The sequence below is a fragment of the Watersipora subatra genome, chromosome 7 (genome assembly GCF_963576615.1).
Source record: "Watersipora subatra chromosome 7, tzWatSuba1.1, whole genome shotgun sequence".
Taxonomy (NCBI): Eukaryota; Metazoa; Bryozoa; class Gymnolaemata; order Cheilostomatida; family Watersiporidae; genus Watersipora; species Watersipora subatra.
The window spans coordinates 47,560,472-47,615,049 of NC_088714.1; the positions used below are offsets into that span (position 1 = coordinate 47,560,472).

The 54,578-nt window shown below is 34.5% G+C and overlaps 1 long non-coding RNA gene and 2 pseudogenes across 1 annotated transcript; all 3 read left to right on the forward strand.

The window, feature by feature from the left end:
• The first annotated feature begins 3,904 nt into the window (after positions 1-3,904).
• Positions 3,905-7,472, forward strand: LOC137399788 (uncharacterized). The gene is made up of 3 exons (XR_010979174.1): positions 3,905-4,093; positions 4,546-4,704; positions 6,539-7,472. It is a non-coding gene; the product is annotated as an uncharacterized lncRNA (long non-coding RNA).
• A 2,591-nt stretch (positions 7,473-10,063) lies between these two features.
• LOC137400832 (poly(A) polymerase type 3-like) lies at positions 10,064-36,509 on the forward strand (annotated as a pseudogene).
• LOC137399628 (uncharacterized) lies at positions 20,060-21,815 on the forward strand (annotated as a pseudogene).
• Positions 36,510-54,578: the final 18,069 nt, after the last annotated feature.

Consider the following 54,578-nt stretch of genomic DNA (forward strand, 5'->3'; position numbering starts at 1 on the left):
TAACGGGTAACACATAGCAACCTTCTGGAACGGATTATGTTCGAGAACTGAAGTGCCACTGTGCGTTATTAAAAGAAATACGTCGCTGAAAGTGATGAAATTTTAAATTTACAGTGGTTTGAAAACCTTTCAAGTTGTTTTATTTATTTTTAATTTAGTTGTCCTGCACAAAACATTTTCCTCGTGATATGAAGTTTGAAAGTTACAGCTGTTTTTACATGTTTAAAAACCTTTACAGCTGTTTTTATTTTCTCTCCTAATTTATTTCAACTACACAAAACACTCCTCTCACGATATGTAGTTTAAAAGTTAAAGTGGCAAATGTTGTTATATATGTTAAGTACAAATCAATTTTCTGTCCAAAGTCTTTTATTATTACCCGGGCAACGCCGGGTTGTACAGCTAGTATATATATATTTCTCAGTGTTGGTGTGTAGGGGTGTCCAGCTATAGCGCACGCTGATCGTTTTATCAATGCAGCCCCACGCTACGATGCCGCTGTTGAGAAATATTTTTCCGTAAGGTTCAATTACTAAATCTGGAGTCAAGACCGAGTTTTCTCACGCGGACAATTATATTGTCTCTGTAGAAAAAGCCTCGACATTATCCTTCCGTTCAGCCAGACAAAAACAGTATCAAATCTCATTTTTACATTTGTACTGGTATCGAGAAGTACCAGTGTCTTCATATTAGAAGTTATGATGGATGGCTACTGATGGAACAGTAACCTCTTTTATACCCACACCCTTCTATGCAAGAATTGTTATTATTAATTCAACATATTCAGGATTTTTATTTTGTTTTCTCAGTTTGTATTAATTGTATCATTACAGAATCATCTCCTATTGTAAATGTAGCAAAACCGATTTAATTTAGCTATTACTTGCTAATTGTTTCACATTTCCATCTAAACCTTTTTATAGTCGTTTTATTTTTTAATTCATTTGACTTGCACAAAAATTTTCCTCATGATATGAAGTTTGAAAGTTACAGTTGTTTGACCAAGTTTGAAAACGCTTACAGCTGTTATATTTTTCTATTAATTTATTTAAACTTTACATGTACATGATATGAAGTTTTCTCATGATATAAAGTTTAAAAGTTAGGATGGTAAATGTTGTTATATGTTAAATACACATCAATTTTCTGTCTAAAGACTTTTTTATTACCCGGGCAAAGCCGGATAGCACAGCTAGCCTTAAATAAAAAGCTTACTGTCAGCCTAAGTTATTAGTCCTATAAAATTTACAAGTCTATATAACCAGATGAGATGCATCTACTACAATATGTAAAAAAATAAGGTCTAACTCTTGTCTATTAATTGGATATGAATTGGTTAAAAGTCTGTAAAAGTCTGTCGGTCTGCTCCAACTAATTGCTCGTTTATAATCTTCTCTTTGTTTGCACCTCAACAAATAATCGTAAGTACAACTACTTGTTGACTGCTTAGTTTACGACTAAGTATTACTATAATACCAGCATGTTTTAATAATTAGTAAATATAACAGATGAGATGCAAAAATAAAAAGTTAAGAGTAGATAACCAAAATAGGACAAGCAAAAGGCCGGTGAAGAAGCGTACTTACTATCACGAAAATAAGGACTTCCGGCATATAGATAATGAACACTAGAAATTAACAGGAACACATCTTAATGAAAAAGTTAAAATATTGTGGGTATTCAATTTCTGTGTAATTAAGTTGTATTTAACTAAGAATATTTAAATATTTAATTAAAAGTTAACTAGTTCATTAATAAACTATGCAAAACCCAAAATACCGTTAGTATTTTGTAAACCATAGTAAACATGTCTCCGTACATAATGAGAGAGAGAGAGAGAGAGAGAGAGAGAGAGAGAGAGAGAGAGAGAGAGAGAGAGAGAGAGAGACAGGCATTTCCTAGTATATCTTGGCAATATTTGAGTTTGGAACTTTTGTTCAAAAGGTGGGACATTTAAAATTTTAGTTTGAACCATGTTGGATCACATTTTTGGAATTTGTTATCCCCAAGTCACATTGCTTTCTATTGCTGTAACTTGAACTTGTTGTTTTCTCGACTTCATTATTGATCTGAACAAGTTGAGCTCATTATCTGAATAAGGTAAAGTTTTGGTAATAATTATGAGTTGATGTAAAATTTAGAATTGTCAAAATCAGCTAACTTTGCAGAGCTACGATCAACTAGTGTGTTTAGAGTAGATAACTTCTACTTTAGATCAGGAAAATGAGGGTAACACTAAGAGGGCTATCACTCTTTAACCAGAACTGTATATTGTTCATTCTGCCTTCTACTGCTTCAAGCTGATATCGTTTTTTATCAAAGACTGATAAGGAAAAATTACAATGCTTTAAAAAATTTTGTTCAAGGGTTATGCTACCTGATATGTACAGCGTCTAAACACCCTTAATTTTGAGGAGCTGAATGCATTATTAGATATTTACTGTCTAAATTATTCAGATCGTATGTCCTATCTACCTGACCATCCATTACATTCCTTCTTCCCCAAAAAACTACTAACCCTTATACCAGACACCAAGGCCTTACCAATTCACACTATTGAACAGCGTTGTGCAAAAAGCTTTTTTATCCAACACTTATAATTATACTTTACTATTTTGTTAGTTTACTCTCATGGTATAATTGGTTTTGGGCCGCATTAACCAGTAATAATATAGTTTATGATTATTCATTTGGTAAAATGATTTTTGAAGAAAATTATTTTTGTTTGTTTATTTGCATGACTGATTTACAAAGGTCAGTTTCATGAGCTGTAGAAATAAGTGATACTAATACGGTCGAAGTTATGACTGTCTTTGATTTCTCTATCCGCCTCAGTCAGCCAAGTATGTTTCTATCAGTTTGTCTCTTGACTTATTTTAGTTAATCTGAGGGTTTATAGCTAATTTGTAATAGTTAGATATCTGTTGATATAGGTTTGGTGTACTGACTAGTATTAATACAGAGAGTTTCCAATATTCTTAAATTGGAAAACAGTCGATCAAAGCCACAAGTAAGCTTGTGTCCGTCTTTTGGCACAATCTATCAATTGCGAATTTAAAAATACAAGCCGGCCATTGATGAAAGATGTTTGATTTATTTTGCCAAAGTGAAGTTGCCTAAAGGTGACAGAGTCAGTGCAACTTTTTTGATTTTTTACAATATTATAAAGAGTCTTGTTCATCTAAACTCTCTACCATGACAATTGTGTTCCAAATTTTATATATCTATATCACTAGGAATCACTATATATATCACTAGGACCTTTAAAATAGCTTTATATTGTTTTAGGCTCTAAATTTGTTAATTAAAAAGACAAGGTTTAGTATTTTAGTTTAAAATTATACAAAAAGTGCTTCAAAGAAACAAAATGCTTTTTGCTAAAATTTTTGTAAAGCATTTTTCGAAAAAAATTAATTTTGTGTACAAAACCTTTGATGCATTCCAAAAGAAATTTTTTATGCCCAACATCAAAATCTTTACCTAGTACACAATATTGAGAATAATCTTCTTGTTCTAGCTTCAAAGGCTTGTAGTTAAAGTTTATCAGCTTTTCTATCTGAGAATGTGATAATATTTTATTCTAAAAACTTTTGAAAATTTCTGTAATGTCATTACGAATAGCTGTTTCATTTCTAAATGAAAGTGAAACTGACAAGAGAAAGCAATCAACTCTTAGACACATAGTTGAGTTGAGAGGATAACTACTAATTGAAAAGGAAGTAATCAACCCTTAGACATATAGTTGAGTTGAGAAGATAACTACTAATTGAAAAGGAAGTAACAACCATTGAACTTAAAACCCCTGGAATGGCAAGAGGTCATTCGCGAGTACGGAAATCCGGTCGACGCCATTATCAGTTAATGTTCAAGTTAATTTCATTGTGTTCAATGTGAGAAAGAAATCTAATTTCAGATTTAACAGCTATGAAAGGTCACGAATACACCGCTCAATCAAAGGAACAGACTACTGAGATTGCTACTAATAATTTATGTACGAGAGATAAGGGTGTAGGTGCACAGTGCTATTGCTATTCCATGAACTGCAAAAACCGCAAGAATGGACTTTTAAAGGAAAAGGCATGACATTTCACAAGTGAGTCACTTCTACTACTAGTTCTGTTACTATTGCTCAAGTCTACGACTACTAATAGTTGTGCAACTACTAGTTAGTACTGCCATTAGTTAGTTCCACTACACTAGTCACTGGGTGAGTGAGAGTCGATCAGTGTCACTACTGAGTGTACGAGTTTGACTGTATTTTGTCGGTGATTAGATAAATTTATAAGCTAGTGAGTGAAATGTTCTTCCTTCAGAACGAAGGTTTTTTATTATTTAAATTTTGAATTTTTTTTATATTAATATTTTGGAACTACAACCCATTAGGTTATTTCTAAATATTTATATTTGAAGGAAGTGTTTGTCGTGCTTATAATATTATTTATTGTTGTACCTGGATCTAGCTAGCAGTAAGGAGATAAGAGTAATAATACTATTGTTATTACTACTGTTGCTAACTAACTACTACAGTTTCATTTTAATTTTTAGATTTCCAAACAAAGCAACTGAGAACTCTCGTTATTTACAATGGTATCGCAACCGCAGAAGAGTGAATAAGCCTGATCCTTGAGCACTTATCTGCAACGAACATTTCAATGATCCATGTTTTAACAGCAGGTTAAAACGTTTGACTGAAGCCATTTAAAGGTAATATTTTTCAATGTTGAATGATACTTTTCAATGATTAAATTTAAAACCAAATTGTCAAGCACAGTGCTGCAAGGTTGCTCAACTTAAAGTAGCTATATCTAAAAAAAATTTAGAAACCTCAAACAGCACCCAAAACAGTGACAGCTGCCACAGCAAGTGCCTATGAATATGTCTGCAGCTTAGCAGTTGTGTGATCTGTTCTCTGTGATTCTTCATCTTCGTTTCTGGGATTTAATGTCCAACCAATGATATACAGCCCCAAAGGATAGCCGACGGCGCTCATATGGGCGGGGTTTAATGATGAAGCTCTGTTGGGATTAACCCGAACACGGCACCCAAACAAACAAATATGCTGAATAAAGCACCTTGTAAATTTACGAATATTATGAACTATAGTGGTTATTTTACTTATCTGTTGAATTCATTTTGTTGTCAAATAAATATAGTATCCCAATATTGTCACCGTTATGATCAGTCAGTTGCCATTCACAAGCATTCATGATATTAATAGTCACAATCGTAAAATAGCTCAAATTCGGTTTTGCATTTAGATTTTGAGTATGAAAACTACACTGCACAGCTTTGCCTGCTGTCCCATCTCATTGGCAAGGTAAAACAATGTGAAACCGATGAAAGACTTTGTCAATTTATATTAGGGGTGGCAAAATATTAATCAAAAACTAGAAAAAAAATGCCGTTGTTCGGGTAATTATATTCAACTTTAGGCATATACTACAACCTTTACTAATTTTAAAATTACTAAAAGTAGGTAATTTGAAATGTTTTATTTTGAATAGATACATTATTTTGGTTAGGTATTACCCCTACATTGCAGAAATTCAATGTTTGCTATTGTGACCCGCGGGGTCTACTGGCTGAATAAGCTAATGAAACGATAACAGCGATTCGTGTTTTTTAAAACCTAACAAGGCAACGCGACCCCCCCCCCCCCCCCCCCCCGCGAGAGTTGTTTGCTTTGAAACCCAGGCTAGCACAATCCTAATAGAGCTCCATCATTAAACCCCGCCCATATGATAGCCGTCGGCTATCCTTTTGGGCTGTATATCATTGGTCCAACACATAAATTATGCTGTCCTTTTTATCAAATGTTAACTGTGTAAATGTTTTTTTCATTTCCTAGTTGTTGTAATAAAACTACATAATACTCCTGCAAATCATAAATTCCAAATTGATAGCAATAACTTGCAATTTAGAACACAAAACATCTTTTTGGAACAAAAAAAAAATCAAAAAAATCGATTTAAATAAAAAAAAAATCAAATAAAACAATAGAAATCGATTTTTTTGATTTAAAAAAAATCATCGATTTTTAACAACCCTGCCTACAACACAACAGGGTAAGACATGGTGAATCTTTTCATATCAAATAACGGTAATGTGAATTTTGTTGCAAGTCAACCATTAAGCTTTATGCCTAAGATGGGTGTGAATGACTTCCAGTGAAAATTGCTACATTTTCATTTTACATAGCGATATGGTAACATTTTGAGCTGTTTTATTTTCATTTATTTTATTACTTGTATGGTTGTTTATTAAGGGTACTATGTTTATGTGAATAAGACATTCATTTTTGTTGATTTTATGTAATTGTTATAATTGATGCTTTTGTTTAGGGGGTTGGAATAATAATCCTACTGTTACTCAGTTTAAGGCTACCTTCGCAAACTTATCATCAAATGTGGTGCAGAATCAGATGCTAGTAAGACAGGTAATGTTACTGCTCAAAACGAGATTCTCATCATACAGGCTACTCCAGAAGTTGATCAGTTTGTGGAACTCAATGATTTCAGATGTCAAATTTCTGTTATAGGTAACAGTATAGTCTATATAGTTGGCTACATTGTGCAAAAGCTAACTAAAGTGCTGTCGTGACATTGGCCGTCAGTTGCTGGTTACCACTAAGTCAAATATCCAGTACCGACATCTCTATACTCTACTCAAGCTACAAAACAATGGAGGATTGGTGCGTCCATCAGACGATGTCATCAGGATCCTGCTAGTTGCAGATCAATACTTTCGTATTCATACAAAGCCAGATCCACTCCATTGTGTGGTGTATTTTATCAGTAGTGTAAGGTCTAGTGATGTGTTATGCTTTGGGAAACACCTTACGGATACGGCAGATGGCATATCCAACCACTGCGTCATTGATGAAAAACTTTATTCAGTCATTTTATGATCTCCGACAGCACCATTATGCTAAAATCCTGCACTCAAACTGCAAAGTGCATCTTTGTGGCATACAATACTAAAGTAGTACTTTTTAAAGGCCAGTAACAATATAATCGCTGTAATATTCATCTGCAGCTGTTGTTGTGCTGTTATTCCTAATCTAATTTAGTTCTAAGAAACTGATGCACCTTGGCTCAATATCCACTTCTATACAAATCTCCTTTTACACAGTTTCTGTAACGTATATGTATAAGTTTAATCATCTGATTACACTAATTCCTGCATTTCCTTGTTTGCATTATTTTGATTATTCTCTATTACAACGGTTTTTCATTTCCGTTTAGTTGTTGCAGTAGTTCATTCCATCTTTTACAGATACTGTATTATACATATCATACATTCATAAGCTATTATCACATAAATCTTGAAAACAGTTTCTGTTTTGGCAGCATACCTATGTGTTGTTTTTATCGAAATACTTCATTTGCTAAGTTTTTCCATATGCATTTTTGCATATGTAATATAAATTTTAATATAATGGAACAGTTGTTATTTGCCTGAATATATCATTTGCTGGGTTTATGCATTTGTAATACAACAGTTTGAATGAGTAACATGGTCCACGAAAATCTATTATACATCTACTTATCATTTGATATATTCTACTCCATATGTTATAAATAGGTTTTCTTCTATCAGGGCACTCTAAACGTTGTGTAGGAGTAGCTTTCATTAACACCCAGCTGGAAAATAACTATTCAACATGTACATTTCTGTCATTTTTCTTCGTTTGTTTACAAACGGAACTAGCATTCGATTAGCTCTCCAATATGGCGCATACGTTTACGTATTATTATCAACGTAAAAGTCACGTGATTGCCATTCCAGGGGTTTTAAGTTCAATGGTAACAACCCTTAGACACGTTGTTGAGTTGAGAGGATAACTACTGATTAAAAAGGAAATAATCAACCCTTAGATACATATTGAGTCGAGAGGATAACTACTAATTAAAGAGGAAATCTTCAACCCTTGGATACATAGTTACAGTGTATCTTATAGCAAATCGTTAAATTGAGATGTAATAAATTTTTCTCTTAGATGGGCGTATTGTGCTTCATTTGTTATTACGCCTGGTCTACACGTTAAATTGAACAGCGAATAAACACATAGATTTCGGTAAGTTACTCACCCCATTAGTTTATTATTAGTTAGAGTACTTATTTAATGTACCTATCCACATCGGTTCGATCAAGTCTAGGTCTAAGTCTAAGTCGTTCATTACTATCTTTGGTTCTACAAAACAATTACCTGTTAAGATATTTTTTGTTTCCGATATAAAATTTGTTGAAGAGGATAATTATAGGCATAGTGTCAACAGACTGATAAAAAAGGTAAATTGATATGATTGCCTACAATAACCAGTGCCTAAAGATTAGTAGCAGTGCAAGCTACTGTTTAAACAAAGGCTCAAAGTAAAAACAAGCACACCTTTTTTTGCCCCGTCTTCGGTGGTGGTGGTTTTGTCAGCAATACTCTTAATTGGCAATACCTTAGGCTGAGAATCATTATCCGACATGTTGTGTGCAAACGATTGTATTAATTACACCAAATGTTCCCTTGAGATAATTGATAACTGATAACTATCTTGGCTGCAGCGATCTGACTTAAAAAGAAATTAACGGAAATGAAGCGTGGCCCAGTAGTGTTTCGTTAACACAAAAAATGAGCGCGTCTATAAAATACTATGGTTAATCATATTTATTATTTTTTATAAGTGGGAAAACTTTGGTAATAACTGAAAATCTCATAACCATTTGAGTGGGTTTTTTAAGAAATTGTGGTAAAAACCTATGGATTCCAAATCGCTCATCAATTACCTCAAATCTAGGCTTATTACATTATTACATAGGCCTATATTCGAGGTATTTCTGTGCATGATGCACTGATAGTTGAGTCGAAAGCATAACTACTAATTATTTTAAGAAAAAATAATCAACCCTTAGTTTAATAGTTGAGTCGAGAGCATAACTCTAACTAAAAAGGAACTAATCAACCCTTAGATAATGTAAATAGTTGAGTCAAGAGAATAACTCTAATTAAAGAAGAAATAATCAAACCTTAGATACATAGTTGAGTCGAGAAGATAACTACTAGTTAGAAATGTTTTAAAGTAAGTTAGTTTGTTTATAGCTTGCAGTTGAAGTCAGAAGTTAAAATTTGAGTTTCCAGAGCCCTATTTGTATTGATTTAGACTTTTCTCATCCATCGTTGCATATGAACCATTATCATGCTATAATAAGTAACAGGAATCTATTTTGAGTATTTCACCAAAAGGACCCAGAATGAATCATGCTTTTCCTGTATTATGAAACAAAGATGTATTAAAACTGAAACTGCCTTGAGCAGAAAGAAATAATAATTTACTGAAATCGTTTTTTGGAATATTGTGTACATGTTGGAAAAATTGAGTCTGTGTTTACTTGTAGCACTGAATCCTTGGTATAGAACATTTTACCATAATGTTATGGCAACTGACTATTCCCAATTGTGAAAAGTACTTATTTGATTTGTTTGTCTTTAAACAAAATTGAAGGTTGTTTTGTCAGCCATTAATGACACACAAATCTTGATAGCGATTGAATGCCTTGAATCTGCTAGTTTACTTTAGAGCGAATTATATTATGAAGATATAATATATATGGACAATAATATAATAGATATAATATATATATTGGACAAATACCTTTGATAGCCAAACATCAATTAACAATGCTAATTCATTTTGATATTTGTCATGTCACAAGCATCACGTGATGGAGCAAACTTTATCACGAGAAAACCATAGACCTATTAACTATAATACTTAATAGTTAATATAATTAATATAGTATAGTTAATAGGTTTGTTTGAGAAAACAATCAAGACACTACTTTTCAACTAATTTATTCAGTTTCGCTTTAAAATAATTTGCGAAGCTTTAGAAGTACAAATGCACATTAGTTTTATTAGTGAAAAAGACATGATGTATCTCATTGACACTGTTTTGCTAGATTATTTTGCGGTTGTCTGCCCTCAAAGTCCATACTGTCATATTACATTGTTAGTAAATACCCAATTAACCATACTAATTGTTTTTATTGTAGACAGGATTCTATGTAAAGAATGCCTCAAGGGTCAACTGAACCACCACAGTAGGCTAACTTTAATTTTTATTTTTCTATTGCCTCTTCTTATGTCATGTCTTCTGCAATGTCACAGTTGAATGTTGATGTGCATTAGTGAAATATTCTGACAATGCTGGGCAGGTACTCAGGACTCACCCCTCCACTTTCAACAGACCAGCCTACCGCAGAAGAAAAAGCTTTCAGTAAGGCTCTGGAAAATTGCATGAGAAGCAATTTTGATGTGTTTGAGACTGAAGCAGAGATCAATCACAGGTATATTCTGAGTGTACTCAGTACACTATCTCGTTCATTTTCAAGTTTGATTGATTACTTGGCGATGTTGAATGGAGATCATTGAGGAATCGATTTAGGTAATATAATTGGATGCTGATATAGCACATATTTTTATCATCGTCACTTTTTTCCTATTGGTGTTTTGTTTTACAGCATTTATTACGTTTGTTGTAGCCATTTCTATTTATCCCTAAATATAAAGTTGATTCCATGCTTAGCGCAGATAAAGACAAATCTACTTGCGATTCTAATTCGAGTGTGCTGTAGAGAATCCTGACTCAATTTTAACATTGAAACAACTTGCTTGAATTTCAAAAGTGCTTTCAGATTCTAAACATGTTTTTCAAAATAATTACAAAAAGTGGTAAACGACACTGTTCGGATGGAGTGTTGTTGACAAAATGAAGAATTCATTTACTTTCTGTGAAACCTCTATTTCAACCACATGAGGCTGTATTTTTTAAATCCTCCTTTATAGGTACATTGTATTAGAGGTGACGTTCAAATAGAGGGTGACTGTCTGTTTTTTTACTAGCTCGTCAGTATTTTGGGACATTAAATAAAACTATTTTTTGGGTGAATCTATGCTAATGTTGTTTATATTTTGCACTCCTTTGGGGAGTGACATTAATGCCCCAGAATGCCAAAACTGCCAAAATGTTTTTTCATATAAGTATCAGACCGAGTTGAACAGTAAATCATATTGTGATATAATAGGGAGAAATCATTTTAGACGGATTTAGTTATGAATTGTTCCGATGGTGTCTCTTTCAAAGTTATAAAGAAAAACCTTAAAGCTTTGGAGTTAGCAACGGACTTTGATATGCCATAACAATGGCTGCTATTGCGCCGTAGAGTATTCCTAAAAAATATTCTCATGATTCATCAGAATGCTTCAACTCTACAGATCAGGTTGTAAACCACATTATGGATGAATCTGAAGACAGTAGATCGGATTTATACCTTACTGACAGAGCGCAGTTCGAGTGTCAGAGTGTAGTTCTGGTTATTATGATGATCTATCTACTCAATTACGGTGTTACTAAAACCATGCCAACTAACACAGCAACAAATGAAGAATTAACTGTTATTGGTGTAATAGATACATTATTAGTACCATTTTGTAGACTTTTTGTACAAAAATTGTGGATTATTTGTAGGCTTCTACTTATCACTTTTTATTATGGTTTGTAAAACTCAAACATATTGAATGTCAAAGCGGTGGTCTAATAGAGGGAGCATTCAAATAAAGGTGGCATTAAAATAGTAGTTTTACAATAGTTGCAAAAATATTAATAGCTTTTAAAAGGGTATGTGAGGGTACGTGGTAATAACTTTTAAAAGAGTACGTGGGTTCAATAACTCATAGGGCTCACAACACCTTGGTAGGTGTGGTGACAAATCATTGCTTGAATAATGTCAGCTGACGGGAAATCTCGCAGCGGTGCAATTTTTTGTTACTGCTGTAGCTATTAGCTTTTGAGTTTCCCCAATGCCAGAGAACTGAATAAAATTTTCAGACTCTTCCCTTGTACCAGGTGTGTTTATTGTTAATGCCATCATATGTAGTTTTGGTTTAGCTGCAGTCGCTCATTAACTCTGCCACATATTTCCTTACAACAATGAGCATTTTCTTTAAGATATTGCCGTAGCTTTTGAAAGAGGCAAAAGAATTGCAATATGGAGTTACCTATATATAGCCACTAATTCCCACGTATCATATTGCTAATATCCTAATGTTGTCAGCGCTAGGAAAATTCATTAACTCTAAAATAATGGTCATACTTCGAGTGTGGATAGATAGCACTCATACCTACACAACACAAGCGTAGTACAACGATGAGGAATTGACTCATTTTCTTTGATAACAAAACTTTAGACACACATGTAAAATCTGACAGTTCCTTAAATTGGTTACCAAGAGCCAGTTCAAAGTGCTATTTGGCAATTGATAGAGAATGATATAATAGACTTATATATTGTTTATGTGTAATAATAATTTGAGAGCTGTGTTCACTACACAACTCTAATGTCCAGATAGCTATTATACATAAATGTTAATTGATTTGAAGTTTATATCATTATTCTGTCTTTATAGAATCAATGTGTTAGCAAAGGTCAACAAGATGGCCAAGGAGTGGATTAAAGAAGAGAGTTTGTGTAAGGTAGGAAGTCAGCCATAGAATCGTTTCTTCGCTAGAGTTATGGTTAGATAAATGGCTAAGTAATGAATCATAGAGTTATTCAGTTCCTAGATGCACTACTGGTTGCATCAAAAATGGCCAATCATCAAGTTGTTTTTGTACCAGATGCATTGTTGGATATATAATAAAGTAATCAAGCATAGAGTTAATCTAGTACTGTATGTTACTGGTTACAACATAGGACTGGCTATCATATAGTTGTTCTTTGGCTAGATAGATGTGTTGTTGTATAATTCGGAAGTTAATGCTCTTTTCTAGGTTTTTTGACAGTATTGATTAATAAAATGCAGCATATTTGCAGACTATACCACCAGCAGCGGCTGAAAAAGTAGGTGGGAAGGTATATACCTTTGGTTCATATCGCCTTGGAGTTCAACAAAAAGGTGAGATTGCTATACCAAGCGCTGTTGCTATCCATTAACACAGTCATGTTTGTTCTATGAGTATAGTCAGCATACCCAGTAATTCCTAGTACTGTTGATACACTGAGTATAGTCAGTATACCTAGTATTTCCTAGTACTGTTGATACACTGAGTATAGTCAGTATACCCAGTACTTACTAGTACTGTTGATACACTAAGTATAGTCAGTATACCGAGTAATTCCTAGTACTTTTGATACACTGAGTATAGTCAGTATACCCAGTACTTCCTAGTACTGTTGATACACTGAGTATAGTCAGTGTACCCAGTAATTCCTAGTAATTCCTAGTACTGTTGATACATTGAGTATAGTCAGTATACCCAGTTCTTCCTAGTACTGTTGATTCACTGAGTATAGTCAGTCTACCCAGTACTTACTAATACTGTTGATATACTGAGTATAGTCAATATACCTAGTACTTCCTAGTACTGTTGATTCACTGAGTATAGCCAGTATAACCATTACTTCCTAGTACTGTTGGTTTGCTGAGTATAGTCAGTATACCCAGTACTTCCTAGTACTGTTGATACACTGAGTTTAGTCAGTATACCCAGTACTTACTAATACTGTTGATATATACACTGAGTTTAGTCAGTCTACCCAGTACTTACTAATACTGTTGATACACTGAATATAGTCAGTATACCCTGTACTTCCTATTACTGTTGATACACTGAGTATAGCCAGTATAACCCTTACTTCCTAGTACTGTTGGTTTGCTGAGTATAGTCAGTATACCCAGTACTTCCTAGTACTGTTGATACACTGAGTTTAGTCAGTATACCCAGTACTTCCTAGTACTGTTGATATACTGAGTGTGTTCAGTATACCCAGTACTTCCTAGTACTGTTGATACACGAGTATAGTCAGTATACCTAGTACTTCCTAGTACTGTTGATACACTGAGTATGGTCAGTATACCCAGTACTTTTTAGTACTGTTGATACACTGAGTATAGTCAGTATACCTAGTACTTCCTAGTACTGTTGATATACAGAGTATAGTCAGTATACACAGTACTTGCTAGTACTGTTGATACACGAGTATAGCCAGTATATCCAGTACTTCCTAGTACTGTTGATATACTGATTATAGTCAGTATACCCAGTACTCCTTAGTATTGTTGATACACTGAGTTTAGCCAGTATAACCATTACTTCCTAGTACTGTTGGTTTGCTAAGTATAGTCAGTATGCCTAGTAATTCCTAGTACTGCTGATACACTGAGTATAGTCAATATACCTAGTACTGTTTGTACATGTACTTAATGCTGATGACAGTGATAACTTGCATGTTTGCTTGACAGGTGCTAATATTAATGCATTGTGCGTTGGTCCTCGTCACATTGAACATCGTGATTTTTTCGACACATTTTATGCCAAACTATTTGCCTGCCCTAACGTTAAAAGTTTACACGTAAGTCCCACATACATATATCTTTCACTGTTATTCTTTTCTATGATAAATATAGTACACTAGAACAGTAGCTATAGACTAGCTAGTTCTCATGACCAACACTACAGTATTGCTACTAACATACTATTAATTCTTGCAGGCGGTGGAAGAAGCATTTGTTCCAGTAATAAAAATGACATTTGATGGAATTGAGGTAAGACCTAAAGTTAACTCTTCTATGACAGCAGTAATAACTAAACTACATTTTGGTTGCAAGCACTGATAAAATACTTGGCAAATCTGTAGTGTAGATACTTGTTGTGGCTTGAGACACCAAGACTATTGGATAATGCATCACATTGGCTCATAGCATTTACCAATGAGAATTAACCTCTATCATATAAAGCTCATGACATCCTTTCTGCAGAACTAAAAAATAATTTTCCGTAAAAAAGCAGTACTACCTGTTCGTCGTTTATTTGTATCCAGGGGTCAAAGTTAAGATAAAAGATAATTTTTGATGATACTTTAACTCGTGATATTCGGACTGGTAGACCAAGGCTGCAACGCATGCGCCAATTGATCGCCTACAAGTGTTCATGAACAGTTGCTTAACCTATTCTCCATTTTTTCACACATCTGACGATCTACTGAATCACGACGTAGTAGAATACCATAAAAGTTGTATATAATAGATATCACGCTATATGTACTTTTTTTCTCAAGTGCGCATATTTGAGAACTCATCCAACTGACACTTTGCGTTACATGAAATAGTTAAGTATGAGGAATCACAAACTCCACATAAATTCTTTACGTTATCTGGTCTATGTTGTAGGAGCGTCTACTGTACTGTTATTGCAGTATTGACAACATATCTATTTTGTAATATGGATCAACCACAATTTGTGATAGCACTAACATCTAAGCAACAGTTTGTGTCGCTGTAATTTTGCTCAACAGTAAAATGCTACACATTAATGAAATAATGAAAACAGCAAACTAATACAACATTCTTTTTTATGGTATAATTTCTACCAAAACATGGGTTTCAATAGATTTAATTACTGGAACAAATATCTTAAAGTCTTAATGAACAGTTCCAATCTACACCATTGACCTTCACTTATCGGTTACAAATGAGAATATTATTCTCTATATATAATTAGGCAGCTAGTTCTGTTGTAGTGGTTCAAAATAGAATCATGCATTAACCTAGCTTGTGCTAGAAATGAATTTAATGTAATGGAGATTAGATCCATTAAAATAAATTGCTTCAACCAATCACAAATTTGTTGGTTTCACCTCTACTTTTCATATGATCCCTGCCGAGTGTGGATCGGCTATATGAAGTTACACGGTCTACGAATGCTTTTAACTATCATTTTCTATTTTTGTCAAATGAGAATAAACATTAAACAGTTGTTTATTATTTCTAGCAATGTTTTAAAATGCATAAAACGAGCTCGTTACAGCCATAATTGGCCAATGAGATGCAAGTTGTGCGGATGGGTTTGAGACAAGCTAGACTGCCAGGGCCGATGCCAATGGAAACCTGTGCTGAGCAGCTCAATGTCTACATCGATAGCTAACAATCAAACTAGAAGGTGCTTTAGACAACATAACAAAAATAATACAGTCCTGTCTGTTACGAGCTTTGGTGCTTAGCTTGCCGATAATGTTATTTATAGACAAGGTAGTGTGGGACAACTCTTATTTGACTGCTCTGCCATTTTGTACACAGTTGGATAATTATGCTCTATGCTCGACTCGCAAATCCAAGTATACCTGAGGACCTTACACTACAAGATAGTAAGATACTTAAGAACTTGGAGACAAAGTGTGTGCAAAGTCTGAATGGGCCCCGAGTCACAGACGAGATACTGAGGCAAGTAGCATCTCAGGAAAACTTTCGGCTCACCCTCCGCGCAGTGAAACTTTGGGCAAAACGTAAGTAGTACTTTTCCTTTATATATGCATTCTTTCTGCGCTGTGGAGGTGAACACCTGTTTCATTACTTGCAAATTTTTGTCAGATGTTTTATGCGTGCAAATGATGGAAATGGTGCTTGGAAATGCTGTGCAAGAAAATCCCGTGCAAGCTATTCCATTTCAAACATTTTTTACAATTTAGTTGTTTCCATGTTGATGTGAGCGGTATAAGAGTGCTCTGGATTGGAAAGAACTCCTTTTTTTAACAACCCATTAATTAATCCATTAATCTCTCATTAATCTGCACATCTCTCATTAATCTCTCATTAATCTGCACATCTCTCATTAATCTCTCATTAATCTGCAACACCCAAGTGTTCATTGAAACTCTTATCGTGCGGTAACTATATGTGTTCACCATTCCTAATCCAGAGCTTGAAAGAGTTTATGCATAAGCTGGTCTTCATTGTTGTTGTCGATGACAGCTTTCCCATAATTCACTAAGAAATGTTTTATTATTCCATCCACATCTCTTAGCTTGAGGTAGAGATGCATAGCAGACGTACTGTATATCAAACAGTTTTTTACTCCCTGCTATTATATGGCTTTCCACGACTTACTGTATTTTATATCAAGGCAAGAGATACAACTGTCAGACCTGAACTCATGTTTGTTGTAGTGACTGTCTCAATATGTTCTTATATTCCACAGGTAAAGCAATCTATTCCAATGTTTTGGGTTTCTTAGGAGGTGTTTCTTGGGCTATGCTTGTTGCCCGTGTCTGCCAGCTATACCCTCATGCAGAACCTTCCATTCTCCTGCTAAAATTTTTCTTCATATGGTCCACATGGTATGTTCGGTTTTATCTCAAGTCTTAAGATTAATTGTGGTTCTACATATTTTAGTCTTGACCATGATTAGCCTTTGCATTTACATTTTTGAATGAAAGGAGAAACATTCCAATAAAATAGGCAAATGAAGCAAACCTAACATGTTTGCTTTTAGTCCAAATCTGCTGGATTAAATTTGCCAAAACATTCTTAAGATTGATGATTTATAGTAGTTTCATGAACTAGTCTTAGCTTGCGCTGAATGTCATTAGAAGTGAGTCAGACAACTCCGCATACCAGTTTCTTTAGCTTGAAGCTACGTATATATGGGCATTTTAATCAGTATTTATAGAGCAAATAACTCTCAGCTAAAAAACTTTTCTCATTCTATCTTGTCAGATCATTTTAGTTGGCTGGTCGTAGTTTGGTGGCTAGACATTCTTTTGTGAATCCCTTTTGGTTGGTTACGTGGTTTTTTCTGACGCAGGGAATGGCCAAAACCTGTGCTATTAAAAGATCCAGAAGAAACGTATCTAAAATATCCAGTTTGAGACCCGAGAGTCAATCCTTCTGACAGATTCCATCTTATGCCCATTATCACACCAAGTTACCCTCAGCAGAATTCCACATTCAATGTGACCAGGTCAACCCTTGATGTTATGACATCGGAGTTCAAGGAAGGTAAACAAACACCTGGTAGCACTACAGACATCGGTCATCTCTTCTCTTGTCACTTGATACTGCTCATACCACTTCCTTATCTTGTTAAATATTAAATTGGGAGATTTGTTAATGCTTGAACCAGTGTTTACTTTTTGTTGATTACACAAACAACTCTTTCCTCAAGTGTGTTGTCTCATTAAAATATAGGTAAGAGAGCTGGCTCTCTGTTTTGCTGTAGTTATAAATCCACTTATAAGTAATGGAATCATTTGAATGTCTGTTACAACTAGGATTACATATTAGTGATCAAATTCGATACAACGCAGCCAATCTACACTAAATTTCGTCATGCGCAGATATTTTGGGTTTTACTAATTCTTTAAAATCCAAAATTTTAATAAATAAATTATATAACTTCTTTCTATGTTACAAGTAGAATTACATGTGTGTGATCAAATTCAATGGAACACAGCCAGTCCACACTAAATTTTGTAGCCTGCAGACAATTTTGGTTTTGCTTTTGCTGGTTTTGGTTTTTTATCAAAGTTCATTACGTGTAAATTCCTTAAGCATTCGTCAAATGTACTTTTGATTTTGCTGATTCTCTGAATTCCAAAGTTTTAATAAATTTTAATAATTTTATCATATCATTTCTTTTAAAACAATGAATCTGAATTCTATTGATACGTGAAGACCAAATTAACTTTATTGCTAAAAAGAAACGCCTTGATGTGTCTCTCAGATTACTACTGATAGCAGAGATGTTATTATGATTATAGCAGAGGTACAACTGTTTATAGTTGCTGAAATAAAGGCACTCATATTATGTTTGTATTCAGGTGTTGCTACTATGGAAAAGATCCTGTATAATAAATGCAACTGGATAGCATTGTTTGAGCCATCAAAGTTCTTCCTCAACTATAAGTGAGTCTTTCAACCTTTAAATATTACATTCAAGTTCTTCATTACACATGAGCACTTTAAAAATTAATGTACTTATATAAAAATTAATAATGTATATATAAAATTATTAATGTATATATAAAAATAATGTATATATATATAAAAAAATATTAATATATTTATCAAAAATATTGATGTATATAAATTAAAAATATTAATGTATATAAAAATATTAATGTATATACATGTATATAAAAATAGGAATGTATATATAAAAATATTATTGTATATATAAAATATTAATGTACATGTATATATATGAAAGTATTAATGTATATATATATCAATATATAAAAATATTAGAGTGTATTTATTATAATAAATATTAATGTTGATATATATAAAAAAATATTAATATATTTATCAAAGATATTGATGTATATAAATTAAGAATATTAATGTATATAAATATATTATTGTATATACATGTATATAAAATAGGAATATATATATAAAAATTTTAATGTATATATACAATATTAATGTACATGTATATATATGAAAGTATTAATGTATATATATAAATATATAAAAATATTAGAGTGTATATATACAAAAAATTTAATGTTTGTATATATATTCCTAAAGTTTTTCTGTGTGTTGGTGTATCTGTCATTTTGTATGTTCAGCTATAGGTATTAAAATCTCGGAATTAAAATTCCACCTCCTGTTGAATTTGAACTCACGGAGTTTGCGCCTAAAAATTTTATTACCACGAGCTCTGCCACTGAGCTACGCAAGGCATTTTGATCAATGACATTATCATATACCATATAGCAGATGCAAACGCTAAATGACCTATTATTTGAAACCCCATGAATTCTTTTAACTCTATGAAATGTGATACTTGTGTGTGTTTTCATGAACTTCTATTTTCGGCTTTTCGTAACGTTCAATTTCTATATTACGATGAAGGTCAATACTTTTCACACGGACAATTGTATTATCTCAAGTAGGAATTGTTGTATGTTGACATTGATGATGTTATTTTCTCATAGCAATAGCATACTACGCAATGTTTGTATAAACACTGACTTTCCCACATTTATGTTTATAGAGCTATTATACTCACATTAGCCTTGACTATGCTTGCGTTTAACCCTACAGCTTTGACCATATTATTCAGTTTTATGCTAGAGAGCAGAGAATACAGTTGAATCTTGATAACACATAAACTGGTACAATATTACTAGAAGAATATTACAATGGCGACGAGGATGTATTGGTGAGGTGACTGTGAGTTTGCAGTGGATTTTTATCATTCGGGTTATTTAATTGCAAAGACTCGTGATGGATTATGGTTCTGCTCATATTAAGCCATTTGGTGTGGCTGTGGTCCCTTTGACTGTTGGGTCAAGATGGAGGAAGTGGAAACGGTCCTTTGAGTACTTTGTGGCAGCTAGGTGGATTGCTAATAATGCACAGAAGAAAGCGATGCTGATGGATCTTTCAGGAGAGGAAGTTCAAGACATATTCGACGTCTTGCCTGAAGAGACTGAAGGTGACAATGTTTATGTCAAGGCAATGGCAGCTTTAGACAGGTACTTTGAACCAAAAACGAATGTACCATATGAAAGGTCAGTTTTTCGTCGCACTGAAGTAAATGAGGAGAGACGATTACTAGTAATGTGACCAGATTACGCCAATTGGCTGTTACCTGTGAGTTTGAAGAGACTGAAAATGTCATTAGAGACCAAGTCATAGAGAAATGTTTTAGCAATAGGCTTGGATAAAACTTTTGGAGAAAGGCTCGGGGCTCACATTGGCCAATGTTATAGCAATATCCCAAACTGAAGAGGCTGTTTTGCGGCAGACGAGTGATATAAAGGCTAATGTCAGTCATGGTGCTAAGAGAGAGGGGAACCAGTTAACAGGGTTAGCGGCACTAGTGGATTGCGCTATAAGACACACAAAAAAGACAGTCGTGCCTGTTATAGATGCAAGTCGATCAAACATTTGGCATCAGCTCGAGAATGCCCAGCACGAGAGCAGCAGTGTAATGAGTGTGGAAGAAAAGGGCACTTCAAAGGCTCGAAGTACTGTGATAAAAGCAACAAGTCTACTACATAGGCAGCTGTTGCGGACAGTTTGGACTTTACAAACAATACGCAGGAGGCTGATGTGGATGCTCTATTTACAATTAGTAGCGAGATGTCGGCTGATGAGGGAGACGACTACTATGGTGAGGTGTTTAATCTATATCCTAACAAGTCAGCAAGAACAATACTAAGACTCAATGGGTCAGATGTACCTGCGTTGATTGATTCTGGGGCTTCCTGCAATTGGATGGACAAATATACTGCTGACTCTATTAACTGTGCAGTAACTAAGACAAGTAAAAGACTTTTTGCCTATGGTAACAGATCTGCATGCTTAGATCTGATTGGTAAAACTCATGTTCATGTTTTTATGCCTGATACTAACAAACGTGTAGATACTGTATTTTACGTTTTTAATGGTAGGGCTACTATTTTTTAAGCAGACATACTTCTTAGTTGTTGGACTTGCTTAGGGTTGGACTGGTGGTGGCTAGGGTTACTGGGAGCGAGACTCTAGGTGTGGGGGTCCTGGAGTTCATTCATGGGTTGATCGCTTCCCGGAATGCTTTGATGGTGTTGGGTTGCTGAGAGATTTTCGGTTTTCATTGCACATTGATCCGAGTGTTCCACCAGTGGCTCAGCCTGTAAGACGCCTGCCATTTAGCCTTCGTGAGCTCACAAAAGTCAAACTAGATGAGTTGCTAGAGCAAGGAATTATTGACCGTGTTGAAGGACCCACTAGATGGGTTAGCCCAATAGTTACTGTTCCGAAAGATGAAGGGAAATATATTCGTCTATGTGTTGGCATGCGCCAGGCTAACAAAGCTATTATTAGGGAGAGGCTTCATATACCTACAGTAAAAGAGTTTTTGTACAATTTGAACGGTGCTCAGTATTTCAGTAAGGTTGATTTGAAACAAGCGTTTCATCAATTCGAACTGGATCTTGAGTCTAGAGTTATCACAACTTTCATTACCCCCTTTGGTCTTTATCGTATAAGAAACTAATGTTTGGGATAGCTTCAGTACCAAATCTAGAAATCTATCACAGGCTTAGCAGGGTGCCAAAACTATGCAGATGACATTGTGATATTTGGTAAGAATCGTGTAGAGCATGATGAACGCTTAGCTGAGTTCATGAAGCGAATGAGTGGTCTAGGTCTGACGTTAAACGCATCCAAGTGTGTCTTTGGGGTGACCAAAATAGACTTTGTAGGATTTCAGATTTCTGTTGATGGTGTTTCCCCTTGTCCCAAGAAAGTGAGCTCTTTTGTTAGTGCTAGGGAACCTAAAGATGTCTCAGAGTTACGAAGTTTTCTTGGGTTGGTAAACTTTGTTGGTAGATTTCTTCCGAACTTGTCAACTTTGGCTGAGCCGTTGCACCGGTTAACTAAGAAAGGGGTTCGATTTCTGTGGAGTAAAGAACAGAAGTCTGCTTTTGAAGGCATAAAGGCCTTGATGTCAAAGACAGAGACACTAGCATATTTTGACCCTAGTGCTAGAACTACTGTTACAGTTGATGCCAGTCCATTTAGGCTGGGTTGCATTTTAAGTCAGAAGATAGCTGGTGTGGAGCTTGTAATAGCGTATGGGCATCGAAGCTTATCCTCTGTGGAACGGCGCTATTCCCAGACAGAGAGAGAAGCATTAGCTATTGTGTGGGGCTGTGAGCATTTTGCAATGTATCTTATTGACTTGCAGTTTCGCCTTGTCAGTGATCATCGTCCACTGCAGTTTATCTTCAACAAAGTACAATCTCGACCTTCTGCTCGCATTGAGCAATGGGTGTTGAGACTGATGGCATTTGATTATGAAGTTGTATACAAGTCAGGTCAGGAAAACATAGCTGACCCATTGTCAAGGCTTTCTGCTACTCCGGATTGCATTAGGAATGTGGCTAATGTTGTTGATGAATATGTACATACGGTAGCTAGGTTGTCAGTTCCAAAAGCAATGTCATTTGATGAGGTCAAGAAGGCATCTATTGACTGTTCTGAGATGAAACTAGTAAGAGATGCTTTGTTAGATGGAAGGTGGTCTACTTGTTTACCAGCTTACAGGTCAGTGTACACGGAGTTGAGTGATGTTGAAGGCGTTGTCATGAGAGGCAACAATATAGTCATGCCAGTGGTGCTGCGAGCAAAGGCTGTGGAATTCGCATATGAAGGTCACCAAGGAATAGAAAAGACTAAACATTTACTTCGATCCAAATTATGGTGGTCAGGAATGGACAAAGAAGCAGAAGTTAAATGTCGAGAGTGCCGTGAGTGCCAAGTGGTTAGTGCACCTTCAAAACCTCCTCCTATGGTATCTACTAAAATGCCAGATCGTCCATGGGAGCATATAGCCTGTGACATTTTGGGACCTCTGCCTAATGGAGAAAATGTGTTTGTAGTAGTTGACTACTACAGTCGTTACTTTGAAGTGTGTTTTTTGAAGTCTACTCAATCAGATAAAATCACGGCAGCTCTTGATTCCATAATATGTCGATGGGGTGTTCCTTTAAGTGTCAGGACTGATAATGGTCCACAATTTGTCAGCAGCGAGTTGCAAGATTTTTTGCAAAGTTATGGGATTTATTGGTTATCAACTACCCCTATGTGGCCTGCTGCTAATGGAGAGGTGGAAAGACAGAACAGGAGCCTGTTAAAAAGCTTCAAAATAGCACATATGTCCGGTAAGGACTACAAAGCTGAGCTTAGAAGGTTTCTGCTAGCATATCATTCCACACCTCATACAGTGACTGGTGTAGCTCCAGGTGAACTAATGATGGGAAGACCAATGAGGACAAAGTTACCCTGCCTTGAGAGACAGGAATCTCTGGATGGTGAACTGCGGGATCATCAAGCACTGGCTCAAGAGAAAAGTAGGGCTCTTACAGATGAAGGTCGGTCACAGGATGACATAATTGTAGGAGATAAAGTTTTGGTAAGGCAGGCCAAGACTGACAAGCTTAGTTCTACATCTCATCCACTGGAACAAAAGGTTGTAGGAAAGAATGGTTCAGAGGTGGTGGTAGAGAGCCCATAGGGAAAAAGAATGCGTAGAAGTGTTTCTGAAGTTAAACGATTTGTTCAGCTGGGTAGTCTAGGTGTTTCTAACAATGGTTCTTCAATTGATTCGAGTTTAGCTTCAAGTGGTGTAGGTACTGCTGATAATACAGGTAATATTCCAGATAAAAGTAGCAACCCAGCAGCACCAGAAGAAGGTCAGAGTGCTAAGTTTGATACACCAATCAGGCCACCTAGAGTGCGGAATATGCCTGTGCGGTATGGAAATCCTATTAGTCATTGATTAGCCAGTAGTGCCCTTTTTGTGTGAATTTAGTTGAATAGGAATAGAAAGTAGTGCTAGTCATATTATTCTTGTAGGGAAAGTAGTGTGGTGTGGTGTAGAAGTAAAAAGGGAAAAAGAAAAAAAAAGAGAAAATCTGGGTATTCGTATTAGTCTGTTGTATTAGCCCGTCATAGTAATACAAGTTGTTATCATTGAGCAAATATCTACATATAAGCAGTCTCAGTATGAGGTAGTTTTGGAATTCTGGGTGAATTGTGCATCAAGCTGGGTGTTTCTTGGTAGCTTGAGCATTGCGTCATTGAGTTTTGGGTTTCGATTTGGCTTGTGGTTGTGCTGTGGGGCTGGCACTGCTTGGTGCCTTCTTTTTGGTGCTTGTGGTAGCCATTGGCTGTATCCTAGCTTGTGTAACACTCAGAGGTATATGCATATTCAATACTGGTGCACTAAATTCAATTAAAGATGGAAAGGGATGTTGTATGTTGACATTGATGATGTTATTTTCTCATAGCAGTAGCATACTACGCAATGTTTGTATAAACACTGACTTTCCCACATTTATGTTTATAGAGCTATTATACTCACATTAGCCTTGACTATGCTTGCGTTTAACCCTACAGCTTTGACCATATTATTTAGTTTTATGCTAGAGAGCAGAGAATACAGTTGAATCTTGATAACACATAAACTGGTTCAATATTACTAGAAGAATATAACAGGAATGGCCTCTACATTCTTTCACCGTTCGGTCAGACAAAGACAGTACAATATCTCATTTTCACATTTGTACCAGTAACGAGAGGTACCAGTATCGTCGTATTCAGTGTTTTGACGGATAGCTTCTGGTGGAACAGTAACCCTTTTTATACACACATTTTTATGCAAGAATTGTTATTATTAACTCAACATACTCAGGATTTTTATTTTGTTTTTTTACCGTTATTAATTGTATCATTTCCAAATCATCATTTATTGTAATTGTAGCAAAACCAACTGAATTTAGCTATTAATTGCTAGTTATTTCACATTTATATCTAAAACCATTTATAAATGTTTCATTTTTTTAATTTACTGGAACAAAAACATTTTCCTCATCTTATGAAATTCGAAAGTTACAGTTGCTTGAAAAAGTTTGAAAACCTTTACAGTTGCTTTATTTTCTCTCTTAATTTATTTCAATTACACAAAACACTTTTCTCATGATATGTAGTTTGAAAGTTAGAATGGCAAATGTTGTTATATGTTAAATACAAATCAATTTTCTGTTCAAAGACTTTTTATTACCCGGGTAATGCCGAGCATTCATTTAGTATTGGGGGTCATCCCATGCTTTATGACAATTTTGATGACCCGACAGCAGGGATATTTGAAAAGTGACAGACGAGATGACCATTTATCACTGTGGGTGATGAGGTGCCGATGATTGTGTAAGTAGGCTTACTTAAGGTACAGCTATGCGTAACGAATTTTTTGCTGTTTCTGACCGAAATCACGAAATGAACAAAACACACAAAATTATTCTGTGATGCTAGAATCGTGCTAGCAAGCACGATTCTAGCAGATTCTACAAATAAATCTTTTCTCCTAAAACTTTTTTATTGCCCGGGCAACGCTGGGTAGTACAGCTAGTATATATATAATATATATATATACATCATGTATATATATATATATATATATATATATATATATATATATATATATATATATATATATATATATATATATATATATATATATATATATATATATATATATATATATATATATATATATATGTATATATATATATACATCATGTATATATATATGTAATTACTATATATATATGTATATATATACATATATATAAATATATATATATGTATACATATATACCATATTTGCCTGCAATATAGCTTTTTACCTATCCGCATATAATAATAGGAGTAGTGTTAATCTCTACCTATCTTAAGATATAATGCTAGGAGTAGTCTTACTCTCTACCTATCCTTAGATATAACACTAAGGGTAGTGTTACTCTCTACCTATTCTCAGATACAATACTAGGAGTAGTGTTACTCTCTACCTATCCTCAGATATAATACTAGGAGTCGTATTACTCTCTTCCTATCCTCAGATATAATACTAGGAGTCGTATTACTCTCTTCCTATCCTCAGATATAATACTAGTAGTAGTGTTACTCTTTACCTATCCTCAGATATAATACTAGGAGTAGTGTTACTCTCTACCTATTCTCAGATACAATACTAGAAGTAGTGTTACTCTCTTCCTATCCTCAGATATAATGCTAGGAGTAGTGTTACTCTCTACCTATCCTCAGATATATTACTAGGAGTAGTGTTACTCTCTACCTATCCTCAGATATAATACTAGGAGTAGTGTTACTCTCTACCTAGTCTCAGATACAATACTAGAAGTAGTGTTACTCTCTTCCTATCCTCAGATATAATGCTAGGAGTAGTGTTACTCTCTACCTATTCTCAGATATATTACTAGGAGTAGTGTTACTCTCTACCTATCCTCAGATATAATACTAGGAGTAGTGTTACTCTCTACCTATTCTCAGATACAATACTAGAAGTAGTGTTACTCTCTTCCCATCCTCAGATATAATGCTAGGAGTAATGTTACTCTCTACCTATTCTCAGATACAATACTAGAAGTAGTGTTACTCTCTACCTATTTTCAGATATAATACTAGGAGTAGTGTTACTCTCTACCTATCCTCAGATATAATACTAGGAGTAGTGTTACTCTCTACTTATCCTCAAATATAATACTAGGAGTAGTGTTACTCTCTACTTATCTTCAGATATAATACTAGGAGCAATGTTACTCTCTACCTATTCTCAGATACAATACTAGAAGTAGTGTTACTCTCTTCCTATCCTCAGATATAATGCTAGGAGTAGTGTTACTCTCTACCTATCCTCAGATATATTACTAGGAGTAGTGTTACTCTCTACCTATCCTCAGATATAATACTAGGAGTAGTGTTACTCTCTACCTATTCTCAGATACAATACTAGAAATAGTGTTACTCTCTTCCTATCCTCAGATATAATGCTAGGAGTAATGTTACTCTCTACCTATCCTCAGATATAATACTAGGAGTAGTGTTACTCTCTACCTATTTTCAGATATAATACTAGGAGTAGTGTTAAGGCGTGGTAACACGAGCACCGAACCGAGGTAGGATCGGTTCGGAGGCTGTTTCGGTTTGGTCCGCGGCACATGTCACACAGCATCCGAAGTCACTTCACTTCCTAGATACCATATGTATGGAGACAGGACACTGTTTCATTGGTAGTTTTTTATGTATTTGAGTTAAATATTTATATTGTAAACAGAAAACTTTGAGGAACAATTATAAATTATAATTACGCAGCAGATTTATCAGAAGATCGTTCAGCTGCTCAAAATAAATCACTCAATACAAAGATTTTGCCAACCCTTCCCATCAACATAGTTATATTTTTTATTAACATGTGAATGTTTTTCTATGCTGAGTAAATAACAAACAAAAACAGTCTTTATCATAGTACTGTGGTTTTACATAAATAAATCAGTCAACGATACTTCATCAGGATGAGTATGACACATTACTTATATTCTACACGAAAGAAAATCACAATCATTCTCTTACATTTATGCAAAACTTAAGTGCAACATCTTACATTTATGCAACACAATCATAAGTCCAGGTGAGCCTTGTCGTAAATCGCTTCATGTTGTTTATTTAACAAAATAAAAGTATCGTCCCATTTCCTTTTAAACTTTGCTCACACGCACGTATAAGGAGAAATTTGATGGGTGCTCGCTAGAATTTTAACCAGCCAATAAGAGCAAGGACCACAAAATTTTGAGCAGGACCGAAATGGTTCGTTTCAGCCAGAAATGTCTTCGGCCAAACTTTTTACAGCTGACAGCGACGCCGTTTTGCGTCATTTAGTTCGTTTCGGCGCTCGTGTGACCATGCCTTTACTCTCTTCTTATCCTCAGATATAGTACTAGGAGTAGTGTTACTATCTACCTATACTCAGATATAATACTAGGTGTTGTGTTACTCTCTACTTATCTTCAGATATAATACTAGGAGTAGTTATACCCTCTACCTATCCTCAGATATATTACTAGGAGTAGTGTTACTTTCTACCTATCCTCAGATATAATACTAGGAGTAGTTATACCCTCTACCTATCCTCAGATATATTACTAGGAGTAGTGTTACTCTCTACCTATCTACAGATATAATAGTAAGGGTAATGTTACTCTCTACCTATCATCAGATATAATACTAGGAGTAATGTTACTCTTTACCTAACCTCAGTTATAATACTAGGAGTAGTGTCACTCTCTACCAATATTCAGTTACAATACTAGAGGTGGTGTTTTTATTTTCTATTCATATATATATTTCTCAAAGCATGTCTGAAGATATGTCTGTCATTCGGGCATCAGCACACGCTGATTATGTTACCGATGTGGCCTCGCGTTACGATTTCCCTGTTAGGAAATATTTTTCGTAAGACGCAATTACTATATCTGGGGTCAATGCCAATTCTTCTCATGTGGACAATTGTATTATGTTGAGTAGGAGTGGCCTCTACATTCTGCCACTGTTCAGTCAGACAAAGACAGTCCAGTATCCCCTTTTCACCTTTGTACCAGTGTCGAGAGGTACCAGTATTATCGTATTCGATAGAGTTTTGATAGAGAGTTTCTGGTGGAGCAGTAACCTTTTTATGCGCACACATACTTCTATGCAAGAATTGTTACTAATAATTCTACATATTCAAGATTTCTACTTTGTTTTTTTTTCAGTTTGTATTAATTGTATCATTACTGAACCATCTTTTAATGTAATTGTAGCAAAACTGACTTAATTTAGCTATTACTTGCTAATTATCTCACATTTACATCTAAACCTTTTTATAATTTATAACTATTTTTTTTAATTATTTGACTTGCACAAAACATTTATCTCATGATATGAAGTTTAAAAGTTGTTTGACGAAGTTTGAAAATCTTTTTCAGCAGTTTTTATTTTCTCTATTACTTTATTTCAATTACACAAAACACTTGTCTCATGATGTGTAGTTTGAAAGTTAGAATGGCAAATGTTGTTATATTTTAAATGCAAATCTATTTTTGGATCAAAGACTTTGTTATTATCTGGGCAATGCCGGGTAGCGCAGCTAGTTTTTAAGTATATTACTAGCAACACTGTTGTTTGTTTTAGGCACTATGTGATATTAATAGCCAAAGCAGACACAGAAAAAAGTTATATAAAATGGTATGTTGCTGGATTATCACAAAACGTTTGTATATTTTCTACTTGCGTTGCCTTATTGTTGCTTTGTTTAAATTATTAGCAATACTATAACAGTCCTTTTATTATTTTTCTAGTCCAAGATTTTTTAAATGGTTCTGAATTGAAGAGGTAAATTTTTTTACCAAGCATGGGTACCCACAGGTATGTTTTGTATAAGTCCATCTTATGCTGGAAGGAAATTTACACAAAAGGAACCCTGATATGCTGTGTATACCTATGAATAATTCCGTTGGAAACTTGGTTTATGTTCCTTTAGACTGTATAGTTGACAAATGCATGCTATGATTTGACAGGCAAGACCTGGTGGAGTCAAAGATCAGGATGCTTATACAGGCTCTAGAGATTCGAGCTTCAAGAGCTCATGTTTATCCTAAATCCTTTGGTCCTCTCACTCCTGAGTAAGTTGTTTTGTTATACTCAGTAAACTCTGGATTCTCTTCACCAAATCGTGTTCAAGTCTGTCATGTTTCTGTCTGTTAGGATAGGAGCTGTAGAAAGATATGTACTTAATGACAAAGTTAGCATGTGTTTCGTAGAAAGCATTGATGTCATGACATGAGTATCTGTTTATTAACTGTAGGTAATAACTGTAGTTATCTGTTGATTAATTGTAGTTGTTTTGCACCATGATAACATTATATATTCTATGGTACTAATTTAGAATGCTAACTCAAAGCACTGACTGTTGTAGGGAAGGCAAGTATGTCACCAAGTGGTTCATCGGCCTCACGTTTGCTGGAGGTAAAAACCAAAGCATTAATCTCACCAAGGATGTTCAAGGTTTCTCCAATCAAGGTTGGTCGTATGTTTAATTTTAGTCATTAAAAACTGTTTATTTTTGTTGACATGGTGACCAAATACATGTAAATAGCATTATATTGCCACTGGAATATCAAAAAGATGTACTCTCAGTATCATCATTGTTTTACAAGTAAGTCAGTCGGTTTTAAGAATTGAGACAGATAGCAAGCCATAAACCTAAGGTTTTATGTTTCCAGTCATTTTTTTAAACGACTAACTGATTGCAAATTTCATCAGAAAGTCGAAGTGACTCATTGGAGTTAGTAGAGTAAATTTTATTGACTAATCATTTTGTTTGGCCATTCAACTCCATGGCTACAGAACCTTAGGAGACTAATTAGTACTCCCAGGTGTAAGTGTAGGCTTTGGTGTCACCCAAAGTTAAAGCCTAACATGAAAGTAATTTGACTTCTTTAATGTATAAACCAGTAGTTTGATGAAAACTAATATCACATAATTTTTTTCTTTTACTAAATGAGTTGTTCATCCAAAAAAATCAATGTAAACACTCTTTTTTTCTGTTAGACCCATGCATACAACTGATCTTTGACAGACCAATGATAGCTTGTTTATCAATAACTTTTGATTTGATTTGCTGTTGCAAACTTCATTTGCTCAAACAGTCTTTATGGTATTTATATTTGGTAGTATACAACCAGTCAAAGCGGCAGCAAATCATACGGCCTGATATGGTTCTTGATGTGAAGCACGTGAAGAGAAAAAGTCTTCCATCATTTCTTCCAGAAGATCTGGCTGAACAGGTCCGACTGTTCAACAAAAAGGTGAGTATCAGACAAGTTATTAATAATCCATGTGCAGTTATACGAGGCTGGACACTATATACATATACACTAAACTATACGGACTATATACAACTACACTATGTTCTATGAATTATCCTCTTTTTACCAAATGAATTGGCAGTTTGTTGGAATTGTCTCTATTGGCATATTTAGCTTTCCAATAGACTTTATGCCAAATTCACAAAAAGGCAAAACCTATAATGAAACTGATAACGAAACATTCCCTTTGTCTCGGCATTCACATTTCATCAAAACCTCAGTAACCATTTTGTCTGACTCGCTGATTAAGTCAATGATATAACTCGAGCTATATTCTGCACATTATCTTCTTATGAAACCACACAGTTGCTATCTTACTGTATTTCCATTTAGAATCTGTGTTATTTTTCTTTCCACTTTAACAGTTTCATTATATCAATTTGTTATTCAATTTAATTAATGGAATAGCAGAAAAATGTCTTACTTTTCCGTGAACTTTAGCCCAAAAGCATTGACATAGTTTCATCCAATTAGGAGGTGACAAAAGGGTGTAACTATCTAATCATATTGATATTCTTTCCCAAGGATTAGACAAACGAGTACTAGGGTGGATCTTTATAACACAATTGTGGGCTGAAACTCTGAAGCTAGATAGGATAGAACCTAGCCATAGGATCTATCTAGGTTTCATAAAATCTTTAGGAGAGGATCAATATGATTGACTGTGTAATCCTATTCATAATCATACTGTGTTGATCCTCTTTCCTAAAGGCTTTATAAAACCTTAAAGAAAGAGGATCTATTAAAGAGGACCTATTAAGGTTTTATAAAACCTTAATAGGTCCTTCGTATTGACCCAAACTAATTTTATTACCAGGGTCCTTAAGTTTTGTTGAAGGTTCGTCCTTGTGTAAACTGAGTGCTTGACAGTTCCCACAGCAGACAATCGTTATCATTCCATTTCACATGTCTGAGCTATCTTAAACTCATGAGGTATTAGTCTATGAATATAGCAGCTCTATATTTGACATCGAACTATGGATGTGTTTAAACATTATCAAGTCTATAGATGATCCCTGTGCTGCAACATTCGCAGATAGAACAGTTAGTCTTTGCCTCTAGAGACTACATGTGGTACACATAGAGCAACCAACATCTTAAATAAGGCCTTTCAAAGCATGCTATAAAAATGAATAATTCAGAGTGATTGTTTATGCAGAGTTCCAGTAGTTCTAACCTCGCCAACATGAGATCTCCTCCAACAGTGGTGAGCAAATCACCTTCTACCAATATAGACGCCGATCTCAAGACATCTAGTCAAGACAGCGGGCTTCCACTTTCTATTGACCTTGATGGCTCCGAATCCCACGAACTCATTCAGGTTAGCTTTACCCCAAACAGCCTAAACAGTTTCGTCTGCTTGCGGAGCCCAAAGACTTTTTGCTTTTGTCACATAGTTTGTGTTCCAGTTACGGAAGGATTACGGAGTTGTTATAGTGACTGATTGATTTAACCCTTCAAGTCTCCATTTTTTCTAGACAGAAAATGCGAATGGTGACAGTGAGGGATTGCTGCCCGCAAAGGATGATGCCATGAAACGTAGACTTAACACAGGAGAAGACATTGATGCCAAAAAGCAAAGGGTTGGTAATTCTATGGCATGAGTGTGCCTTTAGTAGCAAAAGTAGATAACTCCTACATGGTGTTTACATTACTTGCCCTGGTTCTTTATAATGTGAAGTTATTTTAGGTTGAAGAAGAGGGAGACTCAGTCAGTGCTTCACCGGACTCACCGACAGGCAATGAGAGCAGTCAGGTGAGTCTATTCATTGTTCTGTCTATTGAATACCATGTTGGCTGAGAGAGAGAGGGAGAGGGAGAGAGAGGGAGGGAGAGAGAGGGAGAGAGAGGGAGAGAGAGGGAGAGAGAGGGGGAGAGGGGGAGAGGGGAGAGAGAAGAGAGAGGAGAGAAGTCCAGGTCCAGGTTCAGTATTTACTCCAGTAGATGCTGTGTGATTGGTACAAAAAGACAAGAATAAGCACATGGTGCAAAGACTGTTATGTAGGCCTTTGCAAAGGAGAATGCTTTTGGATATATTATACAGAAATTGTGCTTATTAAAGTGTACACTTGTATTATAAAAAGATATACAATATATATATTTATCTTGGTAGATCTACATATATACATATTTTCATGTTATACATTTTTATTCATTTGTAATATATAGATATATATACATCTGGACATATACATGTATACATATGCGTGTTTATACATAGATATATGCACACAATAACATACAAAAGAGTGTATAAACCTTTTAAAAGAAATTGATTTTCCGAAAAATTAATTCGCCCAGGGGTTCTGATATAGTCCTGAAAATCCGCCTGCGAAAGGGTTAAATATTATCAACACTTTGAAAACTTTATGACAGCCCATTAACCCAAATTCTTACACAGGTTAAACTTGTGTCCATCTATAAAAATTAAAAGAAAGCTGCTATATTGCTTGGTAATTGCTTTTATCATCAGTAGAAAAATGATGTTTTGCAAGTCCGTTATCCAAAACCGTTCGCTTTTATAAAAAGACATACATTTTTATCCGGTGTTTTATGTTTTAGTTACAATGTTTTTTAGTATAAATCCGAAACCTTTTGTGTGGGAGCACTCATTGTCTTCAATTTTAGGAAGTTTCTGCTATCGATAATCAAAGTTTAATGATACAGATTTATATGTTAGTCGATCTCTCTGGTTTTTTCAGAGACCATTTCCGGTTGGTATTATATTTATATTACATTATATAACTTTGCATTAATTTATTCTAATTTGATCAAATTGCTTTCATGTTGTTATCTTAACACATCTAGCGGTAAAATGAAATGGCTAGCATTCATGAAATATAAACTCGAGCCCAGATGGTTGTTTCTTTCTTGTGAAAAGCTTGATTAAGCTTTTTGTATTCAACATCATCTGTTTCGCTATAAAGTCACCAAAACGAGTGCTATTGGTCTTATTTTAGTGTTTAAAGGGTTCTAATAATATATATTATTAATTTAGGCTAGATAGGCCAAGTAATAACAGAGCAAGAGCCAAAACAAAATGCTTTGTTTTTGAATTGAAAAAAAAAGTGGCACTGTATACCTTGGAGCAAGGAATAAGGTCGCAGTCTAAGGGTTAAAGGTTGATTTGCAACAAATTTCACATTACAGTTATTTGGTATCAAAAGATTCACCATGTCTTACTCTGTGCAAGAGTAAGACATGGTGAATAGCAAAGAGAATCTTTTTGCAGTATTTCAAAGTTATTATTAACTTTTAATTCTGACGATTGGAATTGTTACGCAAATGCATTGTATAAAAATGCATTTTCTAGGTAGTGAGCCATAGTCTGTCTAAAATTATCATTCACCTTCAATGGGATCAATTGATTCTTAGAGCTGCCTATCAAGTGCCAAAAGTCGAGAACAGAGCTTATTGAACATACTTTTACTAATTGAAGTGTTTATCACAGTTTATTTGAGACATACTGGCATGTACATTTGCTGTTTTGGTTTGAAGGATGATACTAGCGGAGAAAAGTTCTAGATTAGAGTTCCATGATTTTCATGACTAAATGCTATATACATGAATAATATTCATATCTTTGTATTTGATGTAATAAAACAATATTTTTTTCTTAATTGATTATATTATACCAATTTTATAGTGCAAGTCCAACTTTGTTTCAACAAGTAATTGAAATTGGAAGTTTTCTAAAACTACCTCCTTTGAGACACAAGTCCACATGTAATTAATATGAGTTTTGATTTGAATTTAATACCATCTGAAAGCGGAGACTCGGATGGTTATTGTGAAAATTGAATGTTTAATTTATCTCAATTCTTTCTATTGTAGTAGTAACTTCAATTATAGGAATTTTCTGAGAATGGCTGTATTTAAAGTAAATCGCATGAATGTTAGTCAGTAGCAAAGGAGTTAATCACTATGTTTCCATGATGCGCAGTGCTTCGGAGTCGGGCCCTCTCCGAATCATGGAAACGGCGTCTTCACACTAAAATCACTGCGCACTGATCAGTGCGAAGCCAGAGAAAATTCACAGCAAGGAAACAGCAATTGCGCAGTGGCTGCGCATAGCTCTCATGCCGTGGAAACGGATTCTTCGAGGGGCATAAACTAGTACAAACTTATTCCCCTAATCTTGTTTTTTTTTTCTTTTCTTCCGATCTTTCACTTAAATTTAATTATGGTCTGCACCCACGAGGATGATGAGGTGATTGCTTTCCTAGACTTTGTTATCAATACCAACATTTTTAAAAAAATAGGTGGCAAGTCTTAAATTAACGTTTAAATAATATATTACTTAAAAATACTTATTAAAAATATATTACTTTGTAAAAATTGTGTTAAGGTTTGTAAAACCTTGTGAATGTGTATTATAAATAAAAGTATAATGACGACAGAAGCATGAAAAGACCGTTTCTGACGTTCGGTATCCATGATCGATTCTATTTCTCCATCAGGCGATTCGATTTATACAATATCTCTTCTCTGGCTAATTTGCTGAAAACCACTGCGCAGCATGGAAACGTACAATCCCCTCGACTTCGGAGGGGGCTGCATCGCAGTACTGCGCACCATGGAAACATAGTGAATGTGTTTATGCTATCAAGAAACTGTGTGAAAAATCTTTAGATTGGGAGTTTTTGGCATATTCAAAAAGATCACGATAGTGGTTATTGGAAGTGAGCCAAACAATTGTTGAAATGTAATAGCAACTAGAGGTTTTTAGAGTTAGTACGCTAAGTAGCCTGTGCTAAAATACAACTAGAAATGACTGTTCAAGTGATTAGTGTGGCATTCCTGATGTTTGCTGTTTGTAGGTGTCGGCGTCGGCCTCCTCCAGTGGAAGCGTTGAGCTCGAACTGGACTCATCCTCTCAGACACTTGCTCTTCCAGTCATACAGAAGGCCAAACAAATTAATTTAAAATTAACCAGTCGCTAATATCTCTCTTTTTCCAATGGCTTTTATTTCCTCTTCAGACCTGCTTTATAACCGATGATAACTAGGAGCGCGTCACTAACAGTAATACTTCAATGTTCGTACATTTGTAACAGTTTCTATTCATGTATATATAGCGCCAACAAGTACAGTTTAGAACAGATAAATTATTTGTTCTTTCTAAGGTGCTTATTGAAAAGGCCATCGAGAGTAAAAATATAAAAAAAATCAGTAGTTCTTTGTACAAAGAAAATTATTTTGGCTGTATATATCAACGTTGTCAGGATGTTTGTATTCCGTTTCCAAATCTTACAAATAAACCTATTTTCTTCCTCTACGCAATAGTGCCAGCAGGTAATCAAATGCCATCAATATTCAGTTGGGTTCATTGCCATGCGAAGCAGCTGTGATATGGCTAATAAGATGGTGACATTTATCATGCCTTAGACTTCTTTAACCTGTTCACAATAAAGTCTACATGCATAATCTTGTCTTTTCACTGAGTAGATTGGTTGATGTATGTATATATGTAGGAAGCATGAGGATGAACACAATCGCGTTTACCCTATAAAATTTAATACATACAGTCATACCTCAACACATAATTGCCCAACATATGAGGACTCTGAGATGCAGAACGCGCTCCTGCAACATAAACAATCTATTCCAGGAACATCTACGTTATAGGGATTTCGCGTTATAAGAACAGTAAAATACATGTTAATCGTCTAATTTGTTCCAAGATATTTCCAAACTATCCCCTTTGAGCATCACAAAAAGATAAAACTTGAATTTACTTTCCTAATTTGTGTACCGTAACTATAACATTATTATTTTGCATCATCAACTTTTCTGCTTTTTATGATAAATCTCACTTTTTATAGAACATGATTGCAGTAATCCTACAATAAGTTGATTGGCAGCGCACATCTTCAACATTCATTTACAACGATTTGCTTATTTTTCTAAACAGCGAAGTGTACTTGGTAAAGTAAAACTAATAACAAATACTTTATACGTCTACAACAATACAGCAAAATATTTTACAAAAAAGCGGTACAACCTGTTTGTCATCTACCTGCATCCAGGGGTCAAGGTTAGGATAAAAGAGAACTTCCATGGATACTCCAACTTGTGACATTCGATTTGGTGGTTCGACGCTGTAACTTTTGTATCCCATTTGTATCTATGAACAATGTGCAGCTACCCTATTCTCTGTTTTGTCGACACATCTGGCTATATACCTCGACGAACTAGATTGTTATGAAGGTTGTATGTATAATAAGTATAACACTACAGACACGTCGGTTTTTCTTTCCCAAGTGCGACGAAATAAATTAACGTACAAATCAAATTTGAGATTTCGCCCGACTTGGCACTTTATGTTATATAAAAACTTTTACGTAGGAAAAAGCAAAAAACTTCACATAATTTTTTATCTTATCTGAAATTTACGTTATAAGAAGTATATGTTATAGGAGCTTCTACTACACAAGCAAAAGTTTGAGTAAGTTTCTGCCTTGAGGTATTAGAGACCTTAAAGATACGAGTGTACGAGTCGGTTACGAGTTACAGTTACACAAATGAACATACGAGTCGATGTGGTCCCTAAGTGGCCAAGTATGCAAAAGGCCGCTTTCGAGTGCAGTATCCCTTGGTCTTTCTGGTTAGATCAGTTTGAAAGAGTTTTAAAAAGGCTAGCTAAAAGTGATAGTGAAAGCATGAAAAAAGCCAATGGAAGAAGACAATATTAAAATGAAAACAAAGAAAATAATAGAATTAAGTTTAGTGTAAGATTGCAACTTTATCCGTAAGTTTTGTGTTTAGTAAGATAAATTCATTTAGGTTAAGTTTATGTTACGTAGCGTCACGAAAGTGTAATACATGTATACCGGATGTAATACTGACAAGTTTCTTTCATATCGCTGTTAGCCGCTACATCTGTCTCTAAGGTAAGAGTTTCATATAATGTAGTACTGTTCATCGTGATGTTATATTGTGGATCATAATCACCAAATAGGCATTTGTTACTTTTTGAGCTTAAGTAGTAAAATACAACTAAAACATATTTTTCCATTGTTATGTTATGTAGCTTTTCATAGTATGGGAATGAATTCATTTTTTTTCATTTAGTTATTTCATGTAAGACGCATTGCATTAAAGGTTGACTTGCAACAAAATTCACATTACAGTTATTTGGTATTGAAAGATTCACCATGTTTTACTCCGTTGTGTTGTAAGTGCCAAGTAGGTGGAAATGTGATTACAAGCTCAAAAACGAACAGTTGATTGCCGCCATCACAAAACCGCCGTAGATCGGAATCAGTTTATTTCTCTAACGTAGTTAATCCATTTGATTATTGTTTTGACCATGATGTTCTCACGTGAATTAAAAGGCCAATAAAAGGCTCAATATAAAACTTCTCGTAGCACTAGTTTATGACAAACTGGTTAAGAACCCCTGCTCTAGACAAACAGTTGTGAAAATTACTTGTTCCGCAACTGACCAATCTGAAAAATCTCATATAGTGGTCCCATATAATAGTTATAAAAAATACTGACAAAAATAAGCACTTGGCATGTTATTTGCATTATTATTATTGTTAAACATTATTTATTGTTTGGAAAATAACCAAACTGATTGACCTGGAAGATACTCTCTATTTGTGTCCAGACTTGAAGCAAACCAATACCCCAGGGGGTTCACTCTCAACTTTCACCCGCAAGGGCTCGACGAAAAAAAACACGCTTTAAGGGTGTTTTTGGTGGCCTTACACTCTAGAGTGTTTTCATAAAAAAGGGTATGTTTTTAGCTTGGTACTTGAATACCCCTTTCCACACAGTGGAAAGGGGTATTCGTGAGCAAAAAAGGTGTGATTAGTCTGTGGTGATGAAATGATATGGGGTAGTTTTTTTATTAATGTGCAAGTCAGTCGAAAGGGGGAATTTTATAACATCTCAGACGAGGACCGTGGGAATGAATAAAGGAGAGTGAACCCCCTGAGCCCAATACGTGTACAGACATTGCTGCTCTGTAAAAAACAAAGTTCATAGAAAAGAGGCAACTGACCAAAACTGAGAAATAATCTTTTTTTGAGACAGACTCAATGCTTTTGATCTCAGGGTGCATGAAGTTTGAATACTAGTGTGAACCAATGAAAGACCCTCGACTTTACAACCAAAATGGGATAGGATCTAAAGTCAGCCTTATAGCAGCATGTGCTCCAACACTCATGTTTTGCCGGAGATGTGGAGAAATTTTACCCAGAAATCGATGATGTGATTGCACTCATTCCAAATGAGCAGATATGCTGACAAATAAAAAGATGTCATCAACAATGATGGAGTAAGTAACAGCAATGTACGTGTAAGTCGTTATGTGCTCCTCGCTATGAGTTTTCTAACAAAAAACAGCGGAAGAACCTTGTCTTATCTTCACTCAGGTCGCTGGCACACAATAGCCTTTGTGATTTTTAGCAAACTGAAGAAGTGAGAGTTGCAATCACGAAAGCTATCTAACTGTTGGGCAATAGATGGGCTGATCACAGAGCGATCTCTTCTCACACCATCTTCGGTCCTAAGCCCAAAAGCTGACAAAGTAAGCATAGCTCTACAGTCAATTATGAACTCGGCAATCTGAACAATTAATATAGCTTTGGGAATAGCTGGAGTAAGCTCATTGGCTCCTCGATGGATTTAACTAAAGACAAATATGATGTCTGGAGCTTATATACAGATACAGCGGTATCGAGCCCATGAGATCAGATTCTCAAGCAGATAAGCAGATGTCATGCAGACTGGCTTGATGAGATTGGTAAGAAAATAGCAAGGCTGACCAGAGAGAAATGATATACTTTTGCAGATTCTGTATTCATGGATTCATACACTTGCAAGATGGTGTATGAAGGTTGGTTGAATGAGTGGTATTATTAAGTATATCAGCTACATTGCATTTCAAACCGTTCAATGACAGAAACAATTAACTTCAGCATTGTTTTTAAAATTGAGTTAATCATAATAAATTTATGGAATAAATTAATGCTGGTAGTTTTTCAGCCCAAAACCCAATTAAAACTTGTGTGGCTCACCCTTGTTGCAATTCTTGAGCAAGAATTTACAGCAAGTTGCTGTAAATCTTACAGTAACTTGGGTGAGCCACACAAGTTGTCTCTCCGTGTACATGAGGAGACAAGTCCTCTTGTACGTGAGCAGACAACTTTTTCAGTTGTCTCCACATGCACAAATAATCAAGCCAAGTTGGTCAATGGTTAGAATTTGCAAATGCGTTCTGACCTATCCTTTACAAGACTGAAGATCGATGATATTGAAATCTATGACGAACACCAAGACCCATCACCATAATTGTTGTAATAGGAAAATATCGATAAATGCACATGCAAAAATGACTGACACTATAACCTAGCTTCCGCTTGACTTCAGATGAAGCCACTTAGACAACTGTGACACAAAAACATATACAAGCCCTAACTTTATTATATACATGTAGTTAATACACCAGTGTTTATTTTTGCTTTTAACATTGTTTTTATACTAAAAACTTATGTTTTCCAAACAAATTTAGATTTTATCATCTTTAAATTTATTTTAATACTCTTATGTTATGCTGAGAGAGAAAATGGCACATGAAGCACAAGTTTTCCGCGCTGAGCTTTGCAATCAACTTAAGAACATCTCTTCACTGATTTACTAAAAAACTCTATTATCTATTTATCTAGCAAACCCTAATTCTAATCTTCCTAACTATACACTACTAGGGTTCGTTCGTGTACAAAGTATGCAAAACTTTAATGGTTAGCATTCATCTAAAGCTTTAAAGCTTAAGTGTTCATACTTTATTAGATTATGCGCAAAAACACTTTTGTTGAATGTCACGAAGTGGTTTGAGAAAAATGGGTCATGTAGAGTAGAAATTGTAAGAATATATAAACATGGGTTATGTAGAGCAGAAATTGTAAGACTGTATAAATAAAAAACTATATGTGCTCATCATTTTAAAGACTGAGCCCTAAGAAGGCAGTTGTGTTCACAGTCACAAAATGGCTCTAAGAGACTGAAGTCAAAATTGTAGTTGTCCCATATGAAAAAACAGAAAAATAAGAAGCGAAGATCTCTCCACCGCTGCTTCTGTATGTAAATTTTATTAGTGACTCTGTGTCATGTCTTGGTGACGACCTAAAATGAATAAAATATATTATTATGCAAGTTTGTATTTATTACCTACGAATGGTACTTTGAGAATATAGAACATAAATAAGTAATTATTAATAGTGGGAGGTTAGAGTATTATAAGGTGATGTATGCTTTATATGCATAACCACTTGCAACACTACGCAACACACTGCTTGGTCACATGACAGTTTGACGATAAGCTATATGACCAAATACATGTAAATAGCATTATATTGCCACTGGAATATCAAAAAGATGTACTCTCAGTATCATCATTGTTTTACAAGTAAGTCAGTCGGTTTTAAGAATTGAGACAGATAGCAAGCCATAAACCTAAGGTTTTATGTTTCCAGTCATTTTTTTAAACGACTAACTGATTGAAAATTTCATCAGAAAGTCGAAGTGACTCATTGGAGTTAGTAAAGTAAATTTTATTGACTAGTGATTTTGTTTGGCCATTCAACTCCATGGCTACAGAACCTTAGGAGACTAATTAGTACTCCCAGGTGTAAGTGTAGGCTTTGGTGTCACCCAAAGTTAAAGCCTAACATGAAAGTAATTTGACTTCTTTAATGTATAAACTAGGAGTTTGATGAAAACTAATATCACATAATTTTTTTCTTTTACTAAATGAATTGTTCATCCAAAAAAATCAATGTAAACACTCTTTTTTTCTGTTAGACCCATGCATACAACTGATCTTTGACAGACCAATGATAGCTTGTTTATCAATAACTTTTGATTTTATTTGCTGTTGCAAACTCTTTGCTCAAACAGTCTCTATAGTATTTATATTTGTTAGTATACAACTAGTCACAGCGACAGCAAATCATACGACCCGATATGGTTTTTGATGTAAAGCACGTGAAAAGGAAAAGTCTTCCATCATTTCTTCCAACTTTTGCTGAACAGGTCCGACTGTTCAACAAAAAGGTGATTATCAGACAAATTATTAATAATTTGTGTGCAGCTATACCGGGATGGACACTACATACTGTACATGTACACATTACTATACGAGCTAGATACATCTACACTATGTTCTATAGAGTTATCCTCTCTTTATCAGATGTTTGACAATCTGTTGAAACAGGATCTATTAGCATATTTAGCTTTCTAATAGACTTTACGCCGAGTTCACACAAAAACAAAACCGATAATAAAACCGATAACGAAAGATTTATTTTGTCTAGGCGATCACACTTCATCAAAATTTCTGTAACCATTTGGTCTGACTCACTGATTAAGTCAATGATAACTCAAGCTATTTTCTGCACATAATTTCTTTAGGAAACCACACAGTTGTTATCTTAGTATAGTTCCATTTAGAATTTGTGTAAATTTTCAACTAAAACAGCTCATTCAAATCAATTTACCATTAAATGTAATTACAGTAAATGCTCCTATAGCGTAAACCTCTGATGACATAAATTTCAGATAACAAAAAAGATTTGGTGAAGTTTTTGCTTCCTACTATGTAAAAGGTTTCATATAACATAAAGTTTCAAGTTGGTCGAGTTTTCAAGTTTGATTTGAATGTTAGTTCATCTCACCACACTTACGGGAAAAAACGACGCGCGTATAGCATTATATATAACTTTCGCGACATTCTAGTTCGTCGTAATATATCATTAAAAGTGTCAACAAAAAAGAGAATAGGATAGCTGTGCAATTTTTCATAAATACATAAGCGATTGATTGGTGCAGGTGTTACAGCTTCGGTCTACGAGTCTGTATGTTACGAGTTGGAGTATCATCAGAAGTTATCTTTTAACCTAACCTTGGCCCTGAATACAGATAGACGATGACCAGGTAGAACTGCTTTTATTGTAAAAAGATTTTGTTGTTTTACCTTATTGTAGAAGTACAAAATATTTGTTATTAGTTTTACTTGGCAGAATAGATTATGCTGTTTAGAAGGAAATAAGCAAATCGATGTGAATGAACGTTGAAAATGTGCAGTCCTCATCAACTTGTGGTAAAATTACCACAATCATTGTCTATGAAACCAATGAGTAATAGGCTGGATCCTTATAATGAAGTTGTTTTGGGCTGAAACGCTGAAACTAAATATAGCATAGAATCTAGCAATAGGATCTGTTAAGGTATTATGAAACCCTTGGGATAGGATCAATATGATTGGCTGCTATCATACTGTGTTTATCCTCGTTCCTTAAAGGTTGACTCGCAATAAAATTCACAGTACAGTTATTTGGTATCAAAAGATTCATCATGTCTTACTCTGTTGTGTTGTGGGTACAAAATATGTGGAAATGTGATTACAAGCTCTTAAAAGCTCAAAAACGAAAAGCCGCCGTAGATCGGAATCTGTTTATTTTTCTGACGTAGTCATGACAGTCTGGTTATTGTCTTGTCACATGATGTTCTCACGTGAACTGAAAAGCCAATAAAAAGCTCAATATAAAACTTATCGTAGCACTAGTTTATGACAAACACTTTGGGTTTTACCGAAGACCCCGTTTCAAATATAGATGCTCGCTATTTTACAGTTTTTTTTGCGTGATCTAATCGTCAAGTCGTAATCTGATCATGTGACCCAATACTTCACAAATAGTTTTTGCAGCACTTTTCGATTATCATAGGTGACCAACAGACTCGTCATCATTGTCAAACAATGATATGTACTCCTTTGAGGTAAGGTTAAAAAATTAAATGAATTTTTACGGTAAGTTATAAAATATCAGTGCTAGAAGTGACAGCATTAGAATGATGATAAAACAGACACGTAAGAGCAATAGACATGGTTTTATTGAATGCGTGAAGTATATTTGTGAAAATATTTCGACGAATAAGATTGCATGAAAGTGTAAACAGAAGCCATCTTGTAACAACTACGTCCCATTTGAGCCGTTTCGGAAAGAGAATCCAAACTACTTTCTTTCACACCGAAATTTCTGTCACACAGTTTTTTGTTCCATTCACTGAATGATTTCTATGAGTTGTTATAGTGACTAATTGATTTAGCCCTTCAAGTCTCTATTTCCTTCTAGAGAGAAAATGCGAATGCTGACAGTGAAGGATTGCTGCACACAAAGGATACTGCCATGAAACGTGGAATTAACACAGAAGAAGACGTTGATGCCAAAAAGCAAAGGGTTGGTAATTCTATGGCATAGATGTGCCTTTAGTAGAAAAAGGAGATAACTCTTAACACTTGCCCTGGTTCTTTATAATGTGAAGTTATTTTAGGTTGAAGGGGATGGAGACTCAGTCAGTGCTGCACCCGACTCACCGACAGGCAATGAGAGCAGACAGGTGAGTCTTTTCATTGTTCTTTTTATTGAATATTGTTCTTATTTAGCAAGTCTAGTTTGAAACACTTGAAATTGTCAAATTTTCGCTGCTTGCTACAACTCAATTCTCCAATAATTGTGTGGTTCTGTGTTAATGGAAGATTACTGTGACCTGTTGAATGTTAAGTTTTGACCTTCATCAGATTTATCAGTCCAGTGGATGGCAGGAACCAATTTAACTGTTGATAGTAGTACCACATGCTAGTTTTATGTTTGAGTGATTGGTGTGGTATTCCAGATGTATACCTTTTGTAGCATAGAGCTCAAACTGGAGTCATCTTCTCAGATACCTGATATTCTAGTCAAACAAAAGATCAAATAACTCGACTTGAATTTAACCAGTTGCTAATATCTCTCTTTTTTCCAATGGCATGTATTTTCTGTTCAGATCTGCTTTATCAAAAATGCTCACTAGAAACAAATCACTAACAATAATGGTTTAATGTTTGTACATTTGTAACAGTTTCTATGCATGAGAATCACAAAGCCAATTTATTATTTTAAAGTGCTTATTTGCAAACTCTTTTAAACAAATTATTACTAAGAAATCTTAACACATTAACTACATGTAGTTCTATGTACAAAGATTGATTTTGGTTCTAGATATCAACATTTTCATGTTTCACTACAGCAAGTGGCAGCAGCGGATTTACTTTCATTTTTACGTTAGAGGTAGTTATGAAAATGTTGGACAATTAACTTCGACAGCGAAACATCAATGAACATTGCTGATTAATTCCGATATTTGTCATGTCACAAGCATCTATGATTGAGTAAATGCTATTATTAGAAAACAATCAAAACATTGTATTTCAAATAAACATCATATGTTTATTTGGTTTAAACAGAACTCAGTCTCTGAATACTGCCCAGTCACAGACTATTAATTTTACCTTCAGGAAAACCGTATGCAGCCCTCCTATCACCATAAACAAGGTGAACATATAAATACTGACAGTGGTAGAATTCTAGGCATACAAATAGACTAGAAATTCCACTGTCATACAGCCCATGACCAAAGTGATATTGGAAAAAAGAAAGGGTACTGATGGGTGAGAAATGCAATATTAGCAGTCAAATGGCACTGCAGTGCAATAGGATAACTGCAATGGTAGCTGTAATGTACTGGGTGTGAGTGTTATTATATACATGTACAACAAACAGCAATAATGAAAGAAAAAGATTATATGTTTATATATCTCCCCTGCAATGGGAGAAATGCAGTATTGGCCAATATTACAAGTAAAATGCACTCATATTATTAGAATAACCAATATTATTAATACAGTAATAATAGAAAACCAATACACAATTTTGTTTACATTTCAAAACGGCATAGCTAACAATATCAAGAAGTTGTGATATTTATACAGATCTTTTTAAAATAACAGTAACATACTGCCCATCACTGATGTTGTTAGTGTGATTATAAAACTTCAATAGTCATCCAAACTTAAAATTAAATATTGTAATAATTTCATAAGAATAGTTAGAAAAAAATATCATCGTCATTTCTTTTACTTTCACTGCTTTGGGCATCAGTTAGAATACCAAAGTACTAAAAAGTTTTCAAAATGTCAATTACTTTGAAATCGGCAAAATAGAAACGATTCCTGTACTTCTACGTTAATTACAGAAACCTTCGGCAATTTGACAATGCTATAGACTGGTGAAATGAGCACGTTATTTTTTTGTGAAATGTGCACAACTTAATAGTTCTATTCTCTGTCACTCGGCGTTTCATTTGCCAGTCTTAATTTTGATAAAAGTAAGGCTTGGCCAATTTTAATAAAGATTTTTGGCTGAATTAATCTGTCGATTTAGGTATAATCCGATCAGATGGGTTAGTTTCAAGATATTGTGGTAACCTTTCAACGACTTGGTAACATATTTAAATAGGTTTATATGTGTTTTGTATTGTTGTTATACCTCAACGACTCTACAAAAAAATTGTTAAGTTTGTTGGTGAGATTTCGATACAAGGGTTTCCGACGTTGTTGATGAATAATTTTTGTAAGTTGTATGCACATGCATTTATCATAAAAACTCTCAAAATTCGCTGCGCTCATTTGGTCGTGGGACAACTATTTACCGTTCTCAAGCCATGTAGATTTTATTATCTCAAAAACTTGACCATTAACCCATAATCTAATTCAGCTCAGAAAGATAAGCGTAAAACAACAAGGCATACCACTCTTTTACTAGAATCGTATAATGTCCATTTTGTCTTACTCTGCTCAAAGCTGGTATTCTTTTGTGTCAAAAACTAATAAACAAAAATTAGAATGCCTTCAGAGGTTTTGCTTAAGGATTATGCTATCTGATATGGACAGATATGACCAGAGTTTAAATGCCCTTAATGCCGATTAGTTTAATGTGTTTTTGAAATATTTGCAGTTTTAAATGCTTAAATTGTGTCTTCAATCTGCCTAACCCAAACAATTACATTCCTACTTCCACACTTAAAACCCACTAAATCTTTTAGCTGACATCAATATCTTGCCAATTTACATTACAGAACAGCATTGTTCAAAAACAGCTTTTTCTACATAATATGCTTTACCTTAATGATTATTTTTGTTTCATGGTCTAATTTGTTTTAAACATAAATACCGTAAAATATGGTACCGTGTAAGAAGTATAATAAACGGTGTAAATAAAGTAAATATTTATCAATCTAAATATCAAAACAACCTTAAAAATTGAAAATAAAATAAAATTAATGAGTGTTTTTGAAAATCACTACCAAAATGTGTAAATAAGTTATATCTGTGCTTGCTTTAGCATCTATACACTGTAACCATAACTCTCAATCACAGTCATGGTAAGTATAAATTTCAACTTGACAATTTTTGGCAGGTTTATAAAGCACAAAACCTGATGATTTCACAGATACAACCATATTGTAACAAGTTTTTAAAAGATTTATATAGCAGACGCCGAATAATGTAATCACTTTTGTCAACACCGATAATGATAACAATAGCCCATTGATAACATTATTTGAAAAAATAAAAACTGCCATTTTATCGTACATTAGGTGTTGCAAAAATAAACTTCAATAAATAAAATAAGGTACTTGATGGACAGTAAAACCTACAACAGACACTACAAAACATCATTTATATGAGAAATTGTTAAGCTTTGCCTGCTTCATGCTCTTTCGCAGCAGATCATTTATAAAGGACTCATACTTATAAAGCAGTTCAAATTATGAAGATTTATTTTTCACTCTTATTTTTTACTTCCGCATATCCATATTTTTTGGAATGTACACTGCTGGTTGATCTTCCTCTGGTTCATCAACCAATCAGAAACCTTCATTTAACAGGTAACCTGTAAATATTAAACTTGAATATTTTAGACTGCTTTCAACAAACATCAAATCTTTACTATAATCTTTATCACAATAAGAGTCGTGTCTGTTTTTCTGGTCAAAGCCATGCTAAAAAAAACCTTAGGAAAAGTATTGCATGACTTATTTGAACCCAATTATTCAAATATCCAACTTAGCTCGCTATGATTTGGGGCCACTCAAACACCTTGCAACATCTAATCATAATTATTAACATAGTGATTACTCATGGTGATCTCTGAAAATGCTCCAGGCTGTCAGGACAATAGTCTGTTATAATAAATATGTGTGCTAGTTAAGGTTACTGGCATAGGTCTTCAGTGATTAGTGCAAATTCAAAGTAGGTTGAGCAGCTTCTTGGCTCACTTGAGAACTGATGAGATTGCTGTGTACAAAGAAGGCTCATATACAATATCATCATGTATAATTTATTCCATATTTGGTAGGATTGTATGAGCGTTCACCTTTTGGGAGCACCATGAGTAAGTGCTAAATTAGAGGTTCTCTTCTGTCTCAATCTTACAACCAATTAAAATGGGAAAGACGGTCTTATATACATGCAACCAGGTTTAAGAACTCTGCAAGGATTGCCAAGATGAAGCAGGTCAAGAATCTACTTTTGGAATACCTGGTGCTGTGTATTTTGTAGACATAAAAATTCTTTTACATCATCTTTTTGACTTTGCTATTTAATTTTAATATGTTATAGAAGCTTGATAGATTTGTGAGTCATTTGTTAGAAAATATTTGTGTTTGGTATTATTTGTTTATTTCTAATTATGGCTGACCTTACGACCTTTCGGCATTAGGGCTTTAAAGTTTGGCGGGGTCATTGGGCTTACACTTACCTCTTTATTTAATGGCTTTTACTAGACAACTATATTTGCTCCAACAGAGTTACAATACAATACTTTTAGCCGATTTAAAAAATTCAATATCTGCTGATCACATTAAACCAAAGATTTTGCCGTCAGATAAAAGAGCATATATGTGTAACTATTATAAAATGCAGATATAGGCAAATAATTGCAATATATTTTTCCTGTGCGCCTTTTCAATTTATTTCTGAGTGCCTCAGCTAAAGCTTTTTAGTCTTTGGAACTTTATTTTTGACACCGTTGAGGAAGATTTAAATAAAAAGCAAAGCAATGAAAAATGAAGAATTTTTCAGAAAATGCATCAATGATGAAATCATAAAGTTGTATAATATTTTTTTGTAATGCGGTGAGACATCTCATATTGGTAATATTTTGGATTAAACAAATAGAGACCATCATAAAGGTATGCATAATTTCATGTAGCAAGAATATACGGCTTAAAGGTTGACTTGCGACAAAATTCACATTACAGTTATTTGATATCAAAAGATTCACCATGTCTTACTCTGTTGTGTTGCAAATGCAAAATATGTGGAAATGTGATTACAAGCTCTTAAAAGCTCAAAAACGAACAGTTAATCGCAGCCACACGAGACCGCCGTAGTTTGGATTCTCTTTCCAAAATGGCTCAAATGTGATGTAGTTGCGGTAGATGGTTTCTGTTTACACTTTCATGCAACCTTATTCGTCAAAATATTTTTACAAATATACTTCACGCATTCAATAAAATTATGTCTATCGTTCTTACGCGTCTGTTTCATTGTCATTGTAATGCTGTCACTTTTAGCAGTGATATCTTATAAATTACCATAAATTGGTTAAAATTTTTAACCTTAGCTCAAAGGAGTACATATCATTGTCTGATAATCAGGACGAGCCTGTTGGTCACCTGTGATAATCGAAAATTGTTGCAGAAATTATTTGCAAAGTATTGGGTCACATGATCAGATTACGACTTGCCGATTAGACTAAGCCGAAACAAAATTGTAAATTAGCGAGCATCTATATTTGATACGGGGTCTTCGGTAAATCCCGAAGTTTTTGTCATAAACTAGTGCTACGATAAGTTTCATATTGAGCTTTTTATTGGCCTTTCAATTCACGTGAAAACATCACGTGACAAAACAATAACCAAACTGTCATGACTACGTCAGAGAAATAAACAGATTTCAATCTACAGCGGCTTTTCGTTTTTGAGCTTTTAAGAGCTTGTATAATCACATTTCCACATATTTGGCACCTACAACACAACAGAGTAAGACATGGTGAATCTTTTGATACCAAATAACTGTAATGTGAATTTTGTTGCAAGTCAACTTTTAACTTTACTTGCTATTTCATGAAATGGAAAACATAGGTTTGACCCAGAATGTCTTTTGTACGATGTACTACAAAGCTCATAATTCACATTGACTTTAAGGAAACACTCCCCGCATCTCTTATTTATAAAGCTGCATTAAAAACTTTAGGTATTGAAGAACCTGGGTAATGAAGAACAGGTCATGAGAAACATTGGCCATGAGGTACATAGGTCATGAGAAACATAAGTCATGAGGAACATAGGTCATGAGAAACATAAATAATGATGAGCATCGGTCATGAAGAACAAAAGTCATGAGAAACATAGGTCATGAGGAACATAGGTCATGCATGAGGAACATAGGTCATGAGAAACATAGGTCATGAGGAACATAGGACATAAGGAGCATAAGCTGTGAGAATTATAAGTCATGAAGAACTTAGACTACAAGGAACATACGCTGTGAGGAATATGAGTCATGAGGAATTTAGGCCATAAAAAACAGAGGCTGAGAGGGCATAGGCCATGAGAATCATTGAGCAACTATAAAATCACTTTCAAAGTAGTTGTCCTCTTAGTGTATTTTGGCTTTGTTCAAATATTGTCTTTCTGTTTGATGTATATGCGTGTGCTTGTGCGTATGCGTGTGTGTGTGCATGTGCGTGTGCGTGTGCGTGTGTGTGTGTATTTATTTTCATCAACAGAAACAATACAGAAAAATAAACTGCATATTAGTAAATATATCAGGTTAATTACAAATTAATGAGAAAATGAAAGGAGTATAGCAAAATTCACTCAACCTGAGCACGAGATAATGATGATGGAGCCATAGGTTCGCTGTAGCCCAGCTAATGTTGCGCAAGCCCCAAAAACAGCCAACAGCAGCAGAACAAAGGCAGGCCAATGTCTAGTGCAGCTTAACTATTACATCAGAAAAGCAAACTTGATCTATCGCTTATTTGAATATGATCACTGGTGTTTGTACGGTGGTAGAATTACAATTATAGACAAAATATGTCACAAGAACTTCCAATATCCGCTTTTAGTGTAGTCAAAACCTTTAGCTAAATAGCTCTCTGAATATGGTATTTCACACTCATAGGTTAGAAGGACATCGCTAGTTAATTAACTCATATCCAAAATAATCATATGCAGCATTATGGGCTCCAAAAGAACAACTATAAACATGTCACAGTTTAGCAAACAACTCAGGAAAGGGCTAAGCAAATAAAATGACATGAATAAAAGATATCGTATCTATACAGAATAATATTGGCTAAATAGGGCTACAACAATCATATTGAGAATAGAGTTGTTTAGCTTGTACAGCTAATCAGAGGAAAATAATAGCCATTTTCTGTCGGTCGCTTTGATCCCAAGTGCCAAGCTCAGTTTCGCGTTGTGTCGTTTATTAGCAAGTCCGACTGTAGTTCTTTTGTTTGGATGTAAAGCTTTGTTGTAATTCTCTCACTTTATTGATTTGTCTCTAAACCCTTAAGAGAGTATTTAGATTGATTTCTTTGGTATAACCATAAAAACTGTGGTGACCCACTGCTCCCAGACTCAATAGCGGTTTATAACATCGCTATACAAATCAATATTTTCTCAGATGAGGGTGATCGTATTATTCTGATCTGTTTATTATGACCTGGTTTTGGATGAGATAAGAAACTCGGATAAGAATTGGTTAAAAATTCTGTCGGTCTGCTCCAACTGATCGCTCGCTTATAATTTTTTCTTTTTTTGCACCTCAACAAATAATCGTAAGTACAACTACTTGTTGACTGTTTCGTTAACGACTAAATAATGTTAGTTAATGACTAAATATTACTATAATACCAGCAATTTTTGATAATTAGTAAATATAACAGAAGAGATACAAAAATAAAGAGACTAAACCAAGGTAAAGAGACAAAGAAGATAAAGAGATAAAGAAAATATAAAAATGAAGAATTTAGCGGAACGATTTTCTTGAGTGGAAAAGGCTGAGCTGGGTTGAGAACTGGAACACTTACCAGTCTTTTTCCTTCTCTCATGCAAGGACACAGAAGACGTGCAGAACTCGTTGTATTTGTAAAAATTGCTTATTAACAGTATGGCAAAAGTGGGTGGCAGTTGCCATCAAGGAAAAATATAAAGTGATATGACAGAGAGAAGAGAAAAAGCAGAAAGACAGAGAAGAATCTTACTTACTACCAAGCAAAGGACTTCCAGCAAATAGATAATAAACACAAGAAATTAACTAGCTCACACGTTAAATAAAAAACCTCTGAAATTGACCTATCAGTCTAATTTATTAAACCTAAAGAATGTGCAGATATATAATCCAAGGAAAGGCATCTACTACAATTAATGTCCAAAAAATGAGTTCTACACGCTTTTCTATCAACTTTATTTTATTCTGTCTGGCATTGGTTTTCAGCCACTACCAATCTAAAAAGTTGTCCGCAAAGTCACTTGCTTAAAATCCAAAATAAGAATACAAACAACATTAATAATTACAATCTGTTTCAAGACTAGAAAACAATTTTTAACCTCGTCTATTATTTTAAGCTATGCTTTGTATATTAAAACAGCAGGTAATATGAAAAGAACACTGAGCTGTATTAATAGATAAGGATATACTGAAGGATGTATTACAGTATATGCAGCAACTTGTACTCTAGGCTTATTTTCTCATATTTTGGTGTACAATAAAAAAGAGTAAAAATATCATGTGCGTTTAATTTCCATAAAAGATAAAAATAAAAAATACATTAATAAACTATGCAAAACTCAAAATACCGTTAGTATTTTGTAAACCATAGCAAACATGTCTTTGTACATAATGAGAGAGACCGGCATTTCCTGGTATATCTTGGCGATACTTGAATTTTGAAGTTTAGTTCGAGAGCTGGAATATTAAAAATTTCAGTTTGGGCCATGTTAGATCACATTTTTTATAACTTATTATCACCAAGTTGCAAAGCTTTCTATTGCTGTTACATTCTATCAAATTCTAGATTTCGTTGTTGACTTGTACAAGTTGAGCTCTACTATCTAAGGTAAATTTTTGCTAATAATGATGAGTTGATGAGAAATTTCAAACTTTCAAAATCAGCTTGCTTTGCAGAGTTACTGCCAACTAGTGTGTTAAGAGTAGATAACTGCTACTCAGGTTATAGAGAAAGGTGTCAAACTAAAAGGCCTATCGCTATATTACCAGAATCTTATATTGCCCATTCTGTCTTATGCTGCCCAAAGCTGGTATCCTTTTGTATTAAAAATTAATAATAATAGAAAAAAAATTCGTTGAAAAGTTATGCTTTATAGGGCTACTCTACCTAATACAGACAGCGTCTAAATGCCCTTAATGTTGATGAGTTAACCGTGTTATTAGCTGTCTAAAATATTCAGATTGTATCTCCAAGGTGCCTGATGATCCATTACATTCTTGCTTCCCCATAAAAATCCTCTACACCTTATATCAAACACCAGCACCTTGCCAATTCACAATATATAACAACGTTATGCAAAAAGAGCTCTTTCATTCAATACTCATAACTTTCCTATTTTCCCCTGTTTGTCTTATTGTCAACTTAACTTTGAACCACACTGACTAGTGGTAATACAGTTCTTATCTAACTGATAAAATTATTTTTAGACATATGTGCTAGTTTGTTTATTTGCATAACTGGTTCACAAAGATCACAGTCTCATAAACTGTAGAAATAAGTGATTCTAATATGATTGTTCTTAATTTCTCTATCCACCTGAGCTGGCCAAGTATGTCTCTATCAGTTTGCTAGTGGACTTATTTTAGTTAATCTGAGGGGTTTATAGCTATTTTCTAATACATGTAATTAGATATTTGTTGACAAAGGTTTTGGGTACTGACCATTACTAATAAAGAGAGTTTCCAATATTCTTAAACTTGGAAAATGGTCAATCAAATACACAAGTAAGCTTGAGCCTGTCTTTGTGCATAAAGTATCTATTGCTAAATTAAAAATACAAGCCGGCCATTGATGAAAGATGTTTGTTTCTTTTTGTGTGCCCAAGTAAAGTCGCTGAATGGTGACAGAGTCAGTGCAGCATTTTGGACATTTTACAATATTATACAAAGTCTCGTGTCTCTAAGCTTTCTACCATGACAATTGGGTTCCAAATTTTATATATGTCACTAGAAATATTTGACTTTTAAAATAGCTTGATATATTTTCCTAAGCTCTCAAATTGTTAGTTAAAAAGAGAAGGTTTGGTTTTTTTGTTTAAAATCATACAGAAAGTTCTTCAGAGAAACAAAGTTCTCTTTGCTAAAAGTTTTGTTAAGCATGTTTCAAAATAATTCAATTTTGTGAATTAAATTTTGGGTGCATCCTAAAATTATTTTATGCACTTTCTTTTAATGCACTATGTAAAAATCTTTTTTCGGCACACAATATTGAGAGTAGGTTTCTTGTTCTAGCTTCAGAGGCTTGTAGTTGAAGTTTATCAAAAGTTTTCTATCTGAGAATGTGATAATATTTTATTCTAAAG